Here is a 71,697-nt window from a genome sequence, read left to right as displayed (position 1 = left end):
GGTCCCTTCCCACCATCATACTCAAACACTTATATTCTGGTGGCTGTAGACTATGTATCTAAATGGGTAGAAGCAATTGCCACTCCCAATAATGATACTAAGACCGTGCTGAAATTCCTCTAGAAACACATCTTCAGCAGGTTTGGTGTTCCCAGAGTACTAATCAGTGATGGGGGCACTCATTTCTGTAATAAACAACTGTACTCTGCTATGGTCCGATATGGAATTAGCCACAAAGTAGCAACTCTGTATCTTCCACAGACAAATGGACAAGCTGAAGTCTCTAATAGAGAGCTAAAAAGAATCCTGGAATGGACTGTTATTGCCCGTAGAAATGATTGGGCAAAGAGCTTGGATGATGCTCTGTGGGCATACAGAACAGCATTCAAGACTCCTATAGGAACCTCTCCATACCAACTTGTGTATGGGAAGGCCTGTCATCTGCCCGTGGAACTGGAACATAAAGCCTACTGGACAACCAAATTCCTAAACATGGATGCTAAGTTAGCTGGTGAAAAAAGATTGCTCCAGCTAAATGAGCTAGAGGAGTTCAGACTCAGTGCCTTTGAAAATGCAAAAGTTTATAAGGAAAAGGCAAAGAAGTGGCATGACAAGAAGTTGTCATCCAGAGTCTTTGAGCCAGGACAAAAAGTTCTACTCTTCAACTCTAGGCTCAGACTATTCCCAGGAAAATTTAAATCCCGGTGGAGGGGCCCATATGTGATTACAGGAGTCTCACCATATGGATATGTTGAGCTTCAGGATATTGATTCTGACAAAAAGTTCATTGTTAATGGACAGAGAATCAAACATTATCTTGAAAGCAATTTTGAGCAGGAATGCTCAAAACTGAGGCTTGAATGAGTCTCAGTAAAGGTCCAGCTAAAGACAATAAAGAAGCGCTTGCTGGGAGGCAACCCAGTCATTAGTAGGTTATCTGTTTTGTTTAAGTTTGATATATATTCTTCAAGGTTGATCATCGAAATTGAAAGAATTCACAGAGTTACAGAAGGATTCAGTGAAAAAGGCAGAGAAAAGGAGCTTGCTAGCAAGAAAATGCCAGTAAAGGGTGCTCTGGGTGTTAAACGCCAGAATGGATTCCATTCTGGGCGTTTAACGCCAGTAAAGGTACCATTTTGGGCGTTAAACGCCAGAATGGGCACCATTCTGGGCGTTTAACGCCAGGATTGCAGCATCCTGGGCGTTTAGCAAAACGCCCAGTGATGAAGGGGTTTCTGGCATTTAACGCTAGCCAGGGCATCTGGCTGGGCGTTAAACGCCCATAATGGCCACTATTTGGGCGTTAAACGCCAGAATGGATACCATTCTGGGCGTTTAACGCCAGAAAGATAGGGGACAGAGATTTTGTTTTCCACTTCAAATTTTTCAAACTTTCTTATTTTGATCCATAATTTTCTGCATAAACACATTACAAACTTTCATCATTCACCTTCAAATTTCAAAAATTAAACAATTTTCTAAATCATTATTCAAATCTCTTTCAAATCCCTTCCAAATCTTCTTCAAAAACTCAAATATCTTCTCAAATTCTTTCCATATCTTCTCAAATCTCCCTCAAAATTTTCGAAATCTCTCCCCCTCCCTTATAAATACACGTTCGGCCATCCCCCTCTCCCCACCATTCGAATTTGCTCTCCCCCTCTCTCTCCTCTTTCCTTTCTTATTGCTTGAGGGCAAGCAAACCTCTAAGTTTGGTGTGCTTTTCCGTGATCACTAAGCTATGGCTCATCAAGACCATGGCTCCCAAGGAAAAACAAACCAATTCAAGAGGCAAGAAAGAGAATACTCCAAAGAATCTTTGGAGTCAAGAGAAGTTCTTAACCAAAGAACATGCAGACCATTACCACAAAATAATGGGTCTAAGGTCAGTGATCCCGGAAGTTAAATTCGACCTGAAAGAAGACGAATATCCGGAGATCCAAGAGAAAATTCGAAACAGAGGATGGGAAGTTCTAACCAACCCTGAGACAAAGGTTGGAAGAAACATGGTTCAGGAATTCTACTCAAATCTGTGGCTGACAGATAAGCAGAGAATGACTGGAACTGCTTTTCATACCTACAGAACCATGGTCAGAGGGAGAATTATTTGCTTCCATCTGGACAAAATAAGAGAGGTCTTCAAATTGCCTCAACTACATGATGATCCTGAATCCTTTAATAGGAGAATGGTGAGAGCAGATAAGGGGTTGGATCAAGTTCTAGAGGACATATGCCTCCCTGGAACTAAGTGGACAACCAATTCAAAAGGTGTCCCAAACCAACTCAAGAGGGGAGATCTCAAACCAATTGCAAGAGGTTGGCTAGACTTCATTGGGCGTTCTATATTGCCCACTAGCAACTGTTCTGAGGTTACGGTCAAGAGAGCAGTGATGATTCATTGTATTATGCTGGGAAAAGAAGTAGAGATTCATCATCTGATTGCTTGTGAGATTTACACAATTGCAAACAAGAACTCCACTGAAGCCAAACTGGCTTACCTAAGCTGAATCTCTTTGCTATGTAAAGATGCTGGGGTGAGGATGGGAGTAGATGAATTCATCCCAATTGAACATCCAATCACCAAGAAGTCAATGGAAGGACAAATGCAAGATAACTCTATCAAAAGGAGGGCGCAGGAATTCCTCATTGAACTTCCTGAAATTGACCACTGGGCCAGCCTAGAAGCATCTATTGCCAAGCTGCAAGAAACTATGGAACAAATTAAGGAAGAACAGCAGAATCAAAACTGCATGCTCTGCAAATTGCTGAAGGAACAAGAGAAGCAGGGGCGTGAGCTACAGGAGCTGAAGCGCCAGAAGCTCTCCCTTGAAGGGTCAAATACCCCACAAGTTGAGGGAGCATCCATTTCTCAAAATCAAGGTTGTTGAGTCCTAACTCTGTGATAACCTCTATCATTAGGAGTCTATTTTAGAGTCATTTAAGTTTTTGTTTTCTATTACTATTAGTCTTATCTTATATTTATTTTTGAGTCTTGTTCTTAATTCATGATTAATAAAATTTAAGGTTCATGTCTTAAAGCTATGAATGTCCTATGAATCCATCACCTCTCTTAAATCACAAAAGAACAAGAAGTACAGGATTTCGAATTTATTTTGAAACTAGTTGAATTAGTTTGATGTGGTGACAATACTTTTTGTTTTCTGAATGAATGCTTGAACTGTGCATATGTCTTTTGAATTTGTTGATTAAAGAATGTTAAACTTGTTGGCTCTTGAAAGAATGATGGAAAAGGAGAAATGTTATTGAGGATCTGAAAAATCATCAAATTGATTCTTGAAGCAAGAAAAAGCAGTGAATTCAAAAAAAATAAAAAAAATAAAAAATAAATATAAAAAGTGATCCAAGGCAAAAAGAGTGTGCTTAAGAACCCTGGACACCTCTAATTGGGGACTCTAGCAAAGCTGAGTCACAATCTAAAAAGGTTCACCCAGTTATGTGTCTGTGGCATGTATGTTTCCGGTGGTAATACTGGAAGACAGAGTGCTTTGGGCCACAGCCAAGACTCAGAAAGTAGCTATGTTCAAGAATCATCATACTTAACTAGGAGAATCAATAACACTATCTGAATTCTGAGTTCCTATAGAAGCCAATCATTCTAAACTTCAAAGGATAAAGTGAGATGCCAAAACTGTTCAGAAGCAAAAAGCTACTAGTTCCGCTCATCTAATTGGAGCTAAGTTTCATTGATATTTTGGAGTCTATAGTATGTTCTCTTCTTTTTATCCTATTTGATTTTCAGTTGCTTGGGGACAAGCAACAATTTAAGTTTGGTGTTGTGATTAGCGGATAATTTATACGCTTTTTGGCACTGTTTTTAGTATGTTTTTAGTGCATTTTAGTTATTTTTAGTATGTTTTTATTAGTTTTTATTTAAAATTCACTTTTCTGGGCTTTACTATGAGTTTGTGTGTTTTTTTGTGATTTCAGGTAATTTCTGGCTGAAATTGAGGGACCTGAGCAAAAATCTGATTCAGAGGCTGAAAAAGGACTGCAGATGCTGTTGGATTCTGACCTTCTTGCACTAGAAGTGGATTTTCTAGAGCTACAGAAGCCCAATTGGTGCGCTCTTAATTGCGTTGGAAAGTAGACATCCTGGGCTTTCCATTAATGTATAATAGTCCATACTTTGCTCGAGATTTAATGGCCCAAACCGGTGTTGCAAATTAGCTTCAGAATTCTCGGCGTTTAAACGCCCAAACTGGCACAAAAGCTGGCGTTTAACTCCAGGAAAAGTCTCTACACATGAAAGCTTCAATGCTCAGCCCAAGCACACACCAAGTGGACCCCGGAAGTGGATTTTTACGTCATTTACTAATTTCTGTATATCCTAGGTTACTAGTTCACTATTAATAGGACATTTTGACATTGTATCTTTACCTCATGACACTTTACACATTTCATATTGTACCTTTTACGGCATGAGTCTCTAAACCCCATGGTTGGGGGTGAGGAGCTCTGCTGTGTCTTGATGGATTAATACAATTACTACTGTTTTTCATTCAATCACGCTTGCTTCTATTCTAAGATATCACTTGTTCCTCAACTTGATGAATGTGATGATCCGTGACACTCATCATCATTCTCAACTATGAACGTGTGCCTGACAACCACCTCCGTTCTACCTTAGATTAAGTGGATATCTCTTGGATTCTTTAATCAGAATCTTCATGGTATAAGCTAGAATCCATTGGCGGCCATTCTTGAGAATCCGGAAGGTCTAAACCTTGTCTGTGGTATTCTGAGTAGGATTCAGGGATTGAATGACTGTGACGAGCTTCAAACTCGCGATTATGGGGCGTTAGTGACAGACGCAAAAGAATCATTGGATTCTATTCCGACATGATCGAGAACCGACAGATGAATAGCCGTGCTGTGACAGAGCGCGTTGAACGTTTTCACTGAGAGGATGGGAGGTAGCCATTGACAACGGTGAAATCCTACATACAGCTTGCCATGGAAGGAGCCTTGCGTGCATGAAGAAGAAGACAGTAGGAAAGCAGAGATTCAAAAGATAGAGCATCTCCAAAACCTCAACCTGTTCTCCATTACTGCAAAACAAGTATTTATTTCATGTTCTTCTACCTTTCACAATTAAACCTGAGAATTATTGATATCCTGAATAAGAGTTACAAGATAACCATAGCTTGCTTCAAGCTAACAATCTCCGTGGGATCGACCCTTACTCACGTAAGGTATTACTTGGACGACCCAGTGCACTTGCTGGTTAGTTGTGCGGAATTACAAAAGTGTGATTGTGATTTCGTGCACCAAAGTGCTTAGGGCCACGGCCAAGACTCATAAAGTAGCTATGTTCAAGAATCAACATACCAAACTAGGAGAATTAAAAACACTATCTAAAATTCTGAGTTCCTATAGATGCCAATCATTTTAAATTTCAAAGGATAAAGTGAGATGCCAAAAGTGTTCAGAAGCAAAAAGCTCCAAGCCCCGCTCATCTAATTGGGACTAAGTTTCATTGATATAGTGAGATTCATTGTATGTTCTCTTCTTTTTATCCTATTTGATTTTCAGTTGCTTGGGGACAAGCAACAATTTAAGTTTGGTGTTGTGATGAGCGAATAATTTATACGCTTTTTGGCATTGTTTTTAGATAGTTTTTAGTAGGATCTTGCTACTTTTTAGTATATTTTTATTAGTTTTTAAGCAAAATTCACATTTTTGGACTTTACTATGAGTTTGTGTGTTTTTCTATGATTTCAGGTATTTACTGGCTGAAATTGAGGGACCTGAGCAAAAATCTGATTCAGAGGCTGAAAAAGGACTGCAGATGTTGTTGTATTCTGACCTCCCTGCACTCGAAATAGATTTTTTGGAGCTAAATAAGTTCAAATTGCGTGCTCTCAATTGCGTTGGAAATTAGATATCCAGGGCTTTCCAGAAATATATAATAGTCCATACTTTGTCCGAGTTTTGACGACGCAAACTAGTGTTCAAACACCAACTTCCTGCCATATTCTGGAGTTAAACGCCAGAAACAAGTTACAAGCTAGAGTTAAATGCCAAAAACAGGCTGCAAACTGGCGTTTAACTCCAAGAAAAGTCTCTACACATGGAAGCTTCAATGCTCTGCCCAAGCACACACCAAGTGGGCCCGGAAGTGGATTTCTGCATCATTTACTTATTTCTGTAACCCTAGTAACTAGTTTAGTATAAATAGAACTTTTTTACTATTGTACTGGGGGATCTTTGATCAGTTTTATGCTATCTTAGACATTGGGGGATGGCCTCACGGCCATGCCTGGACCATCATCACTTATGTATTTTCAACGGTGGAGTTTCTACACATCATAGATTAAGGTGTGGAACTCTGCTGTTCCTCGAATATTAATGCAAAGTACTATTATTTTTCTATTCAATTCAAGCTTATTCTTATTCTAAGATATTCATTCGCACCCAAGAACATGATGAATGTGATGATCAAGTGAAACTTATCACCATTCTCACTTATGAACGTGTGCCTAACAAACACTTCCATTCTACATGAAAATGAGCTTGAATGCATATCTCTTAGCCTTCTGGTTCACAATCAGAGTCTTCGTGGTATAAGCTAGAATCAATTGGCAGCATTCTTGAGATCCGAAAAGTCTAAACCTTGTCTGTGGTATTTCGAGTAGGATCTGGAATGGGATCTCTATGACGAGCTTTAAACTCAAGAATGCTGGGTGTAGTGACAGACGCAAAAGGATCAATGTATCCTATTCCAACATGAGTGAGAACTGACAGATGATTAGCCCTACGTAACCCGTACCTGGACCAATTTCACTGAGAGGACGGGAGGTAGCCATTGACAACGGTGATACACGAACATACAACTTGCCATGGAAAGGAGTATGAATGGTTGAGTGAAGACAGTAGGAAAGCAGAGATTTTGAAGGAATAACGCATCTCCATGAGCTTATCTGAAATTCCCACCGATGAATTACATAAGTATCTCTATCTTTATTTTGTGTTTATTTATATTTTAATTATCAAAACTCCATAATCATTTGAATCCGCCTGACTGAGATTTACAAGATGACCATAGCTTGCTTCAAGCCGACAATCTCCGTGGGATCAACCCTTACTCACGTAAGGTTTATTACTTGGACGACCCAGTGCACTTGCTGGTTAGTTGTGCGAAGTTGTGAAAAAGATTTGAGATTACAATTGTGCATACCAAGTTATTGGCACCATTGAGATCACAATTTCGAGCACCAGAGAGCCTATATAAAGGCCTTAGTTTTAACATTCAATTCATTCGGGATTGGAGAGAGGATTCTGGGGGGGGGGAGGGGGGCTGGACACACCAGAGAAGAGGGGTCTTCGGACTCACCTCCCCCCTACACTCTTCTTCCTTTTCTCTTCTTTTTCTTTTCTTAGTAGTAGTTTAATTCCAGTTTTGTACTTTTCATCTATGAACTTTGAAGTTTCAGTTTCAGTTTTAATCTTCATCTTTATTTTTCTGCACTTTCTTTCTTTTTTGTTTTGATAGAGCAATGAACAACTAACTCTTTTCATTGGGTTAGAGTGCTCTGTTGTAATTTGTTGGATCAATTGTAGTTTTCATTCTTCTTTCTCTTTCTTTTCTCTTGATCTTACTAGAAAGCTTTCGGTCTTCATTCAAGCATTCAATTGTCTTGGAAGAGAAATTGAATGTACTTGGGTTTTTGTGATAGGCCTGGAAGAGAAATCAAAGAAACCATGCTAGAAATGCTTTCTCACATTGGATTAGGTTGGGGGTTGGATGGATATCGTGACATGTAATCCTACCGATACTTTGTTTTAAGAATGTGTGTGGTATAATCAGTGACCAAACTTCATCTCTTCCCATGAGAAATTAAATCAAGGAATTGGGCAATTGTTCAAGCTTAGAGAGATTGGATTGCCAAGGAATTGGGATCCAATCTCAAGATTTCCAAGGAGATCAACGAATGCATTGACTGAGGAAGAGATGAGAATGAACTTGATCCGGATAATTCAATATCTCTTGATCCCAATGTTCATTTTATTTTTAGTTCTTACATTTACTTTTCTTACCATTTTACTTTTCTGCACTTTAGAGTTTTCCTTTACATTCATGCAATTCACATTTCCTTGTTGCTCATCATCCAGATATGAACCGTCTAACTAGGATAATCAATTAACCATTGATTGCTTAATCCATTAATCCCTGTGGATTCGACTTCACTCTATTGTGAGTTTTTACTTGACGACATTTCGGTATAGCTTCCGAGGGAAATTTGTTGAGAGAACTCATGAAGAAATGGAGAACTCATGAAGAAATGAAGGAATCGCAAAGCTGTCAACCCCGACCTCTTTGTACTTAATCGATCATAACTTGAGCTATAAAGGTCCAAATGATGCGGTTCCAGTTGCGTTGGAAAGCTAACATCCAGGGCTTCAAAATGATATGAGATTTGTCTTAGTTGTTGTGCGTCTAGGGATGCGTACGTGCACTGTATGCATAAGCACTGATGGGTTCACGTGATTCACTTAATACAACTCGTGGCCAGCGATTTTAGGAGCATTTTGGGCCCAATCCAACTCATTTCTGATGCTATTTAACCCAAAGATTGAAGAGGGATGGGACATCTTTAGTCATAGTTAGTTTTAGTTTAAGTTTAGGAGGTGTTCCAAGGGTTACCTGAAACTGTAGGTCGATCTCGGACGAGATCTTCTGTGCTGGTCGGTGCAGTTGTGTCCGACTTGATGATGGTGGCCAGAGCCGCCGTGTCCGACTTGTTGGAGTTGGTGGTTGTGCTGATCCTTCATCACCGGAGGGTGGTGGTACCTGCAAGGGACTCCAATGCTTAAGTTAGCAAGGATATTAAGCAGGTTTTTTGTAGAATCAGAGTATGAGTTATACTTGGGTGCTCCAGTGTATTTATAATTGCGTGGAATGACCTTTGTAGAGATAAGATAGTTATCTTATCTTATCTTTGAGTGAAGTCATCTTTATCTTTAAGGGAACCACCCTTATCTTTTCTAGGCTTGGGCTGCCTTTAGATTTGTGTCGTGTTCCTCTGTTTGGGCTTCGTTGGGCCTCTGTAGCGGTTTGGCCGACCTCTTTTATAAAGAGTTCGGGTAATTCTGATCTTTGAACAAGTCTGTCGTCTTGACTTCGATCAGCCCGGGTCGTGCAGCTCCTAGGGCTTTGAATGCTATTTAACCCTGATAGTTGATGCTCCTAGGGCTTTGAATGCTTTGTTGTTGTCTCTGATTGTGTCCTCTGATTTGAAGCCTTTGGAATAATGAGCTGTTTGAATCTGAGAAAGGTTGCGTCTTTGGTGATTTCTATTTGGCATGCTTTGATGTATGATAGTTCCTTTTGTAAAGAGATGGTGATTTTGAAGACTCTTTGATTTGCTTGTTTGAGAATAGGGTTATTTGTTGAAAGATGTCGAGACATAAGTTTTAGTCCTTACTTCATTGCTGCCTCCAAAGGGTGCCCCTGGACTTTGGTGTGAGTCCTGGGTTTCCCTTTTACTGCTGAGTCTGCTACTTGTTGTTTAATTTTGCTGTCTGATTTGTTACCTTATTTTCCCGAGTTTTTTTGGTAGTAATCCAGTTTTTTCTTTTTCTTGTTGTAGGATTAGTTGATCTCATGTCTTCTCACAAAAATATTGTCGAGATATCCTCCCAGGTCCCTGATGGCATGGCCGACTGGGTGGATTCTATGGTTCTTATGTGTATTTCGCTGGTTGATTCTGAATTTTGTGAGCAGCTTAGGAAGTTTCATAGGGTTTGTAGTAATGGCAGTGATAAAAAGAATTATGAGCTTGTATCCCCTACTTCTGAAGAGAGTTTGTTTTTCTACTCGGGTTGTTGGAGACCGTCTCCTTTTTCTATGCGTACGACTTCTTTTTTAGTCAAATGAATATCACTCTTCCTTTCACTCCTTTCGAGACCAACCTTTAGTGGTCTTGTAACGTAGCTCCGTCCCAACTCCACCCCAATTCTTGGGATTTTATAAAGATTTTTCAATTGTTGTACTGTGAATTAGGTGTACAGCCTTCCCAATCCCTCTTCTTTTATATTTTTGTTCTGACAAAGCCTGGTGTTGTTAAGAAGAAGGCCGCCTGGGTCTCTTTTCAAGCTTCCCAGGGGAAAAATGTCTTTTCCATGTATGATGAATCCTTCCGTGATTTTAAGAACTATTTTTTCAAGGTTCGAGCTGTCGAGGGAGCTCGCCCCTTTTTTCTGGATGAGAATAATGAGCCCGCCTTTCCTTTAGAGTGGCAACAGAATGTAGTGGTATCTAGGTATTCTTGGGAGATGTTGGATGAGGTTGAGAAAGCCTTTGTGACTGTGTTGGAAGAGAACTAGGGGCAGCCTCCTCATCTTGATACCAAGAAATTTCTAGGAGATCCCTCACTTCTGTGAGCTGAGCTGGGTAGTGGTCGACTTCTTTTGTATCTTGTTGTGTTTGTTGCCTTTGTCGTGTTTATTCCTTTTCTTTCCAATTTATAACTTGGTTTGTTGCTGTGTATTTTCAGAGATGGTAAAAAACAATGATTCCATGAAGGCCTTTAAAAAGGCGAGAAAGACGACTACAACTTTAAACATCTTGGCCAAGGTTCCCGGGAAGGGGTTGTCTAAGGCTTCCCTGAAGAGGTCAACCTCAGACACTTCTGGGCCAAAGAAAGTCATCACGACTCCTAATGTTCGACTGGCCTCATCTGTTCCTCCTTTACCGACCTCCAATGCTGCCACCCCATCTGTTGTCGGTCCTTCTCCTAAGAAGCAGAGAACTGCCGAGCCCTTCAATTTGGATGCCCCTAATTTTGATGCCGTGGGGTTTGTCGATCAGCAAATTGCTCCCTATGGTATTGTGCCTTTGAATGATGTGTCCATTCTTTACCATTTGGACTTTATCATGCGAAGTAGTATCAAGATGGCATATATGGGGGCAGCTTTGTTTAGAACTGCCCAAGACATTCCGGTTCATGCTACAAAGGCTTTCATGGAGGAGGCCAAGTCGGAGTATGATAGGATCAAAGGTTTGAAGGAGGAGCTCGAGGTGAAGGTGGCAGAGCTGGAAAAAGAACTGGAGGGTGAGAAGGCTCGGGCTACTGTGGCTGTGGCTTTGGCAGATCTGGCTGAGGAGATGGCCCAAAAGAATAAGGATAGCTATGTCTGAACTTATAGGGAGATGGTAGAGTTCCAGGAGAGTTTGGAATTTGCTCGATCTAATTATGCCGAACTCCAAATTCATCTGGTAAGTAATGTGACTGCTGCTTATGAGAATCTGAAGTCTCAGGTCCAAGTTCTTGCTCCCGAGCTTGACCTGTCTCTCTTCAGTTTAGACAATATTGTAGAAGACGAGAAGATTCTCCCTGCCTCGGATGATGATAATGACGACGTAGATCCGCCTCCTGTACCATCTGCCAAAGCTCCTACTGCCCCGGCTTCTTTGGCTCCTACAACCGAGGTTGGCCATCCCAAGTCGGACCCTAATGTGCAAATCCTGAACCAGTTAGATGGAACTATTGCTGTCCCGCTTGCGACCCGTCTGCCTTCTCCTCAAGATGCCACTACTGAGGAATCTTTACATCCTTTATAGTTTCTGATTTGCCTTTATATCTGTGATGGCCCGACTTTGTGGGTCTTTGAACTACTATTTTGTAACTGCTTGGTCTATTCTGACTCTGGACACTTTTAGTTGCTTTTCTTTTAGCAACTTTATTTAGAAAAACAAAGTATTTTCTTCAGCTCTTGAGGTCGACTTCTAAGTGGCCTCTTGAGTCTGTTTTATTATAACAGCTTTATTTCTTTGTGATATGCTTGCCTGTAGCATTCTTTAGCACTTTCCAGAAATCTTCAGAATGTTGGAGTCTTGTTGTCCGACCTCTTTTGATTGCCTTTGTGCTTTGTTTATTTCCTGCCTTAGTTGAAGTGTCCTTTTTTAAGGCTAGTTCTTTGTTTGCGTATTCTTTGATAGAATAGTTTGTAAATTGATTTTGGCGAGGTCGTGGTCTTTCGGGTGGAGTTGTCTCCCTTTTGACGCACGCCTTCTGTTAGTTGATTCTCTTAGTTGATCTTTTCTTGGGTTATTTATAGTAATCCTTTGGGTTTACTTTTTATAACTCTGTCGCTTTTGGTTGCCTTGGGCTGACTTCTTCATGTCGGTCTGCTTCGAGTTATTTTTAGTAATCCATTTGAACCTTGCCAGGTCTCTTTTTTATGGATTACTTTTTATAACGTTTTGTAGCTTTGCCGAGCCTACTTTGTCATGTTGGTCCTTTCTAAGTTATTTCTAGTAATCCATTTTTTTTGGACCTTGTCCGGTCTCTTTTTATGGATTACTTTTTATAAATTTGTAGCTTTGGACCGACTTCTTCATGTCGGTTCCTTTGGAAGTTATTTCTAGTAATCCGCTTTTTAGAGCTGGCCAGGCCTCTTTTTAGGGATTACTTTTTATAACTTTTTGTCACTTTAATCTGGTTCGACTTCTTTTGTGTCGGTCCCTTCCAAGCTATTTAATCCATTTTTGTTTCAGACCTCGTCAGGCCTCTACTCATGGATCGTTTTTAATAACTTCTTGCATTATTCTGTTTTTATCATTTTTCATCTTGCCGATTTTGTAGAGTTTGATCCTTGCTTGGTCGATCTTTGATGAATTCGGTTTTCATTCTTTGTCGACCGCGTCGGGCAGTGAATTTGGTTTTCACTTTTGCCGATCTGTAGCTTTATAATCGGGCGATGAAGTTTTGCGTTTTCAAATTAATGCGTCTTGATAAAAAGATTTCGTAGAAAATATGAAAAACTTTATTCAAAGTAGAAAATATGTGAATATATACATGGGGTGTTAACCCTAGCTTATTTTGTAGATCTTGGCTTGGTGCCTCATTAAAAAATCTTTTTAAGGAAAAAGAGTGCACCTTTGTCCTAAGATCTTTTATTACTTTTTTAACTATAGTACCTTCTTAGGTTGCAGGCGTGCCATGATCTCGGTAGCTCTCGCCCCTCGAGTTCGAACACTTTGTAGTAGCCTTTTCCCAGTACCTCTGTGACTCGGTAGGGTCCTCTCTTCAGTTAGCGGCTAGCTTTCCCTCTCTGAGTCGACTTGTTCCGATATTATTTCGGATTTGGATGAGGTCATTATTGGCGAAGCTTCGCTGTACTACCTTTCGAATGTACCTTGAGGCCATGTGGCGTTTCAATGCTTCCTCTCTGATCTGAGCTCTTTCTCGGACTTCTGGGAGCAGGTCGAGCTCTTCCCTTTGGAGTTGGGAGTTGGCCTCTTCACTATAGAGGATCGCTCTGGGGGATTCCTCTTCGACTTCTACCGGTATCATTGCCTCCATTTCATAAGCCAATCGGAAGGGTGATTCCTTTGTGGTGGAGTGTGGAGTTGTCCAATATGCCCATAGGACTTGTGAGAGCTCTTCAGCCCAGGTTCCCTTTGTGTCCTGTGGCCTCCATTTTAATCCGGCTAGTATGACTTTACTGGCAGCTTCCGCTTGTCCATTAGCCTGCGGGTGTTCTACAGATGTAAATTGGTGCTTTATTTTCAAGTCGGCTACAAATTTTCTAAAGCCTGCGTCTGTGAACTGAGTACCATTATCTGTGGTGGAGTTAGGAATCCCAAATCTTCTGACAATGTTCTTATATAGGAATTTCTGACTTTTTTGGGCAGTAGCATTGGCTATTGGCTCTGCTTCTATCCATTTTGTGAAATAATCTACCCCTACAATGAGAAATTTGAACTGTCCCGATCCTTGGGGGAAGGGCCCGAGAAGGTCGAGTCCCCACTTTGCAAATGGCCAAGGTGATGTTACGCTGATGAGTTCTTTTTGTGGGGCGATGTGAAAGTTAGCATGCTTCTGACATGGTGGACATGTCTTAACAAACTCGTTGGCCTCTTTTTGTAGAGTCGGCCAAAAGAATCCAGCTTGGGGTACTTTTTTGGCAAGAGCTTGTGCTCCAAGATGATTGCCACATATGCCACTGTGTATTTCTTCTAAGACCTCCTTTGTGTTAGAGGTCGGTACACATTTTAATAGAGGTGTCAAAATCCCTCTTTTGTATAGGATGTTGTTTATGATGGTGTAATACTGTGCCTCCCGTTTTAACCTCTTTGCATCCTTCTTATCTGTAGGGAGTATCTCTGATTTGATGTAGTTGATTATGGGGGTCATCCATCCTTGATCCTGTCCTGATATGGCTAAGATCTTTTCCTCTTCTAAGATTGACGGGTTTTGCAGTATTTCCTGGATGAGGCTCCTATTATTGCCCCCTGGTTTGGTGCTGGCTAATTTTGAGAGTGCGTCAGCTCGAGCATTTTGTTCCCGAGGTATACGTCGGATCTCGTATTCCTGAAATTGTCCGAGTTGTTCCCTGGTTTTGTCTAGATACTTTTTCATAGTGGGATATTTGGCTTGGTAGGTCCCTGCTATTTGTGAGGTGACGACTTGTGAATCGCTAAAGACGACAAGTTTTTGGGCTCCGACCTCTTTAGCCAGCTTCAAACCAGCTAATAACGCCTCATACTCAGCTTGGTTATTGGAAGCAGGGAACTCAAATTTCAGGGGGAGTTCGATTTGGGTTCCCTAATTACTTTCTATTATCACACCTGCCCCACTTCCGGTTTTATTTGAAGAGCCATCAACGTAAAGATCCCAATTTGTAGGGATTTTCGGGGTGTCAGTGTACTCTGCAATGAAGTCGGTCAGATACTATGATTTGAGGGCTGTCCGAGTTTTATATTGGAGGTCGAATTCGGACAACTTGACTGCCCACTATAGAATTCTTCCCGTTAAATCTGTTTTCTGTAGAATGCCTTTTATGGGCTGATTAGTCCTAAATTTAATGGTGTGAGCCTGGAAGTATGGGAGGAGTCGTCGAGAGGTTAATGTGAGAGCGTAGGCAAACTTTTCTATCTTTTGATAGTTCAGCTCGGACCCTTGTAGCGCTTTGCTGATGAAGTATATAGGTTGCTGTCCATTTTTATCCTCTCTGACTAGTGCTGAAGCTACTGCCCGGTTTTCGGCTGCCAGGTATAATATCAGTGCTTCTCATTTCCGTGGTCGGGTAAGGATGGGTGGTTGTCCCAGAAATCTTTTGAAATCCTGAAAGGCTTGCTCACACTGTGGCATCCATTCGAATTTCTTTCCCTTCCTTAGTGTTGCGTAGAAGGGGAGAGATCTTATAGCTGATCCGGCTAGAAATCTGGATAAGGCTGCTAGTCGTCCGTTGAGCTGTTGCACTTCTTTGACACAGGTCGGGCTTTTCATATCGAGTATGGCCTGGCACTTGTCCAGGTTTGCCTCGATTCCTCTTTGTGTGAGTATGAAACCTAAGAATTTGCCAGTTTCTACTGCGAAGGTGCATTTTGTAGGGTTAAGTCGCATGCCATACGTTCTTATTGTATTAAATACTTGGGCAAGGTTGGACAGTAGTGATTCCTCGCTTTGTGTTTTTACTAACATGTCGTCCACATATACCTCCATGAGTTTCCTGTCATGGTCTGCAAAGACTTTATTCATTAATCTTTGACAGGTGGCTCCTACATTTTTGAGTCCGAATGGCATGACGATGTAGCAGTAGTTTGCTTTCGGAGTTAAGAACGAGGTTTTTTCTTGATCAGGTAGGTACATCAGGATTTGATTGTATCCCGAATAGGCGTCCATGAATGAGAGATATTTGTATCCGGAGGAGGCGTCCACCAGAGCGTCGATACTTCGGAGTGGGTAAGGATCTTTTGGGCAAGCTTTGTTGAGATCGGTGTAATCTGTGCACATCCGCCATTTCCCATTTGATTTTTTCACCAAGACGATGTTGGCTAGCCATAGTGGGTATTTGGCTTCTCTGATAAATCCTGCCTCTAGTAGAGCTTGTATCTATTCCCCCACAGCTTGGGATCTCTCTGGTCCGAGCTTTCTACGCCTCTGCTGTACTGGCCGAGATCCTGGATACACTGCCAGCTTGTGGCACATTAGCTTTGGGTCTATGCCCGGCATGTCTACAGCCTTCCATGCAAAGAGGTCAACATTATCTTTTAGAAACTGTATGAGTGACTCCTTTACATTTCCTTTTAGGTTTGCACTAATATTTGTTGTTTTATCTGGGACATCTCCGATCTGGACTTTTTCTATTTCGCCTTCAGGTTGTGGACAAAGTTCACCCCGACCTCGAACTCCCCCGAGTTCGATGGTGTGGATTTCTTCTCCTTTTCCTCTGAGGTTCAGACTTTCGTTGTAACAGCAGCACTCTGTTTTCTGGTCTCCTTTTATCGTAGCGATCCCTTCTATAGTTGGGAACTTCATGCATAGATGTGGGGTCGAGACTACTGCGGCGAGCTGATTTAACGTTGTCTAACTTATCAGAGCATTGTAGGCTGAACTTATGTCAACCACAATGAAGTCTATGTTGAGCGTCCTTAACCGGTTTCTTTTTCTGAAGGTTGTGTGTAGTGAGATGTATCCAAGTGGTTGGATTGGAGTGTCTCCTAGTCCGAATAAGCTGTCCGGATATGCTCTGATCTCTTTTTCCTCCAGGCCGAGTTTGTCGAAGGCGGTTTTGAACAAAATGTCAGCCGAGCTTCCTTGGTCCACCAGTGTGCGGTGGAGATTAGCGTTGGCCAATATGATAGTGATGACCATGGGATCGTCATGTCCTAAGATGACACCAGCTGTGTCCTCTTTAGTGAAAGTAATAGTAGGGAGGTCAGGTGCTCCTTCTCCTCCCACGACGTGATATACTTCTTTGAGGTGTCTTTTGCGAGATGATTTGGAGATTCCTCCTCCTGCAAATCCTCCATGTATCATGTCTCTCCGGGGTACGAGGTGGTCGTTCACCTCGTCTGACCTCTTCGTCTCTTCTTCTCTTTCTGGGCTCATCTGTTTTACTGGCTACGTACCGATCTAGTCTCCTTTCTCTTACGAATTTCTCTATGATATTCTTCAAGTTGAAGCACTCGTTAGTGGGATGTCAATAAATTCGGTGGTATTCACAGTATTCCGTCCGATTTCCACCGCCTTTTTTGCTTTTAAGTGGAGGAGGCGGTGGGATCTTTTCAGTGTGGCATACTTCTCGGTATATGATACACAAAAACTTGTCTCTCAATAAATTTCCCTTCGGCAAGTATACCGAATTATCGTCAAGTAAAAACTCACAATGGAGTGAGGTCGAATCCCACAGGGATTGATTGGTCAAGCAACTTTAGTTGGAAGAGTGTGCTAGTTGAGCTAAACAGAATGTAGTTGATATTGCAGGAAATTAAATGGTGGAAAAGTAAATTGCAGAAAATAAAGTGCAGAATCTTAAATGGGGATTTGGGGAGATGAAAATGGAAATAAATGGCAGAAAGTAAAGAGAATGGGTAAGATCATAAATGGAGAATTCATTGGGCTCAGGAGATGTTGCATTCTCCAGATCAAATTCATTCTCATCTCTTCCTCAATCAATGCATTCATTGATTTCCTTGGTAATCTTAAGTGATTGGATCCCAATTCCTTGGCAATCCAATCTCTCTAAGCTTGAACAATTACCCAATTCCTTGATTTAATTTCTCATGGGGAGAGATGAAGTGTGGTCACTAATTATACCACATGTATTTCCAAATCAAAGTGTTGGGAGGATTACATGTCACTATATCCGCCCACACCCCAATTTGGTCCAACATGAGAAAGCATTTCTAGCATGATCTCCTCATCCCTTTTCCAAGGCTCAGAGGATATCCAATTATGGAGAGTTTCTTTTCCAAGACAACTAACCAATTGAATTAAGATCGAAAGCTTTCTAGTAAATCAAGAGAAAAGAAAGAGGAAGAAGAATGAAAACTATAATTGATCCATCAAATTACAACAGATCTCCCTAACCCAATGAAAGGGGTTTAGTTGTTCATAGCTCTGGAAATGGAAAATGACAGTGAAGAATACATGCTTAACTAGAAAATGCAGAAAAGTAAATATACAGAAGGTAGTTCTCTAAAGTGCCAAGCTTCTTTACAGTTCAAAACTACTCCTATATATACTACTCTTCTTGATCTTCTAGTGAGTTCTTCAAGTCTTGGATATGGGCCTTTGATCTTGAGTTGAAGCAGTTACAATCTTCAGTGGGCTAAGCTTTGTTTGCAAAAAAGTGCGAGTTAGGCATGGGCGTTAGCTAGGACGTTAGTGGTGTTAACGTTAAGTGAAAATGTGGGTTCGAGAACGTTAGTGACAATCACCTTTTTCACTAACATTCCAACCCAAGATGGTCCACGTTAACTTCAACATTAGTGGCACTAACGTGACCACTAACGTTGCCTCTTGATCCTTCGCAAATGTTATTGGGAATCACCTTTTCCAATAACGTTGCCTTGTGCCCCCTTTTCCTACGTTAGAGTTCACGTTAGTATAACTAATGTGACTCTTAACGTGGGCATGCCTAAGCTTCGAGAGCGTTAATGACACTTACCTTTGTCACTAACGCTCCAAATGCCCCTCCTTCCCACGTTAGAGCTCACGTTAATTGGATTAACGTGGCCACTAACGTGGTAGTGAATGCCATCTCCAACGTTAGTGACAAAGGTGAGTCACTAATGTTGGCTTATCATGCTTAGCTCCACGTTATCTCTCACGTTAGTGGTCTTAACGTGACCACTAACGTGGGCAATGTTGGCTTAATCCAACGTTAGTGACAAAGGTGAGTGTCACTAACGTTGGCATTGTCTTCCCTTCCACGTTAGAGTTCACGTTAACTGAATTAACGTGACTCTTAACGTGGCCAATTGCCAATTCGGAGCGTTATTAGTATTCACTTTTACCACTAACGCTGGAGCTCCCTTTTCCTCCATGTTAACTACCACGTTAATGTAGTTAACGTGGCAATTAATGTGGGCTATGATGGCTTCGAAGACGTTATTGGCGATCACTTTACTCATTAACGTTGCAAGCTCATTCCCATTCCACGTTAGTGGTCATGTTAATTAGATTAACGTGGCTACTAATGTGGCTCTTCCTTGCTTCCTTTGTCTTGAAATCAAGCAATTAAAGTGCATCAAAGCTCTGCTCAAAGTCATGAGATTATGCATTATCAATTATATCATTCAATTCATGCCTAATTCTCATAAAATCATATAAAATTCACAATACTTGCCTGAATCAAGGTGTAAGTGTATTTTCATCCAAAACTTGCCTTATTTACTAAGAAAATGCATGAAACTACCCTAAAACAATAAAGAAAAGGTCAGTGAAACTGGCCTAGATGCCCTGGCATCAGTATACCTCCACAAGAGACACCCGGAGAGGGGTGTAGTTGTGGTATTTTTTTAATCTTCTCGCCATGCTGATCTTCTTTTTTCTTGGACTCTTTATCCTTATCTCGGGAGGAGTAAAAGGATTCGGATTTCGAGGTCTCTCCTAGTCGAGAGTTTTCTTCCATGTTGATGTATTTTTCTGCTCGTTCTTGTACTTCATTCAAATATTTAGGGTGTTTCTTTGATATGGATTGACTAAAAGGTCCCTCTCGTAGGCCATTGATGATGCCCATAATGACTGCTTCAGTTGGCAGACTTTGTATGTCCAGGCATGCTTTGTTGAATCTCTCCATGTAGTTGCAAAGATTTTCCCGATCTCCTTACTTAATCCCTAACAAACTTGGGGCGTGCTTGGTTTTGTCCTTCTGGATGGAGAATCTAGCAAGGAACTTTCCTGCTAAGTCGTCAAAGCTTGAGATGGACCTTGGGGGCAGGCTGTCAAACCACTTAATTGCCGTCTTGGTTAAGGTAATTGGGAAGGTTTTGCAACGAATTGCATATGAGGCATCGGTGAGATACATTCTGCTTCTGAAATTACTGAGATGATGACTTGGATCTGATGTGCCATCGTATGGGGTCATGTCGGGAGCCTTGAAGTCCTTTGGGACCTTGGCTTTCATAATTTCTTTGGCGAATGGGTCTTGATCCTTGTGGGGATTATCCTCGTGATTGGATCGAGTAGTCTTGGCCTTTAGATCTGCTTCGAGCTTTAGAAGTTTGTCTTCCAACTCTTTACGTCACCTAGTTTCCCTTCGAAGGTCCTTCTCGGCTTTCCGTTGATGCTCAGCCTCCTTTTCGAGTTGTTTGAGACGATCTTGTTGAGCTTGAAGCACCTCCAGGATTTGCGTGATTGATGAGTTCTTGTCTCCGTTTGGTTGAGATGTTTCCTTTGGTGTAGCATTCATGTCCTTTTGCGGCATTCTATTTTCTAGATCTGAGTTGTGGTCATTGTCAAGGTTGTCCGCCATGATGATGGGATGACTTCCAAGTTCCCTGGCAACGGCGCCAATGTTCTGAGGTTTACCTGAAACTGTAGGTCGATCTCGGACGAGATCTTCTGTGCTGGTCGGCGCGGTTGTGTCCGACTTGATGATGGTGGCCAGAGTCGCCGTGTCTGACTTGTTGGACTTGGTGGTTGTGCTGATCCTTCGTCACCGGAGGGTGGTGGTACCTGCAAGGGACTCTAATACTTAAGTTAGCAAGGGTATCAAGCAGGTTTTGTAGAATCAGAGTATGAGTTATACCTGGGTGCTCCAGTATATTTATAATAGCGTGGAATGACCTTTCTGGAGATAAGATAGTTATCTTATCTTATCTTTGAGTGAAGTCATCCTTATCTTTAAGGGAACCACCCTTATCTTTTCTAAGCTTGGGCTGCCTTTAGATTTTGGTCGTGTTCCTCTGTTTGGGCCTCGTTGGGCCTCTGTAGTGGTTTGGCCGACCTCTTTTATAAAGAGGTTGGGTAATCCTGATCTTTGAACAAGTCGGTCATCTTGACTTCGATCAGCCCGGGTCGTGCAGGTCGAGGCATGAACAACCTTCTTCACAAGGAATTTGGGACAAATGATCAGCTACTTTATTTTCCACTCCCTTCTTGTCTTTAATCTCAATGTTAAATTCCTGCAATAGCAAAATCCACCTTATTAGTCTTGGTTTTGACTCTTGTTTTGCAAGTAAATATTTTAGTGCTGCATGATCAGTGAAGACAATAACTTTAGATCCAATGAGATATGATCTAAACTTGTCAAATGCAAACACTATTGCCAGTAGTTCTTTCTCAGTAGTGGTATAATTCCTTTGAGTTTCATTCAAAACCTTGCTGGCATAATATATAACATGCAGTCATTTGCCTTTCCTCTGTCCAAGCACTGCCCCAACAGCGAAGTCTTATGCATCACACATCAGTTCAAAAGGCAAATTCCAATCAGGTGGGGCAATGATCGGTGTTGAGGAAATCTCTCTTTTCAGTTTTTCAAATGCTAATGTGCATTTTTGATCAAATACAAAAGGTGTATCAGAGACTAATAGGTTGCTCAAAGGCTTTGCAATTTTGGAAAAATCTCTGATAAACCTTCTGTAGAAACCAGCATGGCCTAAAAAACTCCTAATTGCCCTAACATCACTGGGTGAAGGCAATTTCTCAATTAATTCCGCCCTAGCTTTGTCTACTTCTATGCCTTTTTCTAAAATTTTATGGCCAAGGACAATCCCCTCTGTTACCATAAAATGGCATTCTCCCAGTTTAGAACAAGATTTGTCTCTTGGTACCTTTTTAACACTAAAGCAAGATGATTAAGGCAATTGGGAAAGGAATCTCCAAAAACTGAAAAATTGTCCATGAAGACTTCAATGAATTTTTCAATCATGTCTGAAAAAATAGACAACAAGCATCTCTGGAAAGTTGCAGGGGCATTGCACAATCCAAAAGGCATGCGCCTGTAAGCAAAAACTCTATATGAACAGGTGAGTGATGTTTTTTCTTGATCTCTTGGATCAACCACATTTGATTATAACCCGAATATCCATCAAGAAAACAGCAATATGCATGTCCTGCCAATCTCTCCAGCATCTGGTCCATAAAAGGGAGTGGAAAATGTTCTTTTCTGGTTGCCTCATTGAGTTTTCTATAGTCAATACACATCTTCCAGCCTGTCACTGTTCTTGTGGGGATGACTTTGTTCCTCTCATTGGGCACAACTGTTATCCCTCCTTTCTTTGGATTCACATGGACCGGACTCACCTATGGGCTGTTAGAAATAGGGTAAATGACTCCTGCCTGCCATAGCTTCATCACCTCTTTCTGGACTACTTCTTTCATGACAGGATTTAATCTTCTTTGGGCTTGAATGGAGGGTTTGGAATCATCTTCTAGCAAGATCTTATGCATGCATATGGATGAGCTTATCCCTTTTAAGTCAGTAAGTGTCCATCCAATGGCATCTTGGTGCTTTTGCAGCACCTTGATTAATTCCTCCTCCTGCTCTTGACTAAGGGCAGAACTGATAATCACTGGGTATTGGTGCACAAAATTCTAATCCCAATCTCAAAATCTTAAGGTGATTTCGTACCACTAACCAGCAAGTGCACTGGGTCGTCCAAGTAATACCTTACGTGAGTAAGGGTCGATCCCACGGAGATTATTGGTTTGAAGCAAGCTATGTTTATTTTATTATTCTTAGTCAGGATATTAATTAAAATTATCAGTTGGAATTATTAGAAAAATAAAAGAGCGTGAAATAAATAATTGTTACTTTAATTATAGAGAATGTGTTGGAATTTTGGAGATGCTTTGTCCTCTGAATTTCAACTCTTCCTTGAAATCCTTTTCCCACACGCAAGGTTCCTTCCATGGCAAGCTCTATGTAGGGTGTCACCGTTGTCAATGGCTACTTCCCATCCTCTCAGTGAAAACGGTCCAAATGCTCTGTCACAGCACGGCTAATCATCTGTCGGTTCTCAATCAGGTTGGAATAGAATCCATTGATTCTTTTGCGTCTGTCACTAACGCCCAGCCTTCAAGAGTCTGAAGCTCATCACAGTCATTCAATCCCAGAATCCTACTCGGAATACCACAGACAAGGTTTAGACTTTCCGGATTCTCATGAATGCCGCCATCAATCCGGCTTATACCACGAAGATTCTAATTAAGGAATCTAAGAGATACTCATTCAATCTGATGTTGAACGGAGGTGGTTGTCAGGCACACGTTCATGGATTGAGGAAGGTGATGAGTGTCATGAATCATCACCTTCTCCATAATTAAGCGCGAATGAACATCTTAGATAAGAACAAGCGTGTTTGAATGGAAAACAAAAGTAATTGTATTAATTCATCGAGACGCTGCAGAGCTCCTCACCCCCAACAATGGAGTTTAGAGACTCATGCCATCAAAGAATATGTAATTCAGATCTGAAAATGTCATGAGATACAAAATAAGTCTCTAAAAGTTGTTTAAATAGTAAACTAGTAACCTAGGTTTACAGAATATGAGTAAACTAAGATAATTGGTGCAGAAATCTACTTCTAGGGCCCACTTGGTGTGTGCTGGGGCTGAGACTTAAGCCTCGCACGTGCTTGGGCTGTTTCTGGAGTTGAACGCCAGGTTGTAACGTGTTTTGGGCGTTGAACTCCAACTTGTAACTTGTTTTTGGCGCTGGACGCCAGACTGCAGCATGAAACTGGCATTGAACGCCAGTTTACGTCATCTATCTTCACGCAAAGTATGGACTATTATATATTTCTGGAAAGCCCTGGATGTCTACTTTCCAACTCAATTGAGAGCGTGCCATTTGAAATTCTGTAGCTCCAGAAAATCCACCTTGAGTGCAGGGAGGTCAGAATCCAACAGCATCAGCAGTCCTTTTTCAGCCTGAATCCGATTTTTGCTCAGCTCACTCAATTTCAGCCAGAAAATACCTGAAATCACATAAAAATACAGAAACTCATAGTAAAGTCCAGAAATGTAATTTTTAATTAAAAACTAATAAAAATATACTAAAAACCAACTAAATCATACTAAAAACTAAGTAAAAACAATGCCAAAAAGCGTATAAATTATCCGCTCATCACAACACCAAACTTAAATTGTTGCTTGTCCCCAAGCAACTAAAAATAAAGTAGGATAAAAAGAAGAGAATATACAATGAATTCCAAAAACATCTGTGAAGATCAGTCTTAATTAGATGAGCGGGGCTATTAGCTTTTTGCTTCTGAACAGTTTTGGCATCTCACTTTATCCTTTGAAGTTCAGAATGATTGGTATCTATAGGAACTCAAAATTCAGATAGTGTTATTGATTCTCCTGGTTCAGTATGTTGATTCTTGAACACAGCTCCTTTCAGGTTCAGGGTCAGCCTCAATAAGAATGCTTTTGTCTTTGCTCCTGCTCATATGAAAGAGAAGAGAACAAGAAATATGGAATCCTCTATGTCACAGTATAGAGATTCCTTGAGGTGTCAGAGGAACAGAAAAAATAGAAGGAAGAGGTAGAAGAATTCGAACTTAGTGAGATAGAGTTCGAATTGTGCATTGAGGAGAAGTGGTACTCCATAAATAGAAGGATGTGAGAAGAGGGGAAGAAATTTTCGAAAATTAAATAAAAGATTTTTAAAACATTTTGAAAAAATTGATTGATAATTTTCGAAAACTAAGAGTGGGAAAGAAATCAAGTGATTTTTGAAAAAGATTTTGAAATTAGAAATTAAAAAGATATGATTGAAAACTATTTTGAAAAAGATGTGATTAAAAAGATATGATTTGAAAAACAATTTAAAGAGATTTGATTTTAAAAAATAATGACTTGGCTAACAAGAAAAGATATGATTCAAACATTAAACCTTTCTCAACAGAAAAGGCAACATACTTGAAATGTTGAATCAAATCATTAATTGATAGCAAGTATTTTTGAAAATGGAAAGAAATTGATTTTGAAAAAGATTTGATTGAAAAGATATGATTTGAAAAAGATTTGATTTTGAAAAACTTTGAAAACTTGAAAAAAATTTGCATTAAAAACAAAATCTTCCTTCTTGTGCCATCCTGGCGTTAAACGCCCAGAATGGTGCACATTCTGGCGTTTAACGCCCAAAGCACTACCCTTTTGGGCGTTAAACGCCCAGCCAGGCACCCTGGCTGGCGTTTAAACGCCAGTTTGCCTTCTTCACTGGGCGTTTTGAACGCCCAGCTTTTTCTGTGTAATTCCTCTGCTGCATGTGCTGAATCTTCAGTTCCCTGTATTATTGACTTGAAAATAGAACCAAGATCGAATAAACAATGCATGCAAGACACCAAACTTAAAATGAGACTAGTGTCTCAATAAGAAACATAACATATTTTTGGTTTTTATGATTTTGTAATTTTTTTTTGGTTTTTTCGAAAATTAAGTGAAAAAGAAAATAAAGGTATCAAAATTCTTAATGAGAATTCCAGGAATCATGCAATGTTAGTCTAAAGCTTCAGTCTAAAGGAATTAGACATGGATAGCCAAGCTTCAGCAGGACATTGCATTCAAGAGCTAAATTGATGAGAATCAATCAGCTTTGGTGATGATAAGATCATCACCTTGAAACACTAGAATTCATTCTTAAGAACTCTGAAAAATACCTAATCTAAGCAACAAGATGAACCGTCAGTTGTCCATACTCGAAACAATCCCCGGCAACGGCGCCAAAAACTTGGTGCACGAAATTGTGATCACTACTTTTCACAACTCAAATAATCCCCGGTAATGAATCCAAAAACTTGGTGCTCAATACCATGGCATAAACACAACTTTGCACAACTAACCAGCAAGTGCACTGGTCGTCCAAGTAATAAACCTTACGCGAGTAAGGGTCGATCCCACGGAGATTGTTGGTATGAAGCAAGCTATGGTCATCTTGTAAATCTTAGTCAGGCAGACTCAAATGGTTATGGATGATATATGAATAAAACATAAAGATAAAGATAGAGATACTTATGTAATTCATTGGTGAGAACTTCAGATAAGCGAATGGAGATGCTTTGTCCCTTCCGTCTCTCTGCTTTCCTACTGTCTTCATCCAATCCTTCTTACTCCTTTCCATGGCAAGCTGTATGTTGGGCATCACCGTTGTCAGTGGCTACAGTCCCGTCCTCTCAGTGGAAATGTTCAACGCACCCTGTCACGGCACGGCTATCCAGCTGTCGGTTCTCGATCATGTCGGAATAGAATCCAGTGATTCTTTTGCGTCTGTCACTAACGCCCCACAATCGCGAGTTTGAAGCTCGTCACAGTCATTCAATCATTGAATCCTACTTAGAATACCACAGACAAGGTTTAGACCTTCCAGAATCTCTTGAATGCCGCAATCAATTCTAGCTTATACCACGAAGATTCCGGTTAAAGAATCCAAGAGATAAACATTCAAGCCTTGTTTGCTTGTAGAACGGAAGTGGTTGTCAGTCACGCGTTCATAAGTGAGAATAATGATGAGCGTCACATAATCATCACATTCATCATGTTCTTGGGTACGAATGAATATCTTGGAATAAGAACAAGCTGAATTGAATAGAAGAACAATAGTAATTGCATTAATACTCGAGGTACAGCAGAGCTCCACACCTTAATCTATGGTGTGTAGAAACTCCACCGTTGAAAATACATAAGAACAAAAGTGATCATTGGTTTTGGCCCCAGAGAGGGAACCAGAAGAACCAAGATGAAAATACAATACCAAAAGGTCTTATTTATAGAGAACTAGTAGCCTAGGGTTTACAGAAATGAGTAAATGACATAAAAATCCACTTCCGGGCCCACTTGGTGTGTGCTTGGGCTGAGCATTAAAGCATTTTCGTGTAGAGACTCTTCTTGGAGTTAAACGCCAGCTTTTGTGCCAGTTTGGGCGTTTAACTCCCATTCTTGTGCCAGTTCCGGCGTTAAACGCCGGGCATTCTTGAGCTGATTTGGAACGCCGGTTTGGGCCATCAAATCTCAGACAAAGTATGGACTATTATACATTGCTGGAAAGCCCAGGATGTCTACTTTTCAACGCCGTTAAGAGCGCGCCAATTGGGCTTGTGTAGCTCCAGAAAATCCACTTCGAGTGCAGGGAGGTCAGAATCCAACAGCATCTGCAGTCCTTTTCAGTCTCTGAATCAGATTTTTGCTCAAGTCCCTCAATTTCAGCCAGAAAATACTTGAAATCATAGAAAAACACACAAACTCATAGTAAAGTCCAGAAAAGTGAATTTTAACTAAAAACTAATAAAAATATACTAAAAACTAACTAAATCCTACTAGAAACATACTAAAAACAATGCCAAAAAGCGTACAAATTGTCCGCTCATCACAACACCAAACTTAAATTGTTGCTTGTCCCCAAGCAACTGAAAATCAAATAAGATAAAAAGAAGAGAATATGCAATGAATTCCAAAAACATCTATGAAGATCAGTGTTAATTAGATGAGCGGGGCTTTTAGCTTTTTGCCTCTGAACAGTTTTGGCATCTCACTTTATCCTTTGAAATTCAGAATGATTGGCTTCTATAGGAACTCAGAACCCAGATAGTGTTATTGATTCTCCTAGTTAAGTATGATGATTCTTGAACACAGCTACTTTATGAGTCTTGGCCGTGGCCCAAAGCACTCTGTCTTCCAGTATTACCACCGGATACATACATGCCACAGACACATAATTGGGTGAACCTTTTCAGATTGTGACTCAGCTTTGCTAGAGTCCCCAATTAGAGGTGTCCAGGGTTCTTAAGCACACTCTTTTTGCCTTGGATCACAACTTTATTTCTTTCTTTTTCTTTCTTTTTCTCTTTCCTCTTTTTTTTCGTTTTTTTTTCTCTTTTTTTTTCGCTTCTCTCTTTTTTTTTTCTTTTTTTTTGTATTCACTGCTTTTTCTTGCTTCAAGAATCATTTTTATGATTTTTCAGATCCTCAGTAACATGTCTCCTTTTTCATCATTCTTTCAAGAGCCAACATTCATGAACCACAAATTCAAAAGACATATGCACTGTTTAAGCATACATTCAGAAAATAAAAGTATTGCCACCACATCAAAATAATTAATCTGTTATAAAATTCAAAATTCATGCAATTCTTCTCTTTTTCAATTAAGAACACTTTTCATTTAAGAGAGGTGATGGATTCATAGGACATTCATAACTTTAAGGCATAGACACTAAGACACTAATGATCACAAGACACAAACATAGATAAACATAAGCATGATTTTTTGAAAAACAGGAAAATAAAGAACAAGGAAATTAAAGAACGGGTCCACCTTAGTGATGGCGGCTTGTTCTTCCTCTTGAAGATCTTATGGAGTGCTTGAGCTCCTCAATGTCTCTTCCTTGTCTTTGTTGCTCCTCTCTCATGATTCTTTGATCTTCTCTAATTTCATGGAGGAGGATGGAATGTTCTTGGTGCTCCACCCTTAGTTGTCCCATGTTGGAACTCAATTCTCCTAGGGAGGTGTTGATTTGCTCCCAATAGTTTTGTGGAGGAAAGTGCATCCCTTGAGGCATCTCAGGGATTTCTTGATGAGTGGGATCTCTTGTTTGCTCCATCCTTTTTTTAGTGATGGGCTTGTCCTCATCAATGGGGATGTCTCCCTCTATGTCAACTCCAACTGAATAACAGAGGTGACAAATGAGATGAGGAAAGGCTAACCTTGCCAAGGTAGAGGACTTGTCCGCCACCTTATAGAGTTCTTGGGCTATAACCTCATGAACTTCCACCTCCTCTCCAATCATGATACTATGAATCATGATGGCCTGGTCTAGAGTAACTTCGGACCGGTTGCTAGTGGGAATGATTGAGCGTTGGATAAACTCCAACCATCCCCTAGCTACGGGCTTGAGGTCATGCCTTCTCAGTTTAACCGGCTTCCCTCTTGAATCTCTCTTCCATTGGGCACCCTCTTCACAAATGTCTGTGAGGACTTGGTCCAACCTTTGATCAAAGTTGACCCTTCTAGTGTAAGGGTGTTCATCTCCTTGCATCATGGGCAAGTTAAATGCCAACCTTACATTTTCCGGACTAAAATCTAAGTATTTCCCCCGAACCATTGTAAGCCAATTCTTTGGGTCCGGGTTCACACCTTGATCATGGTTCTTGGTGATCCATGCATTGGCATAGAACTCTTGAACCATTAAGATTCCGACTTGTTGAATGGGGTTGGTAAGAACTTCCCAACCTCTTCTTCGGATCTCATGTCGGATCTCCGGATATTCACTCTTTTTGAGTTTGAAAGGGACCTCGGGGATCACCTTCTTCAAGGCCACAACTTCATAGAAGTGGTCTTGGTGCACCTTTGAGATGAATCTCTCCATCTCCCATGACTCGGAGGTGGAAGCTTTTGCCTTCCCTTTCCTCTTTCTAGAGGTTTCTCCGGCCTTGGATGCCATAAATGGTTATGGAAAAACAAAAAGCAATGCTTTTACCATACCAAACTTAAAAGGTTTGCTCGTCCTCGAGCAAAAGAAGAAAGAAGAGAGTAGAAGAAGAAGAAATAGAGGAGATGGAGATGGCTTATGGTTCGGCCAAAGGGGGAGAAGTAGTGTTTAGGGTGTGTGAAAATGAAGGAGTGAAGATGGGTTTATATAGGGGTGGAGAGAGGGGTAGGGTTCGGCTTTGGGAGGGTGGGTTTGGGAGGGAAAGTGGTTTAAATTTGAATGGTGAGGTATGTGGGGTTTTATGCAGGATGGATGTGAGTGGTAAGGAGAAAGATGGGATTTGATAGGTGAGGGGTTTTTGGGGAAAAGGTGTTGAGGTGATTGGTGAATGGGTGGAGAAGAATAGAGAAGGTGGTGGGGTAGGTGGGGATCCTGTGGGGCCCACAGATCCTGAGGTGTCAAGGAAAAGTCATCCCTGCACCAAATGGCGTGCAAAAATGCACCCTTTGCCAATTCTGGCGTTAAACGCCGGGCTGGTGCCCATTTCTGGCGTTTAACGCCAGCTTCTTGCCCTTTCCTGGCGTTTAACGCCAGTCTGGTGCCCCTTTCTGGCGTTAAATGCCCAGAATGGTGCCAGACTGGGCGTTAAACGCCCATTTGCTAGCTTTACTGGCGTTTAAACGCCAGCAAGTTCTCCTCCAGGGTGTGCTGTTTTTCTTTCTGTTTTTCATTCTGTTTTTGCTTTTCCAATTGATTTTGTGACTTCACATGATCATTAACCTACAGAAAACATAAAATAACAAAGGAAAATAGATAAAATATAACATTGGGTTGCCTCCCAACAAGAGCTTCTTTAATGTCAGTAGCTTGACAGAGGGCTCTCAATGAGCCTCACAGATACTCAGAGCAATGTTAGAACCTCCCAACACCAAACTTAGAGTTTGAATGTGGGGGTTCAACACCAAACTTAGAGTTTGGTTGTGGCCTCCCAACACCAAACTTAGAGTTTGACTGTGGGGGCTCTGTTTGACTCTGTTTTGAGAGAAGCTCTTCATGCTTCCTCTCCATGGTGACAGAGGGATATCCTTGAGCCTTAAACACCAAGGATTCTTCATTCACTTGAATGATCAATTCTCCTCTGTCCACATCAATCACAGCCTTTGCTGTGGCTAGGAAGGGTCTTCCAAGGATGATGGATTCATCCATGCACTTCCCAGTCTCTAGGACTATGAAATTAGCAGGGATGTAATGGTTTTCAACTTTCACCAAAACATCCTCTACAAGTCCATAAGCTTGTTTTCTTGAATTGTCTGCCATCTCTAGTGAGATTCTTGCAGCTTGTACCTCAAAGATCCCTAGCTTTTCCATTATAGAGAGAGGCATGAGGTTTACACTTGACCCTAAGTCACACAGAGCCTTCTTGAAGGTCATGGTGCCTATGGTACAAGGTATTGAAAACTTCCCAGGATCTTGTCTCTTTTGAGGTAATCTCTGCCTAGACAAGTCATCCAGTTCTTTGGTGAGCAAAGGGGGTTTGTTCTCCCAAGTCTCATTACCAAATAACTTGTCATTTAGCTTCATGATTGCTCCAAGGTATTTAGCAACTTGCTCTTCAGTGACATACTCTTCCTCTTCAGAGGAAGAATACTCATCAGAGCTCATGAATGGCAGAAGTAAATCCATTGGAATCTCTATGGTCTCAGTGTGAGCCTCAGATTCCCATGGTTCCTCATTGGGGAACTCATTGGAGGCCAGTGGACGTCCATTGAGGTCTTCCTCAGTGGCGCTCACTGCCTCTTCATCCTCTCCAAATTCGGCCATGTTGATGGCCTTGCACTCTCCTTTTGAATTTTCTTCTGTATTGCTTGGAAGAGTACTAGGAGGGAGTTCAGTAATTCTCTTGCTCAGCTGTCCCACTTGTGCCTCCAAGTTTCTAATGGAGGACCTTGTTTCAGTCATGAAATTTTGAGTGGTTTTGATTAGATCAGAGACCATGGTTGCTAAGTCAGAGTAGTTCTGCTTAGAATTCGCTGTCTGTTGCTGAGAAGATGATGGAAAAGGCTTGCTATTGCTAAACCTGTTTCTTCCACCATTATTATTGTTGAAACCTTGTTGAGGTCTCTGTTGATCCTTCCATGAGAAATTTGGATGATTTCTCCATGAAGAATTATAGGTGTTTCCATAGGGTTCTCCCATGTAATTCACCTCTTCCATTGAAGGGTTCTCAGGATCATAAGCTTCTTCTTCAGATGAAGCATCCTTAGTACTGCCTGGTGCATTTTGCATTCCAGACAGACTTTGAAAAATCAAATTGATTTGCTGAGTCAATATTTTGTTCTGAGCCAATATGGCATTCAGAGTATCAATCTCAAGAACTCCTTTCTTCTGATTTGTCCCATTGTTCACATGATTCCTTTCAGAAGTGTACATGAATTGGTTATTTGCAACCATTTCAATGAGCTCTTGAGCTTCTGCAGGCGTCTTCTTCAGATGAAGAGATCCTCCAGCAGAGCTATCCAATGACATCTTGGACAGTTCAGAGAGACCATCATAGAAAATACCTATGATGCTCCATTCAGAAAGCATGTCAGAAGGACACTTTCTGATTAATTGTTTGTATCTTTCCCAAGCTTCATAGAGGGACTCTCCTTCCTTCTGTCTGAAGGTTTGGACTTCCACTCTAAGCTTACTCAATTTTTGAGGTGGAAAGAACTTTGCCAAAAAGGCATTGACTAGCTTTTCCCAAGAGTTCAGGCTTTCTTTAGGTTGTGAGTCCAACCATATCCTAGCTCTGTCTCTTACAGCAAAAGGGAATAGCATAAGTCTGTAGACCTCAGGGTCAACCCCATTAGTCTTGACAGTGTCACAGATTTGCAAGAACTCAGCTAAAAACTGATGAGGATCTTCCAATGAAAGTCCATGAAACTTGCAATTCTGTTGCATTAGAGAAACTAATTGAGGCTTAAGCTCAAAGTTGTTTGCTCTAATGGCAGGGATAGAGATGCTTCTCCCATAGAAGTCGGGAGTAGGTGCAGTAAAGTCACCCAGCACCTTCCTTGCATTGTTGACATTATTGTTGTTTTTGGCTGCCATGGGTTCTTCTTCTTTGAAGATTTCTGTTAGGTCCTCTACAGAGAGTTGTGCTTTAGCTTCTCTTAGCTTTCACTTCAAGGTCCTTTCAGGTTCAGGGTCAGTCTCAATAAGAATGCTTTTGTCTTTGCTCCTGCTCATATGAAAGAGAAGAGAACAAGAAAATATGGAATCCTCTATGTCACAGTATAGAGATTCCTTGAGGTGTTAGAGGAACAGAAAAAATAGAAGGAAGAGGTAGAAGAATTCGAACTTAGTGAGATAGAGTTCGAATTGTGCATTGAGGAGAAGTGGTACTCCATAAATAGAAGGATGTGAGAAGAGGGGAAGAAATTTTCGAAAATTAAATAAAAGATTTTAAAAACATTTTGAAAAAATTGATTGATAATTTTCGAAAACTAAGAGTGGGAAAGAAATCAAGTGATTTTTGAAAAAAATTTTGAAATTAGAAATTAAAAAGATATGATTGAAAACTATTTTGAAAAAGATGTGATTAAAAAGATATGATTTGAAAAACAATTTAAAGAGATTTGATTTTAAAAAATAATGACTTGGCTAACAAGAAAAGATATGATTCAAACATTAAACCTTTCTCAACAGAAAAGGCAACATACTTGAAATGTTGAATCAAATCATTAATTGATAGCAAGTATTTTTGAAAATGGAAAGAAATTGATTTTGAAAAAGATTTGATTGAAAAGATATGATTTGAAAAAGATTTGATTTTGAAAAACTTTGAAAACTTGAAAAAAATTTGCATTAAAAACAAAATCTTCCTTCTTGTGCCATCCTGGCGTTAAACGCCCAGAATGGTGCACATTCTGGCGTTTAACGCCCAAAGCACTACCCTTTTGGGCGTTAAACGCCCAGCCAGGCACCCTGGCTGGCGTTTAAACGCCAGTTTGCCTTCTTCACTGGGCGTTTTGAACGCCCAGCTTTTTCTGTGTAATTCCTCTGCTGCATGTGCTGAATCTTCAGTTCCCTGTATTATTGACTTGAAAATAGAACCAAGATCGAATAAACAATGCATGCAAGACACCAAACTTAAAATGAGACTAGTGTCTCAATAAGAAACATAACATATTTTTGGTTTTTATGATTTTGTAATTTTTTTTTGGTTTTTTCGAAAATTAAGTGAAAAAGAAAATAAAGGTATCAAAATTCTTAATGAGAATTCCAGGAATCATGCAATGTTAGTCTAAAGCTTCAGTCTAAAGGAATTAGACATGGATAGCCAAGCTTCAGCAGGACATTGCATTCAAGAGCTAAATTGATGAGAATCAATCAGCTTTGGTGATGATAAGATCATCACCTTGAAACACTAGAATTCATTCTTAAGAACTCTGAAAAATACCTAATCTAAGCAACAAGATGAACCGTCAGTTGTCCATACTCGAAACAATCCCCGGCAACGGCGCCAAAAACTTGGTGCACAAAATTGTGATCACTACTTTTCACAACTCAAATAATCCCCGGTAATGAATCCAAAAACTTGGTGCTCAATACCATGGCATAAACACAACTTCGCACAACTAACCAGCAAGTGCACTGGGTCGTCCAAGTAATAAACCTTACGCGAGTAAGGGTCGATCCCACGGAGATTGTTGGTATGAAGCAAGCTATGGTCATCTTGTAAATCTTAGTCAGGCAGACTCAAATGGTTATGGATGATATATGAATAAAACATAAAGATAAAGATAGAGATACTTATGTAATTCATTGGTGAGAACTTCAGATAAGCGAATGGAGATGCTTTGTCCCTTCCGTCTCTCTGCTTTCCTACTGTCTTCATCCAATCCTTCTTACTCCTTTCCAGGGAAACCTGTATGTTAGGCATCACCATTGTCAGTGGCTACAGTCCTGTCCTCTCAGTGGAAATGTTCAACGCACCCTGTCACGGCACGGCTATCCAGCTGTCGGTTCTCGATCATGTCGGAATAGAATCCAGTGATTCTTTTGCGTCTGTCACTAACGCCCCACAATCGCGAGTTTGAAGCTCGTCACAGTCATTCAATCATTGAATCCTACTCAGAATACCACAGACAAGGTTTAGACCTTCCGGATTCTCTTGAATGCCGCAATCAATTCTAGCTTATACCACGAAGATTCTGGTTAAAGAATCCAAGAGATAAACATTCAAGCCTTGTTTGCTTGTAGAACGGAAGTGGTTGTCAGTAACGCGTTCATAAGTGAGAATGATGATGAGCATCACATAATCATCACATTCATCATGTTCTTGGGTACGAATGAATATCTTGGAATAAGAACAAGCTGAATTGAATAGAAGAACAATAGTAATTGCATTAATACTCGAGGTACAGCAGAGCTCCACACCTTAATCTATGGTGTGTAGAAACTCCACCGTTGAAAATACATAAGAACAAAAGTGATCATTGGTTTCGGCCCCAGAGAGGGAACCAGAAGAACCAAGATGAAAATACAATACCAAAAGGTCTTATTTATAGAGAACTAGTAGCCTAGGGTTTACAGAAATGAGTAAATGACATAAAAATCCACTTCCGGGCCCACTTGATGTGTGCTTGGGCTGAGCATTGAAGCATTTTCGTGTAGAGACTCTTCTTGGAGTTAAACGCCAGCTTTTGTGCCAGTTTGGGCGTTTAACTCCCATTCTTGTGCCAGTTCCGGCGTTAAACGCCGGGCATTCTTGAGCTGATTTGGAACGCCGGTTTGGGCCATCAAATCTCGGGCAAAGTATGGACTATTATATATTGCTGGAAAGCCCAGGATGTCTACTTTCCAACACCGTTGAGAGCGCGCCAATTGGGCTTCTGTAGCTCCAGAAAATTCACTTCGAGTGCAGGAAGGTCAGAATCCAACAGCATCTGCAGTCCTTTTCAGTCTCTGAATCAGATTTTTGCTCAAGTCCCTCAATTTCAGCCAGAAAATACCTGAAATCACAGAAAAACACACAAACTCATAGTAAAGTCCAGAAAAGTGAATTTTAACTAAAAACTAATAAAAATATACTAAAAACTAACTAAATCCTACTAGAAACATACTAAAAATAATGCCAAAAAGCGTACAAATTATCCGCTCATCAGTCTGGATGTTGCATAGCTTTGACAACATTCAACTTAAACTCATCCTCATTGACTCTCAGGGTTATCTCCCTTTTTTGGACGTAAATGAGGGTTCGTCTAGTTGCTAGGAATGGTCTTCCTAAAATGAGAGTTGCACTCTTGTGCTCCTCCATTTCCAGCACTACAAAGTCAGTAGGGAAGGCAAATGGCCCAACCTTGACAATCATATCCTCAATTATGCCTGATGGGTATTTAATGGAGCCATCAGCAAGTTGAAGACAGATCCGGGTTGGTTTGACCTCTTCAGTCAAGCCAAGCTTTCTGATAGTGGATGCAGGGATTAGGTTGATGCTTGCCTCAAGATCACATAGAGCTGTCTTGGTATAGTTACCCTCTAATATGCATGGTATCATAAAGCTCTCGAGATCTTTAAGCTTTTCTGGGAAGCTTTTCAGAATGACTGCACTGCATTCTTCAGTGAGGTAAACTTTTTCAGTTTCCCTCCAAACCTTCTTATGACTTAAGATCTCTTTCATGAACTTAGCATAAGAGGGTATTTACTCAAGTGCCTCTGCAAATGGAATCTTTATTTCAAGAGTCCTGAGGTAGTTTGCAAAGCGGGCAAATTGCTTATCCTGTTCCGCTTGGCGGAGTTTTTGAGGATAAGGCATCTTGGCTTTATATTCCTCAACCTTAGTTGCTGTAGGTTTATTGCCTACAGATGTGGATTGGGAAGACTTTTTAGAAGGGTTGTTATAAAATCCAGTTGCTGATTGAGTTCATTAGCCTGATCTATAGGACTGAGTTCAACAGTTACTGTTTTAGCTTCTTCTTTCATGGAAGATTCACTGCTTAGGTACAGATGCTGATTTCTGGCAACTGTATCAATGAGCTCTTGAGCTTCTTCAATTGTTTTTCTCATATGTATAGATCCACCAGCTGAGTGATCTAGAGAAATCTGAGCTTTTTCTGTAAGCCCATAGTAGAAGATGTCTAATTGCACCCACTCTGAAAATATTTCAGAGGGGCATTTTCTCAGTATCTCTCTGTATCTCTCCCAAGCATCATAAAGAGATTCATTATCTCCTTGTTTGAAGCCTTGGATGCTCAGCCTTAGCTGTGTCATCCGTTTTGGAGGAAAATAGTGATTCAGAAATTTTTCTGACAGCTGTTTCCATGTCCTTATGCTGTTCTTAGGTTGGTTATTTAACCACCTCTTAGCTTGATCTTTTACAGCAAATGGAAACAGTAATAACTTGTATACATCCTGATCTACTTCCTTATCATGTACTGTGTCAGCAATTTGTAAAAATTGTGCCAGAAACTCTGTAGGTTCTTTGTGTGGAAGACCGAAATACTGGCAGCTTTGCTGCACCATGATAATGAGCTGAGGATTCAACTCAAAGCTACTAACTCCAATGGAGGGTATACAGATACTATTCCCATATGAAGCAGTAGTGGGGTTAGCATATGACCCCAGAGTCCTCCTGGACTGTTCATTTCCACTTAGTTCCATGATGGAGCAAGGGAGATGGTATGGATGTTGATATTGTCTATTTTATTATAAGAATAATTTTTGAAATAATAAAATAAAACAAAAACTGAAATAAAAATAAAATAAATAAAGAAAGAAAATTAAAAATTAAAAATTTGAAAACTTTTATGAAGATTTTCGAAAATTTGAGGAGAGAAAAAGTGGTTAGGATATTTTTTGAAAAAGATTTTTTTTTAGAAACTTAAAAAGATAAGAATTGAAAAATTTTGAAATTGAAATCTGAATTTTTATATAAAAATTTCGAAAATATAGTTTAAAATTAGTTAGAAAATATATTTTTTTGAATTTTGAATTTTATGATGAAAGAGAAAAACACATAAAAGACACAAGACTTAAAATTTTTAGATCTAATGTTCCTTATTTTCGAAAATTTTGGAGGGAAAACACCAAGGAACACCAAACTTAAAAATTTTAAGATCAAAACACAAAAAAGACTCAAGAACACCTTAAAGATTCACAAGAACACCAAGAACAAAAGAAAGAACACCAAACTTAAAATTTTTTTGAAAACCAAGCTAAATTTTTGAAAATTAAAGAAAGATCTACAAGAAAACACCAAACTTAAAGTTTGGCACAAGATTAAATCAAGAAAAATTATTTTTGAAAAAAGATTTTAAAAAGAAGATGCCCAATTGCCAAGAACATAGACCAACGCTCTAGCCAACTGAGCTATAAATTCAATGTTGTTTTTTAAGATGTATTATATTTATGGATAAAAATAAAAATTTTTGAAAACTAATGTTTTGAAAAAGTACAAGAAAAACACGAAAACACACAGAACAAGAAAAACTGAAGATCAAATAAGAAAAATAAACAAGAACAACTTGAAGATCAAGGAAGAACAAAGAACATAAATACGAAAATTTTAGAGAAAAATATAAAATATGCAATTGACACCAAACTTAGAACAAGACATTAAACTCACGAAAAAAAATTAAAATTGATAAAGAAAAATAATATTTTTTGAAAAAAATTTTTGAAAAGGGAATAAAGGACTCAGAATTTAATGACTCTATAGCAACAAAAATAAATTATTCCTAATCTAAGCAACAAAATAAACCTTTAGTTGTTCAAACTCGAATAATCCTCGGCAACGGCGCCAAAAACTTGGTGCACGAAATTCTAATCCCAATCTCAAAATCTTAAGGTGATTTCGTACCACTAACCAGCAAGTGCACTGGGTCGTCCAAGTAATACCTTACGTGAGTAAGGGTCGATCCCACGGAGATTATTGGTTTGAAGCAAGCTATGTTTATTTTATTATTCTTAGTCAGGATATTAATTAAAATTATCAGTTGGAATTATTAGAAAAATAAAAGAGCGTGAAATAAATAATTGTTACTTTAATTATGGAGAATGTGTTGGAGTTTTGGAGATGCTTTATCCTCTGAATTTCAACTCTTCCTTGAAATCCTTTTCCCACACGCAAGGTTCCTTCCATGGCAAGCTCTATGTAAGGTGTCACCGTTGTCAATGGCTACTTCCCATCCTCTCAGTAAAAACGGTCCAAATGCTCTGTCACAGCACGGCTAATCATCTGTTGGTTCTCAATCAGGTTGGAATAGAATCCATTGATTCTTTTGCGTCTGTCACTAATGCCCAGCCTTCAGGAGTCTGAAGCTCGTCACAGTCATTCAATCCCAGAATCCTACTCGGAATACCACAGACAAGGTTTAGACTTTCCGGATTCTCATGAATGCCGCCATCAATCCGGCTTATACCACGAAGATTCTGATTAAGGAATCTAAGAGATACTCATTCAATCTGATGTAGAACGGAGGTGGTTGTCAGGCACACGTTCATGGATTGAGGAAGGTGATGAGTGTCACGAATCATCACCTTCTCCATAATTAAGCGCGAATGAACATCTTAGATAAGAACAAGCGTGTTTGAATGGAAAACAAAAGTAATTGTATTAATTCATCGAGACGCTGCAGAGCTCCTCACCCCAAACAATGGAGTTTAGAGACTCATGCCGTTAAAGAATATGTAATTCAGATCTGAAAATGTCATGAGATACAAAATAAGTCTCTAAAAGTTGTTTAAATAGTAAACTATTAACCTAGGTTTACAGAATATGAGTAAACTAAGATAATTGGTGCAGAAATCCACTTCTGGGGCCCACTTGGTGTGTGCTGGGGCTGAGACTTAAGCCTCTCACATGCTTGGGCTGTTTCTGGAGTTGAACGCCAGGTTGTAACGTGTTTTGGGCGTTGAACTCCAACTTGTAACCTGTTTCTGGCGCTAGCACTACAAGAAAAATACCCATTCAGCCACACTTTCTTTAGGCTACATTTGAAAAGCGTAGCCTATTCATAGAATAGGCTACGCTTTTTCCCGTGTTGCCTTTTTATAAGAGAAAAAGGATACACAAATGCGGCATCATTTAAAAAGCGTAGCCTTAGGTATTATAGAAATCACTTATAAAGCGTAGCCGTAGGTTGATATCTATAGGTTCACTTTTCGTATCAATGGAGACGCTTTTAAAGGGTAGCCTATTTGTTAAGTTTTGGGTGCATTTTAAAAGTGATGCCTAATGTATCTAGAGCAAAAAACTTAACACTTAGTAAATTTTTTCATTTTTTTCTTGAAAGCAAACTGATGAGTTACTAGTTACTCGTACATTTTTTATGTTTCAGTAATATTTAATATACTTTGTAAGACATCACGTGGTCAATTATCTTGTCTCTAATTTTAGTCTAATTTATAAAACTTATTTTTTAAATTAAATATTTAATATTTAAAATTCATTTTTTAATAATTTTAAATTAAATATTAATTTTTTATTTTTAATAAATTAAGCACTAAATTTTAGATATTATAACAATCACCAACATTATTATATAGCGAGGAATGATATATACAACATTTTTTTGTACATCTCTCTTCTATACCACCTACTTTTGGTATTAAAAACATTCGATAACAAGTAAGATAATATAAAAGGATTGTATGTAAAAAAAAGTATTAAAAAAGAAGAATTTGTAAATGATGAAAAAAAAAGGTTAAACTTAATCCTTAAAGGACCAGTTTTCCAGTCCAAAAAAAAAAACCAGTTTGAAAAACGTAAAACTAGTAGCTCAAATGGATTTGTATTGATTTTTTTTTCCTTTCAAATTTTGTATAGGATGAATTACATACACTCACCTTCATCCTCGTAAAATCCTCTCACTCTCGCCATTCAAAGTCGTCACCTCCCACTCACGGCTCACCTGCACGTATCCACATTGACCGTCATCACTCCTCTTCGCCATCGCTTGCACTGATTGAAGCTGTGCCGCCCTCACCATCATCGCTGTGCAGCCCTCACCATCGTTGCTGCGCCGCTCTCACCATCGTCATCTCCGTGCTTCTCATCATCGTCTTCGCTGTGCTCACATCATTGAATAGGTATGTATTGATTTCTATTTGCTTCTGAAATTGATCAGTGGCTTAGGGTTCCTATTTTAGGGGTTTTAATTTGGGGCTTTTAATCTCTCAAAATATGGGTTTGTGAACTGTAATTTGATAACATGCATGCTGTTGTTGATGAAGATGTGTGGTATTTTAGGGTTTGTGAACTGTGATTTAATATACAGCTTGTCTATTTTCTCTGTATTTTTGTTTCTGAGACTGAATCCAAATACAGCGTTAATAAGCTTTTGTTTCTGTGATTTCTCAATGAATAAGTTGGCTTCCGTTTTTCTGTTTTTAGCTTCCTGTTTCTAACAGAGTTCTTGCAGTTTGAACGGTTTCTTGGTTAGCCAGAAACAGAACTGGTGTGAAAAATGTAAAGAATGAAAGAAGACAAGGAGTAGAGAAGTAGAAGACGAAGAAGAAATGTGAGCTGAATGAGCTATAACATTTGCACTCATTGACTCCATTGACGCCACCGCAGCAAGTAATCCGTTGTAGCAGGTAACTCTTATGCGCATTCTCTTTTTCTTTTTTCTGTAGCCTATGATTGGATTCAACAATGGAGCTTCTCTTTATATTATTTCACTTTTGTGATTACGTTTCTCTGTGTTTGAACTTTGAAGTGAAAGTGCAAAATCTCTTTAGGACTCGCTATTCAAATTTATAATGTGTTTCATTGCTTGCTTCAGTGTGTAATTTCATGATTTAACTTTTTTCTATATTCAATAGGTGAACGGTGAGCATTTAGGACCAGAATGATTGAATGTTGGTTGTTGATTAATAAATTACTGTTTGAATTTGCATTGTAATAAATAATTGAGTTCATATTTAAATAGCCTAATTACAGAATATTAGGCTTTAATGAAGCTTTTTCGCCAATGAGGTTTTCTTTTCTATGATTTATGAGGAAAGTTCATTTTGAAAATTAAGCTTATTTTGTTTGGTACACAAGTTAATAATAGATTTACTTGGGATTTGATTACTCATCCATTTGGTCAGTTAATTTGTTGCATTTCATTCTAATTTTTGAAATGGCGAAAATATGCACGTGCTGCATTCTATGATTCTCTGCACTATGTACTTATTTCTTCTTGTTTTCCAGTTGAATCAAAGTATTTTCTGGAAAGTTTTCTCTGCTTTCATCATAATTCATAGCTGTGGGTTTAGTGTTGGTCTTTGATTGTTGGAGCATTTTGAGGACTTGCTCATTGAAGAAGCAAATTGATGCTGAAGCTCATGCTGTTCATGTTTGACTTGCAGAGCTTAGTTTGGTTGCTTCCTTCAAAAGGCATGTGACGTGAGCACAAGTTTAAATAAATACATAGTGATGAAATTGAAAACTCATTAATAATAATAATAAGGTTTATATAATATGGACCTGTAAGTGTAACAAGTGGCTTGATTCCTGCATGTTCAGCTAGTGCCTTTTATGCACTGATCTTGACTCATATGAAATAGCAAGCATCTCTCTATAAGATTCTGAACCTGCATTATCATTATTTTCCATGCATGTCAATATAAAATAACTAGTACTAAATTAGAACCAATGTCCAAAATGTAAAGAAATTAAAGTATGAGTGAAAAAAACTAGTTATAATAGTTAGAGTAATTATCTATTATTAGAAACTAATTTTTGTTAACTTGAGGAGTATATATAAATAGCTCTTCTATATACTTGTGTGATAGATAACAATGAATATCCAATACAGTTTTCTAATATTTTCTTTTTCATAATCTTTTCCTTTCTGTCAAATATTTGAATTCTTTCTCATGAGTTCAAATTCTGTTCTTAGCTCAAACACTATCAGTTACTTTCAGAATTTCATGTTAGTGATATCAGAATTACATGATTATGAGTTCAAGTTTTTCCATATTATTTAATTAATTAATGAATTTGTGTGGTTTCTTTTTAGGAAAGGGAGATTTAATAACATGTTCTAAGCAAAAGAATTCAGAGTTATTTCACGCGGTTCTTGGAGGCTTAGGACAATTTGGAGTTATAACAAGAGCAAGAATTTCTCTTCACCCAGCACCCACAAAGGTACGTTTCATTTTAAAAAATATAAAAAAATAATTTATTTTTAATTTTATATTTTATATTTTATAAAAAAGGTTTGAAATGTTCCTTGCTACTCGAACAAGTCGAAAAAGGAAGGAAATTGATCAGGAAATACAAGATGCAATTGTATGAGAGTTCATTGAATTACTAATGATTATAAGTCAAATTTAGGATACAGTAATTAATTCTATTTCAAATGTTTCTTTTAATTAGGATGAATTCCAAAACCGCCAAGCTGCTGGTGAAACAGATGAGGAAGCTTTTGAGTCTTTATTTGGAAAAGAACAACCAGGTCGGGTTAGGTGCTATGGAAGATCTGTTACACGAAGTGACTTAAAAAAGTATGCAGAAATTTCTGAACTCAAGCAACAACACCAAGAGGAAGTCACATCTTTGAAGGCTGAACTTGGAGACATGAAAGCCAAACAGCAGCACCAAGAGGCTGACCTTCATGGATTGCGAAACATGATTAAGTTACTAGTTCAGCGATCTGAACCTGGAATGAGGCCGGAAGAAATTGAAGCTTTGTTACAAGATGCCCAACACTCTCCAATTGATGCAAATAGCGCTCATGGATCAACACATATTCCAAACATAAATATGGTATGACCAGTTTTTTTTTATTCCCTAATATTTTTTTATATATTGTTAATTGTTAATTAGGATTCTGAATATCTACTGTTAAGTTTAAAATTTTTATTTGTTAGAACTTAGGAGGATGCCAAATTTTTTAATTTGAACTGAAATTGAAGAAGATGAAAGCTGTGATTTGGGCTTTTTGGTTTTGTTTTTTCGTTATGTAATTTTATTATTATTGTTATCAGGGTGGAAGTTGTAATTTTTCTGATTTTTCTGATTTTTCTGGTTTTGTTTTTTCATGCTATTATGCGCTGCTTGTCACTTGCACAATGCACTTGAGTTTTTTATTTTAGTTCCCATTTAGTATGAAGTCGTGTTACTCCGTTTTTTAGTTATGTCCTTTATGGTGATTTATAGTATTCCCTGAATATGATTGTTATTTTAAAGCAAAAGACTTTGGTTTATTTAATTATTTATTCAAACATAGTATGATTTTGTTTCTTATTTTATGTTTTTGGTGAAATGAAAAGAAGAGTAGTTTCAATTATCCTATGCCGCTCGGATATTGTATATGTTAATTACTTTTTTCTTGTTGTACTTTTTCAAATTATAATTATTTTTCTATATAATTATGCAGGATAATTCTGAAGATGCGAGTGAAGATTGAGATGCTGATCATGATGGTTTAGTGACAAAGATGGAAATTGAAAGATGTATGGTTGATGATGATATCTTTTATCAGAAGCTAAGATACATTTATATGATATAATGTTTTGGTTTTTCCTAGTTTATTAGCAGTAAACTCTAAGTGTATTATATGAGTATACTTATTCTAGTTTGAGATGTATGAATACTCAAAATTATGATCATCCCAATATTTTTGTTTCATTGTATAATTATATTTTGTTTCAGTATAATTTTTATTATTTAAAGATTATTGTATAGTATTATTATATATGTATTCATTTTTATTTTATAATAATTAACTAATTTAATTAAAAATACAGGATTATATATATAATTATATTCTCAAATATTAGAGTAGCTATAGATATACTGTTTGCTACATTTATAAAGTGATGCTGTAGCCCTCAAAAGTGTAGCCTATTCTTCAGAATTACGGTAACTATTAGTGCTGAAAAGCGTAGCCTTAGGTCCTGAACAGCATCACTTAAAAAGCGTACCCTATTCTCAAAAGCCAGAAGCGTAGCCTTTGATACAGAAAAGCGTAGCCTTTGAGAATAGGCAACACTAGTATAGGCATCCCCTACAAAAGTGTCTCCGAAGCCTAAAATACGTAGCCTTTTCCTAAGGCATCACTTTTTTTCGTTTTTGGCTACACTTTTCAAATGTACCTGAATGGGTGTTTTTCTTGTAGTGTAGACGCCAGACTGCAGCATGGAACTGGCGTTCAACGCCAGTTTACGTCATCTATCTTCGCGCAAAGTATGGACTATTATATATTGCTGGAAAGCCCTGGATATCTAGTTTCTAACTCAATTGAGAGCGTGCCATTTGGAGTTCTGTAGCTCCAGAAAATCCACCTTGAGTGCAGGGAGGTCAGAATCCAACAGCATCAGCAGTCCTTTTTTAGCATGAATCAGATTTTTGCTCAGCTCCCTCAATTTCAGCCAGAAAATACCTGAAATCACAAAAAAACACAGAAACTCATAGTAAAGTCCAGAAATGTGATTTTTAATTAAAAACTAATAAAAATATACTAAAAACCAACTAAATCATACTAAAAACTAAGTAAAAACAACGCCAAAAAGCGTATAAATTATCCGCTCATCAGGTACTTTCCATCACTTCCCAAGTACGCATACTTGAGAGTAGGGGGCAGTGCTTTCAACTCCAGTTTGGGTGCTTCCTTCTCTTTTTTCTTCTCCTCTGATGTACTTGGAATAGGCATTTCAGCTACATTGACATCAACAGCCTCAACATGTAACATGGAATCACCCTCTGTCAATTCTTCAAGTGCTTCTTCTAAGGTTTCCTGCACCACAATTTCCACTACATCTAGCCTCATACACTCTCCTAGTGACTCTGGTGGATAGCTCATGGCTTTGAATACATTGAATACCATTTTCTCATCATGTAGCCTAAGGGTAAGTTCACCCTTTTGGACATCAATGATGGCACCAGCAGTAGCTAGAAATGGCCTTCCCAAAATTATTGAAGCCTTAGCTTCTTCCTCCATATCCAATACCACAAAGTCAGCAGGGAAGATGAAGTCTCCCACTTTCACTAACAAGTCCTCTACTATTCCATGAGGGAATTTGAATGACCGATCTGCTTATTGGAGGGCCATTCTTGTTGGTTTGGCTTCCTCAATCTTCATTCTTTTTATCATTGTTAAGGTCATCAAATTTATACTAGCTCCCAAGTCACATAAGGCTTTTTCAACTATTATTTCCCCTATGAAGCAAGGAATTTGGAAGCTTCCTGGGTCCTTCAATTTTTGAGGCAGCTTGTGTTGGATGATAGCACTACATTCCTCAGTTAATACCACAGTTTCATCATTCCTCCAACTTCTCTTCTTGGTCATTAATTCCTTCAAAAACTTAGCATAAAGTGGCATTTGTTCTAGTGCTTCTGCAAAGGGAATGTTGATACGAATTTTCTTGAAAATCTCCAAAAATTTGGAGAATTGACTGTCCTTTACATTCTTCATTAGGCACTGAGGGCAAGGAGCCTTTGGGACATATGGCCTTAGAACTTCTTTCTCTTCTGATGGGTTGGGAGTAGGTGCTTGTGCCTCTTCCTTAGCGTTTGAAATGCCCTCTTCCTTCCCTTCTTGAGTCTCCCTTGGATTCTCTTTCAATTCCTTTCCGTTTCTAAGGGTAATAGCTTTGCATTCCTCTTTTGAATTTGTCCTGGTGGCATTACCTGAACTATGGCTAGGGGCTTTCTTGGACAAGTATTCGATTTGTGCTTCAAGTTTCTGAGTGGCAGCATCTTGGTTTTGCAAATTGGATATTACTTTCTGCTGGAATTTTTTCATGTCTTTAAATTCCTTGCCAAGATTTGCAAGCATAGCTTCCATCCTAGCCATTCTGTCATCATCATTTGGTGTTGATTGGTTAGAATTGGGGTGTTGAGAATGGTTGTTGTGGTTTTGGTATAGTGGCTGTGAATAAGCGTTTTGTGTGGTCTGGTATGGTCTTTGGTTGGAGTTTTGGTTAGTGGAGTTGTTATACTGGGTTGGATTGTGTGGTCTGTGGTCTTGACCTTGGTTTTGTTGGTTTCCTCATCCAAAGTTTGGGTGGTTTCTCCAACCAGAGTTATAGGTTTTAGAATATGGATCATTAGCTTGCCTAGATGAATTTCCAAGGTAATTAGCTTCCTCCCAGTTAACTCTTTCTTCTGTTTCCAACTCTCCTTGAGGTGATGGTTGAGTGTGAATGGCTGCAGCCTGATTCTTCTCCATTTGCTTGGTCAATTCAGCCAGTTGCTTGGTGATCATCTTGTCTTGGGCCAAGATTGCATCCATTTGGTTTAATTCCAAGACTCCCCTGTTGTTGCTTATGTCTGAGGCATAAAAATACTCATTGTCAGCCACTGTCTCTATAACATCAATGGCTTCTTTAATGGTCTTCTTCTTGTTAAGGGAACCTCCAGATGAGTGGTCCACAGCTTTCTTTGATTCATGATTTAGCCCTTCATAGGAGATATGAATTTGCACCCACTCATTAAATATATCAAGGGGGCATTTCCTTGTCAAATCCTTGAATCTCTCCCAGGCTTCATAAATTGTCTCACCATCTTGCTGTCTGAATGTCTACACTTCAGTTCTCCGCCTGTTAACTTTTTGTAGAGGGTAGAACCTTGTTAAGAATCTATTCACCACATCCTCCAAGGTTGTCAAGCTTTCCTTGGGAAATGATTCCAGCCATTTTGATGCTTTGTCCCTCAAAGAAAATGGAAACAATAGCAATCTATAGGTGTCAGGATGAACACCATTAGATTTAACTGTCACATATCATTTGGAATTTAGTGAGGTGCTCATTAGGGTCCTCTTGAGCATTTCCTCCAGAAGAACAATTGTTCTGTACTAGAGTTATGATCTGAGTCTTTAATTCGAAGTTATTAGCATGGATAGTTGGCTTTTGAATGTTGCTACCACAGTTTCTTGGGTTTGGATTAATGTATGATCCCAGAACTCTCCTCTCTTCTCCAGCAGAGTTGGCTCCAACTCTTCTGGCATGGTTATTCACCTCTCGTTCATGATGGTTTTCCATATCATCCTCCATGGTTACATCCAAATCTTCCTCCTCTTCTTCTGCACCAACTGCCCTCTTTCCTCTTGCTTCCCTTCTCAACCCCAGAAAGGTTCTTTCTGGTTCACTGTCAAAAGAGGTTGATACCTCTCTTCTACCTGTCATAAAATGAACAAGTACAAGTAGAAGCAAATGCAGAGTCTACTAAAACAGAGTATAGTTAGCTTGCTGGAAAGTAAAGAAGTAAGGTAAAATTGATGAAACACAACTTAAAATTGTAGAGAACAAAAATGAACAACTAAAATTAAAATTCAAAAGAAAAGAAAAGTGCTCAATCTAGTTATCCCCCAATTTAATAATTGTCAATACAAAACCAACCCCCGGCAATGGCGCCACAAACTTGATTCACTCGGAAATTGTCTCTCAACAATTTCCTACCGGCAAGTATACCGGATTGTCGTCAAGTAAAAACTCACAGTAGAGTGAGGTTGAATCCCAGAGGGACTGGTTGGTTAATCAATGTTAATTGGTGAATTATACTAGTTGAGCAAAATCAGATTTGGTTGAGAATTACAAAAAGTAAATTTGGCGGGAAACTTAAATTGCAAGAAATTAAATGATAGAAATTAAATTGCATGAAATTTAATGACAGAAGCTTAAATTGCAAGAATCTAAATGGGAATGGAGAATTAGCATGAAATTAAAGAGCATAATATAAAAGAATGGGTAGATCAGAGATGGGGATTCATTTGGTTTTGGGAGATACTGAACTCTCCGGATCAAATCATTTTCATTTCTTCCTCAATCAATGCATTCATTGACATTGCTTGGCAATCTTAGATGATTAAATCCTAATGTCTTGGCTCACCAATCTCTCTAAGCATGAACAATTGCCCAATGTCTTGATTTAATTGCTCATGGGAAGAGTTGAAGTTTGGTTACTGATTATACCACACAAATTCAAAGTATTGGTAGGATTAAATGTCACAATATCCATCCAACCACCAATCTAATCCAATGTGAGAAAGCAATTCTAGCATGAATTCTTCATCCCTCTCTCAAGGATCCGAAGAATTCCAATTATGGATAGCTTCTCTCTCAAGACAACTATCCAATTGAATTAAGACCGAAAGCTTTCTAACAAAAATCAAGAGAAAAGAAAGAAGAAGAATAAGAAAACTACTATTGATCCATTGAATTACAATAGAGCTCCCGAACCCAATGAAAGGGGTTTAGTTGTTCATAGCTCTCAAAATGGAAAATGAAATTAAAAGATACATTGCTCAAAATTGAAGAATTACCGAAAACTCAATTCAACCGAAAAGTCTAAAAAATGAAGTAAAAGTCAGTAAAAGTCCTTTCTAACTTAAATTCTAAGCTATTTATACATTTTCTTCCATTGCTCTTCAATCTCTGAATTGGGCTTTTGGCCTTGATGGAATTGGGTTGAAAAAGATGGCTCCAATTGGTTTCCCTTGATGTTGAGAAGAGATCTGTTTGAATTGCACGTTCTGATGCTTCACGTTGGAGTCAACGTTTGATGGCTGATGAGCGAATAATTTGTACGCTTTTTGGCATTGTTTTTCGTATGTTTTTAGTATGTTTTAGTTAGTTTTTAGTATATTTTTATTAGTTTTTAATTAAAATTCACTTTTCTGGACTTTACTATGAGTTTGTGTGTTTTTCTGTGATTTCAGGTATTTTCTGGCTGAAATTGAGGGACCTGAGCAAAAATCTGATTCAGAGACTGAAAAGGACTGCAGATGCTGTTGGATTCTGACCTCCCTGCACTCTAAGTGAATTTTCTGGAGCTACAGAAGCCCAATTGGCGCGCTCACAACGGTGTTGGAAAGTAGACATCATGGGCTTTCCAGCAATATATGATAGTTCATACTTTGCCCAAGATTTGATGGCCCAAACTGGCGTTCAAAGTCACCCTCAGAATTCCCAGCGTTAAACGCCGGAACTGACACCAAAGTGGGAGTTAAACGCCCAAACTGGCACAAAAGCTGGCGTTTAACTCCAAGAAGAGTCTCTACACGAAAATGCTTCAATGCTCAGCCCAAACACACACCAAGTGGGCCCGGAAGTGGATTTTTATGTCATTTACTCATCTTTGTAATTCTTAAGCTACTAGTTCCCTATAAATAGGACCTTTTACTATTGTATTTTTCATCTTTAGATCTTAGATCATTTTGAGATCTTTGAATCTTTTGATCACTGGGGGCTGGCCTCACGGCCATGCCTAGACCTTGTTCTTATGTATTTTCAACGGTGGAGTTTCTACACACCATAGATTAAGGTGTGGAGCTCTGCTGTACCTCGAGTATTAATGCAATTACTATTGTTCTTCTATTCAATTCAGCTTGTTCTTATTCCAAGATATTCATTCGCTCTCAAGAACTTGATGAATGTGATGATTATGTGACGCTCATCATCATTCTCACTTATGAACGAGTGACTGACAACCACCTCCGTTCTACAAGCAAACGAGGCTCTAATGTCTATCTCTTGGATTCTTTAACTGGAATCTTCGTGGTATAAGCTAGAATTGATGGCGGCATTCAAGAGAATCCGGAAGGTCTAAACCTTGTCTGTGGTATTCTGAGTAGGATTCAATGATTGAATGACTGTGACGAGCTTCAAACTCGCGATTGTGGGGCGTTAGTGACAGACGCAAAAGAATCACTGGATTCTATTTCGACATGATCGAGAACCGACAGCTGGATAGCCGTGCTGTGACAGGGTGCGTTGAACATTTCCACTGAGAGGACGGGACTGTAGCCATTGACAACGGTGATGCCCAACATACAGCTTGCCATGGAAAGGAGTAAGAAGGATTGGATGAAGACAGTAGGAAAGCAGAGAGACGGAAGGGACAAAGCATCTCCATTCGCTTATCTGAAGTTCTCACCAATGAATTACATAAGTATCTCTATCTTTATCTTTATGTTTTATTCATATATCATCCATAACCATTTGAGTCTGCCTGACTAAGATTTACAAGGTGACCATAGCTTGCTTCATACCAACAGTCTCCGTGGGATCGACCCTTACTCGCGTAAAGTTTATTACTTGGACGACCCAGTGCACTTGCTGGTTAGTTGTGCGAAGTTGTGTTTATGCCATGGTATTGAGCAACAAGTTTTTGGACTCATTACCGAGGATTATTTGAGTTGTGAAAAGTAGTGATCACAATTTCGTGCACCAAGTTTTTGGCGCCGTTGCCGGGGATTGTTTCGAGTATGGACAACTGACGGTTCATCTTGTTGCTTAGATTAGGTATTTTTCAGAATTCTTAAGAATGAGTTCTAGAGTTTCATGATGATCTGTTGAAATCTGGCTGGCTGTGAAGCCATGTCTAATCTTGTTGGACCGAGGTTTCAACTTATCATCACAAGAGCTTGTTGATTTCTATCAATCTTGCTGTTGAAGCAATGATCTGCTGAGGCTTGGTTGGCCATTGGCCATGTCTAGTGTTTTGGACCGAAGCTTTCTTTGAAAGCTTGGCTGGCTGTGAAGCCATGTCTAATTCCTGGACCGAAGTCTTAGACTAGCATTGCAATGATTCCTGGAATTCTCATTAAGAATTTTGATACCTTTATTTTCTTTTCCACTTAATTTTCCAAAAAATCCAAAAAAATTTACAAAATCATAAAAAACCAAAAATATTTTATGTTTCTTGTTTGAGTCTAGTGTCTAATTTTAAGTTTGGTGTCTTGCATGCATTGTTTATTTGATCTTGGTTCTATTTTCAAGCCAATAATACAGGGAAATGAAGATTCAGTACATGCAACAGAGGAATTATACAGAAAAAGCTGGGCGTTCAAAACGCCCAGTGAAGAAGGAAAAATTGGCGTTTAAACGCCAGCCAGGGTGCCTGGCTGGGCGTTTAACGCCAGCCAGGTTGCCTGGCTGGGCATTTAACGCCCAAAAGGGTAGAGCTTTGGGCGTTAAACGCCAGAATGTGCACCATTCTGGGCGTTTAACGCCAGGATGGCACAAGAGGGAAGATTCTGTTTTTAATTCAGATTTTTTTTCAAGTTTTCAAAGTTTTTCAAAATCAAATCTTTTTCAAATCATATCTTTTCAATCAAATCTTTTTCAAAATCAATTTCTTTCCTTTTTCAAAGATACTTGCTAACAGTTAATGATTTGATTGAACATTCCAAGTATGTTATCTTTTCTGTTGAGAAAGGTTTAATGTTTGAATCATATCTTTTCTTGTTAGGCAAGTCATTAATTTTTAAAATCAAATCTTTTTAAATTGTTTTTCAAATTATATCTTCTTAATCACATCTTTTTAAAACCATAACTTTTAAATCACATCTTCAAAAAAGTTTTCAATCATATCTTCTTCAAAATCTTTTTCAAAATGTTTTTAAAATCTTTTACTTAATTTTCGAAAAATCTCTTCCCCTCTTCTCACATCCTTCTATTTATGGAGTACCACTCCTCCTCAATGCACAATTCGAACTCTATCTCACTAAGTTCGAATTCTTCTACCTCTTCCTTCTATTTTTCTGTTCCTCTGACACCTCAAGGAATCTCTTTACTGTGACATAGAGGATTCCACATTTTCTTGTTCTCTTCTCTTTCATATGAGCAGGAGCAAGGACAAAAGCATTCTTGTTGAGGCTGACCCTGAACCTGAAAGGACCTTGAAGCAAAAGCTAAGAGAAGCTAAGGCACAACTCTCTGTAGAGGACCTAACAGAAATCTTCAAAGAAGAAGAACCCATGGCAGCCGAAAACAATAATGCCAACAATGCAAGGAAGGTGCTGGGTGACTTTACTGCACCTACTCCCGACTTCTATGGGAGAAGCATCTCTATTCCTGCCATTGGAGCAAACAACTTTGAGCTTAAGCCTCAACTAGTTTCTCTAATGCAACAGAATTGCAAGTTCCACGGACTTCCATTGGAAGATCCTCATCAGTTTTTAGCTGAATTCTTGCAAATCTGTGACACTGTCAAGACTAATGGGGTTGACCCTGAGGTCTATAGACTTATGCTATTCCCTTTTGCTGTAAGAGACAGAGCTAGAATATGGTTGGACTTACAACCTAAAGACAGCCTGAACTCTTGTGAAAAGCTAGTCAATGCCTTCTTGGCAAAGTTCTTTCCACCTCAAAAATTGAGTAAGCTTAGAGTGGAAGTCCAAACCTTCAGACAGAAGGAAGGAGAATCCCTCTATGAAGCTTGGGAAAGATACAAACAATTGATCAGAAAATGTCCTTCTGACATGCTTTCTGAATGGAGCATCATAGGTATTTTCTATGATGGTCTGTCTGAACTGTCCAAGATGTCTTTGGATAGCTCTGCTGGAGGATCTCTTCATCTGAAGAAGACGCCTACATAAGCTCAAGAACTAATTGAAATGGTTGCAAATAACCAATTCATGTACACTTCTGAAAGGAATCCTGTGAACAATGGGACAAATCAGAAGAAAGGAGTTCTTGAGATCGACACTCTGAATGCCATATTGGCTCAGAACAAGATACTGACTCAGCAAGTCAGTTTGATTTCTCAAAGTCTGTCTGGAATGCAAAATGCACCAGGCAGTACTAAGGATGCTTCATCTGAAGAAGAAGCTTATGATCCTGAGAACCCTTCAATGGAAGAGGTGAATTACATGGGAGAACCCTATGGAAACACCTATAATTCTTCATGGAGAAATCATCCAAATTTCTCATGGAAGGATCAACAGAGACCTCAACAAGGTTTCAACAATAATAATGGTGGAAGAAACAGGTTTAGCAATAGCAAGCCTTTTCCATCATCTTCTCAGCAACTGACAGAGAATTCTAAGCAGAACCACTCTGACCTAGCAACCATGGTCTCTGATCTAATCAAAACCACTCAAAGTTTCATGACTAAAACAAGGTCCTCCATTAGAAACTTGGAGGCACAAGTGGGACAGCTGAGCAAGAGAATTACTTTATTGAATCCGCGAAGCATATTTGACCATGAAGTGGTCCACCTCTGCCTGCAGTTTAAACAAATTTCTTTTATTGAATTCCGTTAATTTAGTAAATTAATATAGAGTTATATATTTTTAAACACAATTACCTGTATCCAGTCGTCCAAGTCATATCTCCCCTTTTTAATGTTTTTCAGGCTCGATTATCTCAAGCCATTTCATTACATAAATGGCACAATCAAAGCTGAAAAAAATAAATTAGAACAATAAAAAAGGACAGTAAGAGAAAATACAAAATTTTCAGAAAGAAAGCAAAATATAAGACTACATTAAAAACCTAGTTGCACTCAAAGGATCCTATAGTACACTTTATTTGAACAGCACCACACCCAAATATTATAATGCTAACAACAGTGTTATACCCAGGATTTTTTAGAGAAAATAGAATTAACTTACAACAAATGTATTAAGCTTCATTCTCGATGGGGCGGGATACTTCTTGTTATAGGAGTCAAGAATACAAAATTTTTTCTTTCTGACATCAGTCATCCACATCCACCAATGATCCCCGTAGCAAACAAGTGCAAATATCTGAAGTTTGGCTAGATGGCACAGAATTTTAGTATAATTGGCACATAACAAAAGAATTATGATAAGAAGCTTTTGAAACGAAAACTTACGAACAGATGGGATGCCAATTTTTTCAGGTCCAAGAAATGGATGAACATTTTGTAGTCTTGAATGTCAAATGGCTTTTGTGATTTTGGCTGTAAGAACTCGATGCCAGCATGATTCCCAATAACCATATTCTGTACACCGAAAGAAATAGTTACTACACCCAATACATTACATAAATACACCCAAAATTGAGTTCAATACACTTTACCACAATAGGAGGAAGGAGACAGTAAATTTGTTCCTCAAATTTTTTAATTCTTTGTTTGTTTAGAATCAAACAGATAGCAGTCACAATCTAAAAAAAATAAAAAACCCAAATTAATTACAACAACATTGCAGTCACAACTCATAATAAAATAATTAATCTTATTCTAATATTACCTCATCTTTAATATGTGAACGAGCTTTTAGAGACGCGAAGTGGATTTTAGACAATTGCATTGGTTGTTGGGCATTGAGGATGCACATTGGCTCCCACTCATTAGTGCTTTCATCCTCACATGTCTCTACATGTGTGCCAAGAGGTAGCACTTGTCTTTTAGGTCCTGACAATTCCCTCCTTCTCGCAGAAGTTTCAAACTTTTAAAAAAAGTGGTCGTCAGGCTGCACCTTTTGGAGCGGGGGAGTTCTATCCTCTGCACATTTTAAGGCTGCCGTAACCCCTGTGTTTGCAACTTGCTCTGCCAGTTTCTCTATTTCTTCAACCTGAATCGGGCTCTCTTGACTCTTTCCCTTTTCAGATCCCACCCGTCCCTCCTGAGTCAGAGTTTTTTCCTGACTCAAATTAGTGAAGTCAAGGCTGAATGATGGTGCCGGAAATTCATTCAGTACATAGGATGCTGTCTTGCCGATCATCATCAATGCACAATAGCTTGAGGAGGTGATTGACTACACGGTGAGATATAAAATAGTATAAGAATAAGAATTTCAAATGATATCAAAAGAGAGTTATATTGTGTACAACTTACATTTTAGAAGGAGTTGCTGGCACTGCAGGGGTGCCATCAGCAGGTTGATGGGATTGTGGAGTGCTGCACGGTTAAAGAAAAGTTTTTAAATAAGAAAAAAACAAATTTAACCTTAATTCAGCAGATATACACCCAAATAAGTACCAAATACACCTATATATAAAAGGCATGTTGATGGTGTTTTTGCGGAAAACGAATTTTCCAACACACAAATCCAACCGGCAAGTGTACCAGGTCGCATCAAGTAGTAATAACTCACTTAGAGTGAGGTCGATCCCACAGGGATTGATGGATCAAGCAACTTTAGTGGGTGATTAGTTTAGTCAAGCTAACATTGAGTGAATTGTGTGAAGTTGATAAACAGAAAGTAAATTGCAAGGAATTTAAAAGATGCAGAAAATAAAATTGCAAGTAACTTAAATAACAAGAAAGTAAACTAGCTGAAACTTAAATTGCAAGAAAAGTAAATTGCATCAAAAGTAAAGGGGTTGGGTGCTGGAAATTAAAGAGAGCAATAGATTAAGCAACTAGAAATTTAAATTGCAGAAAATGTAAATGTGCAGGAAATTAAATCTAGCTCAATGTGAACAAAGATGTGAAAGTGGAGAATGCAGGAAAGGAAATAGCAGAAAAGTAAATGTAGCAGAAGAGGAATGAAACAGAAAGTAAAATGCAGCTTAATTTCAATAACTAAGGGAAAGTTGAAGATCTCAGGGGTGGAGGAGACTAGAAAACAAGTCTAGATCTCAATCCCTTCCTTGATCAAAGTAGAAAGCAAATTGAAGAAGAAAGAAAGATGAAAGCCGTAGAGAAAAACTTGGATCCAAAACTCAATTCACTGAAATTTTGCAGAAGAATAACAAGAGAAATCTTAGACCAAGAGGGAAACAGAATTCCTTCACTCTCAATCCCAGATTTAAGACAGAAAAAATAAAGGAAAAGAGCTCCCCTTTTGAAATGAGAGTGATGCCTTTATATAGGCTTTTTTACAAAATGAAAATAAAATAAAATTGAAAACAAATTCACAAAATGAAATTCCTAATCTAGCTTCTCTGTGTGCCTTTGAGTCATGTTGAGTGGGCTTTGCTTGCTTTGGATTTGAGGAGAAATGGGTTTGGTTGGCCTTGATTCAATTTGGTGAGGAATTGAATTAAATTGAATTTTGGTTGATTTTTGGCCCATGACACTTCCAGGAGGCTGCCCTGCCCTTGTGGAGGGCAGGGCAGGATTTGGTGCGTGCGTCCTTGGTGCGAGCGTGGTGTGGGCTTGGAGTGTGAAGATGCTGCCCTGCCCTTGCGGAGGGCAGGGCAGAAAAATCTGGTGCACCAATTTGGTGCTTGTGCGTGCTGCTGGTGCTGCCGAAGCCTTCTTTGGTGCGCCAATCTGGTGCGTGTGTGTGCATCACAAAATGCTGCCCTGCCCTCGCGGAGGGCAGGGCAGTGTTTCCAAAAGATGAAGTTCCAAGTTCGAAACTTGGTGGATGCACACGCTACTCCTTTTCCTTGGTTTATTTTTGCTTATTTTTGGCCCTTAAAGATGCCTTTCGTTCCTGCCTCAATTGGACGCCAAATATGGATTTCTATATATCGTTGGAAAGCTCTGAATGTCAGCTTTCCAACGCAACTGGAAGCACATCAATCGGACGTCTGTAGCTCAAGTTATAGCCCTTTGAAGTAGGCATGGTCATGCTGTGAGCGCCCAGATTTTAACTTAGCCAAAATTTGCTTCATCCTCACTTTGCTTCATTATGATTCTGCCCTGCCCTTGGCAAGGGCAGGGAAGTGTGCGTGCTGGGTGTTTTCCTCTTTGATTTTGTCATGGGCCACGCTTTTAAAAGCGTGGCCTAAAGCTCCAAAGTGTACCCCAACTTCAAAGTGTGTCCCAAAGCTCTTTTTTTCTCCTTTTTTGTGCTTCTTTGCTTCTTTTTCTTCTTATTTCCTACAAGATTTATAAAATTAAAAGATCAAGAAAATCTATCATTTAAGTACAAAAGCATTCAATATTTAAGCACAAATCATCAATTTCTTGTATGAAAAAGCATAGAAAATGGGTATATGATGGCTTGTCATCACATGTAACTACATATTATCCCTTACACCTTAATTATTTCTTCAATAATTTTTTTCCTTAGAGACATTAGAGGGGTTGGTTCAGTCTCCACATGGCTTGGTGCTCTCGTGTCCGATGGAGGCATACTGGTGCAGAATTTAAAACCCATAAACTAACCGGCAAGTACATCGGGTCGTACCAAGTAGTACCTCAAGTGAATGAGGGTCGATCCCACTAGGATTGATGAATCAAGCAATAACGGTCAAGTGATTTGCTTAGTTAGACAAACAGAAAATGGTGTTTTGAAAATGCAATTGCATTAAACTGTAAATCAGAGAATCAGAAAGCAAACAGTAAACAGGTTGTGAGGTATATATGGAGAAACAGTTAAGACTTCAGAGATATCTATCTTCTGGATTGACTTTTCTTACTAACTATTTTAATCATGCAAGATTCCATTGACGTGCGGAAAATTACCGATTAAGAATTTTATATCGGAAATCAGCATTGCAAGTACATTTCTTAACCGATGAAAATTTCACGTATCAATTTAAAAGGGGTTTGTCACAAATTTAGAATAAAATACTAGGAGTAGAAATCCCAGGTCGTCTCCCAACGAGTTGCTAAGAGAGTGCAATTTATTTATCAGGAGTTTCTCAGAAATTTGGAGTTTGGGGAATGGGAAAATGAATTATTATAAATTAAAGCAGTGAAAATTAAAGAGAGATTTTATGTAATTAAAATAAAAGTCTTGACTAGGAGAAGATTAATCGAAAGTTCTATCTTTGTTGGATTTTCCCAAGAGTAATAGTGACAGGTTATTGTTTTTACTTAGTTAACCCTTACCGAATAACGGAAAGTCAAGTAATTGAGCCAACTCTTATTCACAAGTCCTAATCCTCTCCCTTGGGAAGGATTAACATTAGTGACTAGAAAGCCAGCCAACAACTTCCAATTTCAATTTAACTCTTGAGTATTCCAACTCAAGGGTCTCCTATTAATTAACTCCAAAGTCAAGTTGAGAACCTACTCCATTGACATGGATGCCATTTTCGCATGCATGTAAAGGGAGTAGGAGGAAGACATGATAATTAAACTTAATTGAAAATAATCAACAAATAAAGAAATTAAATAGAAAAGTATCCTTGCATTAATTAATTCCAAAATAGAAGGTATCCATATAACTCTAAACAAAGTGAATAGGAAATAAAAGAGTAAGGGAATAGAAACCAAACTAGAATGATAAAGACTTCAACGGAGGTAGTAACTCTTCTCAATATCCAACTCAAAAGCATAAAACTAGAAATCTCTGAATGTTAAGAACCCTAGAGGATGTAGTAATTTCTCTCTCATATTCATAAAACTAAAACTCAAACTAAAAATTGAGAATGTGTGTATGTCCCTTGAGTCTCTACTGTCCCCTGGCTCTAGTTTGCATTTCTGGGCCAAAAATTGGGTCCAAACTCAGCCCAAAATTGCCCCTAGCATTTTCTGCGAATTTTGCACGTGGTACACGTCATGCGTACGCGTCAGGTACATGTACGCGTCGATGGTCTTCTGCGCGTGGCACGCGTATGCGTCTAGTACGCATCCGCATCGATATGGAATGCGCTGAATTACGCGCGCGCGTGATGCCTGCGTGCGTGTCGATTCTCGCTGGTCAGCTCCTTAGTTTTTTGTGTTCCTTCTATTTTTGCAAGTGGTGGACAAAATTGTGATCAACAATATTGGCTCTTTGGTATGTGCATTTATTAACTCAGCACTTTCTTTCCACAACTCTGTTCAACTAACCAGCAAGTGTACTGGGTCATCCAAGTAATAAACCTTACGTGAGTAAGGGTCGATCCCACAGAGATTGTTGGTATGAAGCAAGCTATGGTAGTTTCGAAAATTGATTCATGATAGTTTCGAAAATTAATAATAAACAGAAAATAAAATAGGATAGAAATACTTATGTAAATCAATAGTGGGAATTTCAGATAGGCGTATGGGGATGTTGTGCTCCTCTTGAATCTCTACTTTCTTATTACATTCATCCAATTCTTCTTACTCCTTTCCATGGCAAGCTGTATGTAGGGCATCACCGTCGTCAATGGCTACTTTTCATCCTCTCGGGAAAATGGTCCTATGCGCTGTCACTGCATGGCTAATCGTCTGGAGGCATCACCCTTGCCGATGGCTACATCCCATCCTCTCAGAGAAAATGGTCCAAATGCTCTGTCACAGCACGGCTAATCATCTGTCGGTTCTCAATCAGGTTGGAATAGAATCTCTTGATTCTTTTGCGTCTGTCATTAACGCCCAGCCTTCAGGAGTTTGAAGCTCGTCACAGTCATTCAATACCGGAATCCTACTCGGAATACCACAGACAAGGTTAGACTTTCCAGATTCCCGGGATCCTACTCGGAATACCACAGATAAGGTTAGACTTTCCGGATCCCCATGAATGCTGCCATCTATCTAGCTTATACCACGAAGATTCTGTTGGGGAATCTAAGAGATATGCGCCCGGCCTAAAGTAGAACGGAAGTGGTTGTCAGTCACGCGCGTTCATAGGTGAGAATGATGATGAGTGTCACGGATCATCACATTCATCAAGTTGAAGTGCAACGTATATCTTGGAATAAGAATAAAAGAGAATTGAATAGAAAGTAATGGTAATTGTAATGAAACTTGAGGTACAGCAGAGCTCCACACCCTTAATCTATGGTGTGCAGAAACTCCACCGTTGAAAATACATAAGTGAAAGGTTCAGGCATGGCCGAATGGCCAGCCCCCTAAAACGTGATCAATAGTCTCTTAAGATGAAGAATAAAACAAAGCTGAGACCAAAGATGAAACGTGGTCAAAAAGACGTCTAATGCAATAGTTAAATGTCCTATATATACTAGACTGGCTACTAAGGTTTACATGAGTAAGTAATTGATGCATAAATCCACTTCCGGGACCCACTTGGTGTATGCTTGGGCTAAGCTTGATCTATCCACGAGCTGAGGCTTTTCTTGGAGTTGAACACCGAGTTATAGCGTGTTTCTGGCGTTCAACTCCGGGTTATGACGTGTTTCTGGCGTTTGACTCCAGACAGCAGCATGTACTTGGCGTTGAGTGCCACTTTACGTCGTTGATTTCCGAATAAAGTATGGACTATTATATATTGCTGGAAATCTCTCGATGTCTACTTTCCAACGCCATTGAGAGCGTGCCATTTGGAGTTCTGTAGCTCCAGAAAATCTATTTTGAGTGCAGGGAGGTCAGATTCCAACAGCATCAGCAGTCTTTTGTCAGCCTCCTTTTCAGAGTTTTGCTCAAGTCCCTCAGTTTCAGCCAGAAATTACCTGAAATCACAGAAAAACACACAAACTCATAGTAAAGTCCAGAAATGTGAATTTAACATAAAAACTAATGAAAACATCCCTAAAAGTAGCTTGAACTTACTAAAAACTACCTAAAAACAATGCCAAAAAGTGTATAAATTATTCGCTCATCAGCAAGCTTCCCTTCCACACTTAACACATGGATCACGGCATCGAATGGTATAAAGGAGGATTAAATATTGGCAATTTAGAGGCTTAGGAAGCAATTTTTCAATCATAGAACAAAATTGGGAAGGATTTGTAAAACCATGCAGTTTGTATGAATAAGTGTGCAAAGAACTGATAAAAGCCACTCAATTTAGCACAAGATAAACCATAAAATAGTGGTTTATCAATCTCCCCACACTTAAACATTAGCATGTCCTCATGCTAAGCTCTAGGAGATCAAAAGAATGAATGGGGAAAAGTAAGACTCATGCAATGCAACCTATGTAAATGAATGCAACTACATGCTGAGATGTTTCTACCTACTTGGTTAAAAATAAATAAGTCTTCCAAGACAAACATAAATCAGATTCCACTAATTCAAATCATACAATAAGAGGGAGGTAAACTTGTAAGAAGATAGCTCATGAAAGCCGGGAATATAGAATCAAGCATTGAACCCTCACTGGAAAAGTATATGCACTCTAATCACTTAGGTGTTTAGGGTTAATCCACTCTAGTCTCCTCTTGTCATGCTCTCTGAAACTTTGCTTTTTATCTAACCAATCAACAAATATCTAGTGTACAAATCCAAACATCATGAGGTCTTTTCAAGGTTGTAATGGGGCTAAGGTAAGGGTAAGGATATATGTATGGCCAATTGAATATAGAATTGAATCTTTGACTAACCTAAGTTCTCACCTAACACATATACACACTCTATATAAGTCTAAATTCATGCCTAGCTATCCATAATCTCATTTTTGTATTTATCACATACTCATGTATTCAACTTTCTTTTATTTTATTTTATATGCATTGATCTTTTTATTGAACTTAACATTGGGGTGATTTTATTCCCCTTTAGTTTTTTCTATTTTTTTATTTTTTTTATTTTTTTATTTTTTATTTTTTTTGAGAGCATAGTAAATCAAAGCATATAGTTTTTATAATTTCACATGAGTAGCACCCAAATTCTCAATATTTGTCAATAAAACAATACACATTCTTATCAACCACAGTTTTCACAATTTCCCACACTTAATTGACACACAATCTCTATCTTAAGCTAACCAAAGATTCAATTGGGATAATTACTTGTTTTTCCACTTAAGGCTAGTGATGTGGTAACATAAAAAACAATTGGGGGTTAAAAAGGATCAAAGTGGCAAACAAGGGCAGATGAAATGGTAGGCTATTTGGGATAAGTGAGCTAATAGCAAATGATGGCCTCAGTCATATGTATGCATAAATATACACTAAACAATGGACATATAGAATGGAACAAACCATAGATTGTAATCATAGAGAAGAAAACACACAAGAATGAAATTCATGGTTAAATAATATAACCATATAATTAAGCTCAAAATCTCACAGATTGTGTGTTCTTAGCTATCAACCATGTTCTAAATTACAATCTTCAAACAAGTTCAACACAAATTTCTAGTTTGAATTAGTGAAATGCTCTAAAATAGGGTCTTGAAGAGAAACTCATTATTTCAACCAAGTAGAACATACATGCATGCAATTATTATCATGCAATCTATCCTATCTAGCAAAAGGAAACTAACATATTGGTGTTAAGAGAGAGAGAGAGAGAGAGAGAGAGAGAGATTATCTCCGGAAGTCAGGTACTAACCTCTCCATACTTAAAACTTGGCACGGTCCTCCGTGCCATCAGTAAGGAGCAAGGTGGGGCTAGTAACATCACCTCCACTGTCGAGGTCGTCATGGCTCCCGGTGTTGGTAGGTGAAGTGGAGTCTGGGGTATCCTTCTCTTCTAGAGGTGGGTGAGTACTAACAATGAGCTCCTTCAGATAGGTGTATCGGCGCTTGTTGCGGTGCTCCACGTGCCCCATGGCCTGTCAGATGAGCATTGGTAGATTGAGAGGCTGCTCTGTGAGGATGCACTAGATGAGAACAGCCATGTCTGTAGTGAAGGTGGACTCATGAGTGCTCGAAAATACATAGTGGGACATAATATGTGCCCACACGCGAGCCTCTAAGGTAAGTGCGAAAGCCGAGATGCTCTTAGGTCGAGTTCGATGCTGTCCATAGATCCAAGTGCTGCCAGGTTGTGCTATAACTCCCAGGATGCTATCCTAGTCAAATTGGTATGTCTGCTGCTTGAGAGAGGCCTCCTGATAGGCATCCATCCCCTCAGGGCCAGGTGGAAGATCCAATGCCCTCTGAATGGCCCCCTCGGAGACAGGTACTTGCTTTTGACGAACATAGATAGACTGCAGGGTTGGCAAGTGAAAGTTTGAGTAGAATTCAACTACCCATGAGAGATTGGCCACCCGTGGCTGCCTCCTCAAGAATCCCCACTGTCTCTGCTTGATACGGGGCTCCACAAAGTCAACAAGGTGTGTTAGAAGAATGAGTAGGTGCTCATTATTGTAGTTCCTGTCAGCCAAGATGGGGAATATCTGCTCACAGTAATGGTTAGTGAACCGTGCAGAGTCCCTAGCAGGAAAAGCTTTCTCTGTGACATCAACCTTGATGAGTCTGTTTATCCACTTTGTAGGTGGCTTGACGCTTGTAGAAGGTTGTGCCTTAGCCAAGGTTCTATTAGTGTCTTGCCTTGCCGGTGTCTTGTCAGGAGCTTTCTCCTTTCCTTTCTTTGTACCCATCCTAAGGAAGAAAGAAAGAGGAAGAAAGTTAAATATAGATAGCTAGAACCGGAAGGAAGAAATCCAAATGAGAATAAATGCCCAAGGAAAAAACTATGTCGTGAGTGCATGGTAGCTACAGCATACAGGTAAGACATCAATGAAGATTATAAAGGCATATCATACAACTAGATGCAATAGGGATAATGGCATACAAGTAAGAGGCATAAGAAGCATAGCTCAAGCATCAAGTTTAATAATTAGTAGCACATGGAAGAAAAGAATGAGCATTGGTATGATGACAATTGTCAATGAAACACTCAATACATGTGGAAGGCAAGAGTTGTGAAAAAGAGGCATTAAAGTAGGAAGAATAGGATATAAAAGAATTCAAAATGCCATGTTGGCTTTTTCACAAACACTTGGTGTTCAAGTTAAAATAGGAACAAAAATAAGTATTCCAAGTGTAGAAGGGATCCATAATAAAATAACAATTGTCAAATTATTCCACATAATGTCCACAAACTCACATATAATAAAGAAAATACCCAAATAAAGCTCCAACACCAACATAAAAATGCATGAGAAAAGAATGAAAAAAAATCATAAATAGATAAGCTAAAAGAAAATTGAGAAGAAAAGAAAACAAGAAATAAATGCAATAAATGAAAGAGAATGAAAGAGAAGAGGAGAGAAAGAAAGAAACCTTGATAAAGAAGATAGAGAGAGGAAGAGGAAAGAAGTGGGAAGTAAGAAGTAAGAAAAGTGAAAGAAGGAAGAAGAAAGAAAGAAGAATTAGGAAAGAAGAAAATTAGGATTGGAGGGGGGAAAGAATTGAAATCTGGCGGCGCACTAGGTTTAAGTGAGGTGCGCATGCATACCGCACGCGGACGCGTGGGTGCACAAGAATGAAGGGATGCGTAAGCGTCCGGTGCACGGATGCGTGCCTCAGGTTGTGCCATTGGAGCGATTCCAGCCTCGGGCACGCACAACTCTCTGTTTGTTGTGTGCTGGGGCCAAAGTTGCACGCGACGCGTGCACATCATGCACGCTCACTCGTGGATAGGCATGTATTAAAAAGGATGCGCACGTGTCAGGGACGCGTACGCGTGAGTGAATATGTGCCTCTAGCACAGTACCAGCCCCAGACCAGCACAACTCTCTGGTGAAACACAGATTTACGCTGATTCCTTCATCCACGCGGACGCGCCATAGACGCGTACGCGTGGGTGGCCAAAAGTGGAAACGACGCGCACGCGCACGGTACGCGTACACGTGGGTATGATTGTGCCTAAAGCATATTTCTTGCCCAGCTCCTGCGCCACTCTCTGTTCAATCCACCATATTTCGTATTCACAGAGGATGCGTATGCGTACCAGGCGCTTACGCATCGAATGCTTCTCTTTTTTATGCAAAATGCAATTGATGATGCAGAATGTATGCATGACATTGAGAAAAATAAAACAAAATAAAACTAAGAAAGTAAAGGAACGATCATACTATGGTGGGTTGTCTCCCACCTATCACTTTTCTTTAACGTCCTTAACTTGGTCGGTCCAGAAGCTCAGTCTTCTTCAGTTCGTGGATCCTCCAACAGGAAGATCTCTAGCTCCTTGTTGTCCTTCATATTCTCACCATGATATAGCTTCAAGCGGTGGCCATTGACCTTGAGGATATTGGGGCTTGAAGGGTGACTCAAATGGAAGACGCCATATGGCTCAGCATTTTTCACCCTGTAGGGGCCTTACCATCTTGATCTCAGCTTTCCAGGCATGAGTCTCAACCTGGAGTTGTAAAGGAGGACTAACTCCCCAGGTTTGAACTCCCTTCGCTTGATATTCTTGTCATGCACAGCCCTCACCTTCTTTTTGTATAGCCTGGAGTTCTCATATGCTTCTAGGCGAAGGCACTCTAGTTCTTGTAGTTGCAGCTTCCGCTCAGCCCCCGCTTTCTTGAATCCCATGTTGCATTCCCGCACCGCCCAGAAAGCCTTGTGTTCTACCTCCACTGGGAGGTGACAAGCCTTTTCGTAGACTAGGTGGAAGGGACTCATTCCGATTGGTGTCTTGTGCACAGTCCGATATGCCCAAAGCGCATCTGCAAGCCTGTGTTCCAGTCTTTTCTATGAGGCTTGACGACCTTCTCCAAGATACGCTTTATCTCTCTGTTAGACACCTCAGCTTGTCCATTGGTCTGGGGGTGGTAAGCTGTGGCCACCTTGTGAACAATCCCATGTTTCTTCAGTAGACCTGTTAATCTTCTGTTCCAGAAGCGAGTGCCTTGATCACTCACGATTGCTCGTGGTAATCCAAAGCGACGGATAATATTATTTCTAACAAAGGAGACAACAGTGTTAGCATCATCAATACGGGTAGGAATTGCTTTCACCCATTTATAAACATAGTCGATAGCTAACAGTACATATAAAAAACCATGAGAGTTTGGAAATAGACCCATGAAGTCAATGCCCCAAACATCAAAAATTTCACAGAACAACATAAGTTGTTGGGGCATCTCATCCCTCTTGGATATATTGCCAAACCTCTGGCATGGTGAGCAAGATTCACAAAAAGCAGTGGCATCCTTAAATAGTGTGGGCCACCAGAATCCACAGTCTAAAATTTTTCTAGCTGTTCTTTGAGGACCAAAGTGTCCACCACTCTCGGAAGAATGGCAGGCCTCTAAAATTGACTGGAATTCTGATTGTAGTACACACCTTCTAATTATTTGGTTAGCACCACATCTCCATAAATATGGGTCATCCCATATATAATATTTGGACTCGCTTTTAAGTTTGTCCTTTTGATGCTTAGTAAAATTAGGAGGGAAGGTATGACTGACAAGATAATTAGCTATAGGTGCATACCAATGAACTACTTCAGATATTGCGTGCAAGCTATCAAATGGAAAAGCATCATTGATAGGAGTGGAGTCATCCTTAATGTGCTCTAGGCAACTCAAGTGGTCCGCCACTAAATTCTGAGAACCACTGCTATCTTTAATTTCTAAATCAAATTCTTGCAGCAATAATATCTAACGTATTAGCTTTGGTTTGGACTCTTTCTTAGCTAATAAATATTTTAGAGCTGCATGGTCTGAGTATACTACCACCTTAGTGCCAAATAAGTAGGCTCGAAATTTATCCAGAGCAAAAACAATAGCTAGAAGCTCTTTTTCAGTAGTAGTATAATTAGACTGAGCAGTGTCTAAGGTCTTAGATGCATAGGCAATTATAAAAGGGTCCTTACCTTCGCGCGTAGCCAGCACCGCGCCCACTGCGTATTTGGAAGCATCACACATTATCTCAAATGGTTGACTCTAGTCAGGCCCTCGCACAATAGGGGCTTGGGTCAAGATGATCTTCAGCTTATCGAATCCCTCATGGCAGTCCGCATTCAGCTCGAACTCAACATCCTTCTGTAGCAGTCGGGATAAAGGCAATGCTACCTTATTGAAGTCCTTGATAAATCGCCGGTAGAAACCTGCATGACCAAGAAACGAGCGGACTTCCCTCACGGAGGAGGGGTAAAATAAACTGGAAATAACATCTACCTTTGCTGGGTCAACTGAAATACCAGTATTAGAAACAACATGTCCTAGAACAATACCTTGTTGTACCATAAAACGACATTTTTCAAAATTCAATACAAAGTTTGAACTAACACACCTGTCTAATAATCTAGCTAAACTATCCGAGCAAAGGCTAAACGAATCACCATACACACTAAAGTCATCCATGAAAACTTCCATACAGTTCTCAAGAAGATCTGAGAAAATGCTCATCATGCATCTTTGGAATGTAGCCGGTGCATTACCTAAGCCAAAAGGCATTCTATTATATGCATGCGTTCCAAAGGGACATGTAAAAGTAGTTTTCTCCTGATCTTCAGGAGCTATATGAATTTGAAAATAGCCAGTGTAACCATCTAGAAAATAGTAGTGTGATTTACCTGACAGGCGATCAAGCATCTGATCGATGAAAAGAAGCGGGTAGTGATCTTTGCGAGTAGCCTGGTTGAGACGCCTATCATCAATGCATACCCTCCAAGAGTTCTGCACCCTAGTTGCAATGAGTTCCCCATGCTCATTTTTCACTATTGTGACTCCAGATTTCTTTGGCACCACCTATACTTGGCTGACCCATTCACTATCCGAGATTGGATACATGATGTCAGCTTCAAGCAGTCTGGTCACTTCCTTCTTGACAACCTCTAGAATGGTGGGATTCAGCCACCTTTGAGGTTGACGGACAGACCTTGTTCCTTTTTCTAAAAAATATACGGTGCTCGCAGACCTGAGGGCTGATGCCTACTATATCCGCCAAGCTCCACCCAATGGCCTTCTTGTGTTTTTTCAGCACACTAAGCAACTGCTCCTCTTGCTAGGAAGTGAGTTCCCTTGGAATGATAACTGGGAGCTTCTGATTATCCTCAAGGTAAGCATACTTGAGGTGGGGTGGAAGGGGCTTCAACTCCAGTTTCTGCTCATGATGAGGCACTTGATCATCTGGAGCTATTTGTGGTGGCAAGGTATCTTCAGTAAGCTCAAGGGGTGTCTCCAGACTTGCACCTTGCTCCACGTGCATCTCTTGTACTTCTTCTTGGTGGACTTTAGCCACAGTCTCATCAATAATATCACACTGGAAGATGGAGTGACCTTCCGGTGGGTGCTTCATAGCTTTATCCAGATTAAAGCTCACTGTTCTGCCATCTATCTCAAAAGAGTAACTTCCTGAGAAGGCATCCAATTTGAACCTTGAAGTCTTCAGAAATGGTCTTCCAAACAGGATGGATGATGGTCTTCCTGAGTCATTAGGGGGCATCTCCAAGATGTAGAAATCAATAGGGAATGTGAGTCCCTTAATGCTCACCAATACGTCCTCAGCAATTCCAGCCACTGAGATAATGCTCTTATCTGCCAAAATAAAACGTACTGCCGACCATTTTAAGGGAGGGAGCCTCAAGGCATCATATACAAATAATGGCATAATACTCACACACGCACCTAAATCACACATGCAGTCAGAAAATTGTACACCATCAATAGTACAAGTAACCATGCATGGACCCGGATCCCCATATTTTTCCGGTATGGAACCCATTAAAGCATAAATAGAGCTACCTAGAGGAATAGTTTCTAAATCATGTATTTTATCTTTAGTCATGCATAGATCTTTTAGAAACTTAGTATATTTAGGTACCTGGTGAATCGCATAAAAAAGGAGAATAGTTACCTCAACCTTTTTGAAGATCTCTACCATCTTGGGGTCTAGCTCCATCTGCTTTCTGGGCTTCCTAGCAAGGTGTGGAAATGAAATAGGAATGGCATCTCTTGTAGCTTTTGCATCCCTTGGTGCTCCATTCCTTGTTTGAGCTGCTTCCTCTTCAACCACATCTTGTACTGCATCCTCTTCTTCAACGTGCTCTACCTCCACAGTGCTTTCAACTGGAATGTCTTCTTTTGAGCTTGACTCCTCATGACTCCTCTCTGGCAGTGTAGTTCCGGACCTCAAAGTAATGGCATTAATTCCTCCTTTGGGATTGGGTAAAGGTTGAGAAGGAAGTGTACTGGAGCTTGCAGGTTGATTGTTGGAGGTATTCAATGATCCAAGCTGGGAGACGAGATCTTGTAAAGCAGAGGTCAAACCGTTCAAGTTAAAGTTAAGTGTATTCTCCATGGCCTTTTGTCTTTGCTCAATAGACTACTCGTCAGTGGAAGAGGAAGGTGGGTAAGTGACTTGAGGGGCTTGCTGTTGGTTGTTTTGAGATCCCTAGGCTTGCCTTTGGTGAGGAGCTCGGTAAGGCTGGTTTTGGTTTTACTGAGACCGGTTCTATTGATTGCTATTGTTGTTCCACCTCTGATTTCCACCATTGTCTCTGCCTCCTTGGTTGTAGTTGTCCCTCCATCCTTGGTTGGGGTTATCTCTCCACCCTTGGTTGGAATTATCCCTCCATCCCTAGTTGGAGTTGTCTTGCCAACCTTGATTGTAGTTTCCACCTTGGTTATAATTACCGCCTTGCTGAAAGTATCCTTGATTCGGGCGGTCATAGAAGTTGTGGGTAGCTGCTAAGGTGGTGTCTTCTTGTTGGTGCTGCAGACATTCATCCGTGTAATGAGTATAGCATGCACATATTCTGCACACCGTCTGAGGGGCCAACTGTTGACACTGTTATTGTGGAGGAGGCTAAGGTTGTTGTTGATTCAGCTGTAGCTGCTTCAGTATGTTGGTCATCTCACTCAGAGTCTATGTGAGAGCAATAGTCGCACTACTAGAGAAAACCTCCGCAACAACCTTGGGATGGTTGTTCCTATGCCTAGCATTCCGGGTAGACTCAGCTAGATCGGTGATCAGTTGCCACACTTTTTCCGCGGTCTTGTACTTTTTCAGAGATCCATTACTCGCACCATCTAATGTAGTCTTGTCTTGAGGCTTCATGCCTTGCGTGAAATAGCTAATCAACACCAACTTGTCAATCATGTGGTGGGGACATACGTCTAGGAGATTCCTGAAGCGTTCCCAATACTCATAAAGAGACTCTATTTCACCTTGAATAATGCAGGAGATTTCTTTCCTCAGTCTATTAGTAAGTTCCACTGGGAAGTATTTGTCCAAGAATTCTCTTCTGAGTGTATCCCAATTGGTAACAACTGCTTCAGATTGAGTGTAGTACCACTCCCTCGCCTTTCCCTCAAGAGAAAATGGGAAGGCGGACAGCAAAATAGTAGTCTCATCTGCACCATGACGCCTAACAGTTGAGCAGGCTGTCTGAAAATCTCGGAGGTGCTTGAGGGGCTCTTGAGCAAGTAAGCCATGAAATTTAGGCAGTAGATTGATCAGCACAGTTTTTAGTTCAAAATCTGCACCCAGATTTGGATGAAAAACTTGAAACGGTGGCAGTGTGAAGTTCAAAGCTCCTGCTTCCTGGAGAGTAATCCTTCTGGGCTCTGCCATATTACCTGCGCGTAAGCCAACAAAATTAGTAGAAGAAGAGCTTGTTTCTTCCTCAAATGACGCTTCAGAGTCGCCCTCAGATAAGACTGGTGAATTGGTAGTAACCACTTCACCACCCTCAGAGGCTAACCGATGCCGAGCTCGCCTTATACGGGAAATAGTTCTTTCAATTTCTGGATCAAACGCGACTAAGCTCGGATCAGGTAGTGAACGCGTCATTCAATGAAAGAAACATACAGCTCATGATAATAAAAATAAAATATGCAAATATGTAAATACAAAAATATTTACACTACTCAATAACTTAGCACACTGTTGGTACTCCCCGGAAACGGTGCTAAAAATTGACATGCGGAAAATTACCGATTAAGAATTTTATATCGGAAATCAGCGTTGCAAGTACAGTTCTTAACCGATGAAAATTTTGCATATCAATTTAAAAGGGGTTTGTCACTAATTTAGAATAAAATACTAGGAGTAAAAATCCCAGGTCATCTCCCAACGAGTTGCTAAGAGAGTGCAATTTATTGATCAGGAGTTTCTCAGAAATTTGGAGTTTGGGGAATGGGCAAATGAATGATTATAATTAAAGCAGTGGAAATTAAAGAGAGATTTTATGTAATTAAAATAAAAGCCTTGACTAGGAGAAGATTAATCGGAAGTTCTAACCTTGTTGGATTTTCCCAAGAGTAATAGTGACAGGTTATTGTTTTTACTTAGTTAACCCTTACCAAATAAGGAAAAGTCAAGTAATTGAGCCAACTCTTATTCACAAGTCCTAATCCTCTCCCTTGGGAAGGATTAGTGTTAGTGACTAGAAAGTCAGCCAACAACTTCCAATTTCAATTTAACTCTTGAGTATTTCAACTTAAAGGTCTCCTATTAATTAACTCCAAAGTCAAGTTGAGAACCTACTCCATTGACATGGATGCCATTTTCGCATGCATGTAAAGGAAGTAGGAGGAAGACATGATAATTAAACTTAATTGAAAATAATCAACAAATAAAAAAATTAAATAGAAAAGTATCCTTGCATTAATTAATTCCAAAATCGAAGGTATCCATATAACTCTAAACAAAGTGAATAGGAAATAAAGGAGTATGAGAATAGAAACCAAACTAAAATGATAAAGACTTCAACGGAGGTAGTAACTCTTCTCAATATCCAACTCAAAAGCATAAAACTAGAAATCTCTGTATGTGAAGAACCCTAGAGGTAGTAGTAATTTCTCTCTCAGATTCATAAAACTAAAACTCAAACTAAAAACTGAGAATGTGTGTATGTCTCTTGAGTCTCTGTTGTTCCCTGGCTCAAGTCTGCATTTCTGGGCCAAAAACTGGGTCCAAAATCTCCCCCAGCGTTTTCTGCGAATTTTGCACGTGGCGCACGTCACGCATACGTGTCAATGGTCTTCTGCGCGTGGCACGCGTATGCGTCTAGTACGCATCTGCATCGATATGGAATGCGCCAAATTGCACGCGCACGTGATGCCTGCGTGTGCGTCGATTATTGCTGGTCAGCTCCTTAGTTTCTTGTATTCCTTCTATTTTTGCAAGCTTTCCTTCCATCCTCTAAGCCATTCCTATCCTATAAAGCCTGAAAACACTTAACACACAGATCACAGCATCGAATGGTATAAAGGAGGATTAAAGATTGACATTTAGAGGCTTAAGAAGCAAGTTTTCAATCATAGAACAAAATTAGGAAGGATTTGTAAAACCATGCAGTTTGTATGAATAAGTGTGCAAAGAACTGATAAAAGACCACTCAATTTAGCACAAGATAAACCATAAAATAGTGGTTTATCATCCATTCATGGTAAACTATATGTGACTAAACCCTAATTCCTTAGACCTTTTTAGTCTCCTCTAACCTTCATCAACCGCCAATTCCTTGGTCACTTAATTTCAATTAGAGGGTGAAGTTT

At 39.5% G+C, this 71,697-nt stretch overlaps 3 protein-coding genes and 2 non-coding genes across 7 annotated transcripts; 2 read left to right on the top strand and 3 right to left on the bottom strand.

Annotated features, from left to right (window-relative positions):
* Positions 1–39,881: 39,881 nt before the first annotated feature.
* On the top strand, positions 39,882–43,717 carry LOC130969639 (uncharacterized). Of its 3 annotated transcripts, none has more exons than XM_057895466.1 (6): positions 39,882–40,204; positions 40,537–40,711; positions 41,378–41,498; positions 42,124–42,251; positions 42,483–42,872; positions 43,486–43,717. In XM_057895466.1, exons 3-6 carry the CDS (start codon positions 41,435–41,437, stop codon positions 43,513–43,515), a joined length of 612 nt encoding a protein of 203 aa, XP_057751449.1. In that variant the 5' UTR covers positions 39,882–40,204; positions 40,537–40,711; positions 41,378–41,434; the 3' UTR covers positions 43,516–43,717. The 3 variants fall into 3 exon arrangements, 2 of the variants coding, with proteins under 2 accessions (XP_057751449.1, XP_057751448.1); XM_057895465.1 differs by having other exon boundaries at positions 41,313–41,498; XR_009081899.1 differs by lacking the exon at positions 41,378–41,498.
* A 1,427-nt stretch (positions 43,718–45,144) lies between these two features.
* LOC130966513 (uncharacterized) lies at positions 45,145–45,903 on the bottom strand. The gene has a single exon (XM_057891326.1). It carries the CDS (start codon positions 45,901–45,903, stop codon positions 45,145–45,147), a length of 759 nt encoding a protein of 252 aa, XP_057747309.1.
* A 640-nt stretch (positions 45,904–46,543) lies between these two features.
* On the top strand, positions 46,544–46,650 carry LOC130971482 (small nucleolar RNA R71). Its single transcript, XR_009082699.1, has one exon. It is a non-coding gene; the product is annotated as a small nucleolar RNA R71 (small nucleolar RNA).
* Positions 46,651–52,209: 5,559 nt separating this feature from the next.
* LOC130971489 (small nucleolar RNA R71) lies at positions 52,210–52,317 on the bottom strand. The gene has a single exon (XR_009082706.1). It is a non-coding gene; the product is annotated as a small nucleolar RNA R71 (small nucleolar RNA).
* A 14,881-nt stretch (positions 52,318–67,198) lies between these two features.
* LOC130966512 (uncharacterized) lies at positions 67,199–68,494 on the bottom strand. The gene has a single exon (XM_057891323.1). The coding sequence runs from the start codon at positions 68,492–68,494 to the stop codon at positions 67,199–67,201; it is 1,296 nt and encodes a 431-aa protein (XP_057747306.1).
* Between the last annotated feature and the right edge of the window lie 3,203 nt (positions 68,495–71,697).

This window comes from Arachis stenosperma, chromosome 3, assembly GCF_014773155.1.
Source record: "Arachis stenosperma cultivar V10309 chromosome 3, arast.V10309.gnm1.PFL2, whole genome shotgun sequence".
Lineage (NCBI taxonomy): Eukaryota > Viridiplantae > Streptophyta > Magnoliopsida > Fabales > Fabaceae > Arachis > Arachis stenosperma.
This window is presented reverse-complemented; position numbering and strand designations above follow the sequence as displayed.

What these genes read in the sequence shown, in the direction of transcription:
- LOC130966512 (XM_057891323.1), bottom strand. Translation starts at nt 68,494, where the DNA reads ATGGAGAATACACTTAACTTTAACTTGAACGGTTTGACCTCTGCTTTA.
- LOC130966513 (XM_057891326.1), bottom strand. Translation starts at nt 45,903, where the DNA reads ATGGCTAGGATGGAAGCTATGCTTGCAAATCTTGGCAAGGAATTTAAA.
- LOC130969639 (XM_057895466.1), top strand. Translation starts at nt 41,435, where the DNA reads ATGCTGAAGCTCATGCTGTTCATGTTTGACTTGCAGAGCTTAGTTTGG. An exon ending in TTCACCCAGCACCCACAAAG is followed by an intron (nt 42,252 to 42,482) that starts GTACGTTTCATT and finishes TCTTTTAATTAG; the next exon opens with GATGAATTCCAAAACCGCCA. An exon ending in ATATTCCAAACATAAATATG is followed by an intron (nt 42,873 to 43,485) that starts GTATGACCAGTT and finishes ATAATTATGCAG; the next exon opens with GATAATTCTGAAGATGCGAG.